Source organism: Mytilus galloprovincialis, chromosome 2 (genome assembly GCF_965363235.1).
Source record: "Mytilus galloprovincialis chromosome 2, xbMytGall1.hap1.1, whole genome shotgun sequence".
Lineage (NCBI taxonomy): Eukaryota > Metazoa > Mollusca > Bivalvia > Mytilida > Mytilidae > Mytilus > Mytilus galloprovincialis.
The window spans coordinates 8,572,676-8,644,764 of NC_134839.1; the positions used below are offsets into that span (position 1 = coordinate 8,572,676).

At 31.0% G+C, this 72,089-nt stretch overlaps 3 protein-coding genes across 6 annotated transcripts in view; 2 read left to right on the top strand and 1 right to left on the bottom strand.

The window, feature by feature from the left end:
• Positions 1–1,024: 1,024 nt before the first annotated feature.
• On the bottom strand, positions 1,025–24,742 carry LOC143062813 (uncharacterized). 2 transcript variants are annotated; one of them, XM_076234613.1, is made up of 12 exons: positions 24,617–24,739; positions 15,257–15,361; positions 13,857–13,928; positions 12,357–12,558; positions 10,771–10,878; positions 7,699–8,005; positions 6,935–7,056; positions 5,469–5,598; positions 4,578–4,733; positions 3,500–3,622; positions 2,356–2,792; positions 1,025–1,694 (listed from the first exon to the last, which is right to left on the bottom strand). In XM_076234613.1, coding segments are annotated over exons 4-12 (1,605 nt in total). In that variant the 5' UTR covers positions 12,359–12,558; positions 13,857–13,928; positions 15,257–15,361; positions 24,617–24,739; the 3' UTR covers positions 1,025–1,474. The 2 variants fall into 2 exon arrangements, with proteins under 2 accessions (XP_076090728.1, XP_076090729.1); XM_076234614.1 differs by lacking the exons at positions 10,771–10,878; positions 12,357–12,558; positions 13,857–13,928; positions 15,257–15,361 and having other exon boundaries at positions 24,617–24,742.
• A 3,767-nt stretch (positions 24,743–28,509) lies between these two features.
• On the top strand, positions 28,510–41,684 carry LOC143062814 (uncharacterized). 3 transcript variants are annotated; one of them, XM_076234615.1, is made up of 13 exons: positions 28,510–28,688; positions 32,984–33,125; positions 33,798–33,865; positions 34,700–34,816; positions 35,425–35,685; positions 36,511–36,540; positions 37,282–37,362; positions 38,157–38,221; positions 38,767–38,845; positions 39,371–39,403; positions 40,062–40,145; positions 40,627–40,723; positions 41,227–41,684. In XM_076234615.1, the coding sequence occupies exons 1-13, from the start codon at positions 28,536–28,538 to the stop codon at positions 41,298–41,300; spliced, it is 1,284 nt and encodes a 427-aa protein (XP_076090730.1). In that variant the 5' UTR covers positions 28,510–28,535; the 3' UTR covers positions 41,301–41,684. The 3 variants fall into 3 exon arrangements, with proteins under 3 accessions (XP_076090730.1, XP_076090731.1, XP_076090732.1); XM_076234617.1 differs by lacking the exon at positions 28,510–28,688 and adding an exon at positions 30,577–30,621; XM_076234616.1 differs by lacking the exon at positions 35,425–35,685.
• Positions 41,685–66,813: 25,129 nt separating this feature from the next.
• The window catches only part of LOC143062816 (phytanoyl-CoA dioxygenase domain-containing protein 1-like), a 14,058-nt gene continuing 8,782 nt past the window's right edge, over positions 66,814–72,089 (top strand). The window contains exons 1-2 of the mRNA XM_076234626.1: positions 66,814–66,912; positions 71,682–71,825. Of these exons, the coding sequence (XP_076090741.1) occupies positions 66,883–66,912; positions 71,682–71,825 (174 nt within the window). The 5' untranslated portion in view covers positions 66,814–66,882. The remainder of the gene's footprint in view (positions 66,913–71,681; positions 71,826–72,089) is intronic.

Below are 72,089 nucleotides of genomic sequence, written 5' to 3' on the forward strand. Positions count from 1 at the left end.
AAAAAACAATAATAATAATACAGTTTTATGGAGACATATTCTAATCAATTTAGAAAGGACTTATATTTACAATAAACAATCAATATGTACACACATTACAAATTTCAATACTGCAATTGTGAATAATTTTTCAAGCAAAGGCCCATTTGTGAATTTTATAAAATCGTATATTTTTAAGACAGTCGGTTTGCTTGTAACTGCATCTTACTGGAAAAAACAAGTTTTAACCTTTAATAATAAATTTGAATTAATAATAACTTTGAATGAACTATCTATAGAGACACAAATATCCATTGATATATATTCAGTTGGTTGTAATACAAAAACAAGTGTTAAATTTCAATCTTGGCAATTACACTTTTATTTTATTTTCATAATTAAAAATATATCATACAAATAGCTTGCATTTAATCATTTATTATTGTTATTCATATGTTTTTTTCTTTTTTCTTCACTGATCATGCTGATTGTATGATATATAAATTTGTTATATATACAAAAACACATACGATAATGAAAAGGTAATTATATGAATAAAACAATATGACAAGAACAGACCTGAAAGTTTAATGAAACACATGAAATGGTTGGAGTATCAATATATACTGTAACCCTTATCCATATACTTATAGAATACATGATTAAATTAATGCCCCATAACACCAACTTTCTTTTCATATAATACTTTAACAGCTCATAAAAGTTCATGTATACAATTTTAGAAAATTGTATATTTTTTTTCAATTTGAGACCTCAATAGCATATGTATTAAAGCATTTTTCCTCCATTTCTTAAAAATGAGATATCTCAAAAAGGATCTCTATAAGTTACAAGAGCTCAATTCTTCGTAATACATTTTCCATAGGGTATCACTGGTGTTCAGTATTTTTTTTTTCTCGAAGACTGCACAAACTAGGGAAAAACAGGTTCCTTATACTAGAAATGCCAGTCATTGCAACCAAAAAAATATATAGGATAATGCGGCTCAAATTGCAGTTGAAAAAGATTGTCTATTTTTTTGGAATTTCAATCTTGTATAATCCAACCCCAAGTCGTATAGGATTCTATTCTGAGTACCATCTTGGGGTAAAAAACTTGCTGGTAAAATGTAAACAAATTATTGCGCTCTTGAAACCGATAACAATGATAACCTTTCAATATTTTAAGCTTATCTAAGGCCAAATAAAAAAGTATGTGTGGTTCCAGTTACATTTAAAAAAAAATAGGGTAGGTAGGTAGGGATTTTTTTTTATTTTATGTTTTATATTTACATTGAGTCTATGGGAGCAACAATCTGACTTTAACAGTGCGTAATGAAAAATGGCAAAAAATCTTTACGGTAGGCTTATATGGAAACTAAAAAGTAGGGTAGGTAGGGTTACTGGAACCACAAATATATTTTTATTTGGCCTAAGAAACATAGAATATGTTAGTTATAACAATATACATTATATTTAGCCAGTGGCGACATTACTTAACGTCTTTTCTTAACAAGGCGAATCACAGATTTCTTCTGGCATTTTTTAAAATGTTTGTCAATGACATCTGTGACATTTGATTCCAAAGTTGGTGTCTGCTTCTTTGGAATTTTGAACTTCGGAAAATTGGTTGGAAGAGGCACATTAGGTCTTTCTTTTCTTCGGCTGAATGTTTCCAGATAGTCTTTCCACCAATCGAGATGTTCCTGCATAAACCTTAAATGAGAAATATGAAATTAAGAACTGGGGCTTGGCAAATAAGTATTTTCAAGTAAGTTTATCATCGAAAACATAAACAATTTCTGAAATATTGAATGATTTTGTCATTGAAAGTTCACACACAATTAATAAGACCTAAGTAAAGATTTTAATTTCACTGGCGATATATGACATAATTACAGCTTTTCTTAAATTAGATAAATATTCAACAAGTGATACGTATACTTCTTTGGCAAAGCACAGGAATAAAACTGATAATAAATGATTTAGTTTGCCTAAAGTAGACAATAAAAGTAGACTGTGCATATAAACATTGATATAAATCTTAATTCTCATATGGTTTGCCTGAGGAAGCATTTGAAGAGGTATTTATTTCTCATATCTCACTTCACTCAGAATGTGTTAACCTCAAATTACATATAATTCCTCAAACAGATGGGTCAAATACTGTATACCCCCATTATTTAGTAGTGTCGAAAATTGGATGGTATATCAACACTTCTTATTTAATTAAAACGATAATCATACTTTTCAAAGGCTGGTTTCTTATTCCATTGAAATTTAACCAGTTGCTGATATCAAGTTATATTCAATATTCCCTTAATTTATAAAATATCAACAAAATAAAGAACTGTACTGAAAATTTAATGTTACATACCTTCCAGTTGACATCCATTTCTGAAGATCTCCACTCATATTTGTCACAATGGATGTAAACTTTGGTTGTATGCCTTCCACTATTGATGGGACATCAAGGTCAGGTATGGCATTTGTAACATCTAGCTCTCTGTATGGCTCACTGTGCAGTGGCCAGTTTTTAAATTTTAAAGTTACTTTGTCATCTGCCTTACGAAACACAAAATGGTGTATGTCTTTGAAGTCACAAAGTGAATAGTCGGATGTTGCTAATTTTCTGAAGTCCCAAAGGCTGTTGATATGTTGAATGGACGGCATAGGCTTTACTGATGTTGATATTAGCTGGTGTAGGTCAGGAAGTGTGACAGCTGCTTGCTGGTGGCATTTAACAGAAATCCTTGAGAAAAACTGGTCGACATCCTCATGGGTGTGACCTACCATCAGGAAACTGAGTTTGATCTAAACAAATAAACAAAATAATTAGATCAAGAAAGCTGGCTTTTTATAGTGATTGAATTAAAATAAACATTTGCACAATATTTAAAACTGGAAAACATATCTTTTTTATGAGTAAAATCCTATAACTTTAGGTGTAAATACTACAATTTATAAAAATTGAAAGGGAACTTACACCAATAGATATAAAAAATTCTACAAAGTTTCATGAGAACTGCTGAAAGTATTTTTTGAGTAACAGTTGGTAAACTAGTTAATCTATCTATAATAATATTCAAGATAATAACCAAAAACGGCAAAATTTCCTTAAAATTACCAATTCAGGGGCAGCAACCTAACAACCGGTTGTCCGATTCATCTGAAAATTTCAGGGCAGATAGATCTTGACCTGATTTACAATTTTACCTCCTGTCTGATTTGCTATAAATGATTTTGTTTCAGGGTTATATGCCAAGATCAACATTTTACCCCTATGTTCTATTTTTAGCCATGGCGGCCATCTTGGTTGGTTGGCCGTGTCACCGGACACATTTTTTAAACAAGATACCCAATGATGATTGTGGCCAAGTTTGGTTTAATTTGACCCAGTTGTTTCAGAGGAGACGATTTTTGTAAAAGTAAACAGACAACGACGGACGCAAAGTGATGAGAAAAGCTCACTTGGCCCTTTGAGTCAGGTGAGCTAAAAATATGAAAACATTGTCCAATACCTTTTTAACTATTTCAGCTTTCACTAGCATGGCTAAGAACATCAACACATAGTTATTTTTGTTGTCTTTTGCAGCATTGTCAGCTTGAAGATATAGGGTTGGTGGCAAGCTACCCCCATTGTTCTACAAGATAAGAAAATAGTTATCATACTCTCAAATTTCAAAAATAAACCAGATAAAGTCAGCAACACAAAGATAAATATATAACACATATATATATATATGCAAACAGTTTTTCTTTTCTATCAGAAAGAAGGGAACAATAATAATGCAATAATTTTAATTTTTCACAAATTGAATTCTGTGTTTAGCTAGTAGTTTCTAATAAAAGATTGGATATTCATTTTAGCATTTCGTTTTGCAAATTTGTAGAATTTAATATAAAAATACTTGACAAAAAGTTCAATTGCTGAAACATAAATTCAAAATGTCGGTTTGTCTATTGTAATTGTTATATAAGCAGATATATATAACCAACATTGTATATAAGAATCAGCATTTATTGTCAATAACTTGTATTCAAAGACAAAGTTGAGTTATAACTTTTATCCTTTCCTTAATTTTGTCATTTGACAAGAGGTTCTCAGTCTTATCATTGTAGCATTTCATATGCCAGATTACTCATCATCAGTCACTTTAACAAAATAGTCTTCAAAAGAAAGCTTCAAATAATAATCCTGATATGATTATTTGTTCAATTTTGTACATTATTTGAAGGAAGGTAACTTAAAACAGGGCAAAACAGGGGAAGTAACCCAAAATTTATATTAAAAGTTTTTAAATACACAAAGTGTTTATGACACAGCAGCATGCATTCAGTCTGAGGTAAAAATTGTTGATAACCAGTATGTTTGACACTTTTGACCAGATTTGAATGTTTGAAGGGAAGGAAAAAAGAGGGCTTCAAAAATTGAAGTATCACATGAATGGACTATTGAAATATCATATCACACCAGGTTTTGTTTAAAACAGTTAACTTTTCTTTGAAAAAAGTAAAGATAGATATTCAAGCAGTCCTATTAACTCTTAGTTTTTGGCTGATAAACAAAACAGAAAATCTAAAAAATGTGAATATTACCTTTGCCACATCATCAAGAACAGTCATCAAACAATTCAGAGTAACATTGCAATTGGAAGCAAACTGGTCTGTCCATGTGAATGCATAAGCCTTCTGTAGACTGTGACATAAAACACCAGTTACATGATGGTGCAACTTAGTCAGACTGTTGTCTGCCTGCAAAAAGAAAAAATTAGATTATTTTCACACTTGGTTTTTCTAAATGGCACATTCGTTACAATCTAATCGATAACAATTTGCTCATAAGTATCAGTGTTATACTTCTTTATGCTTCTGTGCGGTTTTAATATATTGCCAAACTTGGCCTCTGTTTTGTCACAGTAACAACATTATAAATTGGAAAAGCTATTAAGTAAGTAAGTAAGTAAGTAAATTATTTATTATAGTGACATGTGTTTTTCACAAAATATTATATAATACAGTGAGATATTAATCTTAATGTTTCATTTGCAGGTAATTGACTGGAGCCACCTATATTATTATTAATATTTCAAAGACATCAACTCATGAAATGTAATATAAAAAATCTCCCAATATCAAAATTTTTCTTTAAATTTTAACATCAGGAACTACAAATTAAAATTTCAAAAGCTTATGTTTGAAAGGTTTAAAATTAAGTTATTTTTCAGACACTTCATAAGATGCCAGCCTATACGTCACTTAAGACAACCCCAAACCTTACCTGGAATTTTATGTTGGAAATTATGTTTCAAATCTTTTCATTCATTGGCCAATGAAGGGGAGGTCCTATGAGTGCTCCTCTAATAACATGGTTGCAAATGATAATTCCATTCACAAACATTTTAACCAAGAAATGTAAAAAAGTAATACCTTTCAACAACTGACAACACTATTGGTAAAACATCAATAATTTCAAACAAAATAACTAACCTTTGAAACAAACGGAAATCTAGGCAAATTGGTCTTAGACTGGTCCATGTTGTCTATAATGAGTGAGAGATATTGCTGAGGATTTTCTTGCGACTTTGTTCTGTGCTTATAATACTTCTCTCTAGCAATTCTGAAAATTTATAAATATGTTTTATTTTCTAGGGATTATATCATCCTTTCTTAAAAAGTTCAGAAGATACTTAAGAACTTGTTTATAAATATTCTGTATCATATTCAAGAAAAAATACAAGACATTGGAGTAAAGATTATTTACTATTGTTTATCATCTTAACGTGTTATGGGGTTCTTTTATTTGTCTTGGTAAATTGTCAAATTTACTGTTTAGTCAATTTTTAGTAATACTGATATAGGAGGATGTGGTGTGAGTGCCACTCTCAATCCAAATAACAATTTATAAAAGTAAACCATTATAGGTCAAGGTAAGGCCTTCAACACAGAGCCTTGGCTCACACTGAACAACAAGCTTTAAAGGGCCCAAAATTACTAGTGTAAAACCATTCAAACAGGAAAATCCATTTTATCTGGCCTCAATTCCTTTACATCCCAGCATTGTTTAAATAAATTTTAATATTCATGTCTTTTGTTTTTGCTAATGTGCTTTGTCTTTATGCCTTTTTGTTTTTCTTTGTTGGTGTATTTGTTTGATTATAAAGTGAATACAAATTTAGCAAAATGTTCGCTGTACCACTAATTTTGTTATTTTTCCTATTGTGTTTCTCTGCACAAATAATTGTCAATATAATGCAATTTTAGTGTGAATGATGCACAAGTGAGAGGTATAGGAAGCTATAAAACCCAAAATGTCTGTACCAAGTTGTGAATGCGACAGTTATTATCCATTTGTTTGATGTGTTTGAGCTTTTGATTTGCCATTTGATAATAGACTTTCTGTTTTGAATTTTTTCTCCAGAGTTCTGGGTTTTTTTTTGGATTTTTTTCTACAGTGGAAATCAAATTCTGATCCAAGCCAAAGAGAATATTTTCTAATTCATTATTTCACTATATCACTTATGACAGCTACTTTAAAGATATTTTCAGTTGTAACTATAAAAGGAGTCAATTAAATTAGATATCCCTTTTTTCAGTCTTTTAAATATAGGTCTATCCAGAAATATTTCTTCAGATCCAAAAAATTATAATAAATATTTCTTCATATTAAAAAAAGTCTTAATAAATATTAATTCTGTTTCCAAAAAATAATAATAAATATGTTTTCATCCATAAAATGATTTATTGTTGGTTGCTTAAAGCCAACTCATCTATTAAAAAAGGACTCTAAACAGTAGGGGCAAGTATGGACACAATATTCAAGCTTTGAATTTGGAAAGTGATTAATATTTCACACATCATAGATTTCTGACAAAGAACAAATGTAAACAGAGTTTTACTTTAATTTATGATCCTTTGGGATAATTGTAAGTATTGTTTCTTTTAAATAAAATTACCTCTGTAATGTCAAGTGCGCTTTTCTCCTGACCTCCAGCTTCTTGAACTCATCTTGACTAAGCTTCTTTAGAAAGGCCTCTTTGAAAACAGCACATTCTGTGCACTGTGTCATCTTCTGATGCTAAATAATAAAAAAATAGTTATTAATCAGAACCAATTTAGAATGTATTTGATTTCAGAGTATAAGATTCCTTATTTAATATGAGGCAGGAATCCTGACATCTGATTGGTTGATTGTGAGGAAGTATATATAACACTATGTCATAGTTGAGACAGGGATAAATATTATAATAAATAACTAATTGTGTGCAGACATTGGATAAATAATAAGATAAGTGAACTGATTTCAATTTTAAGGTTGTCTGTCATGCAACCCAGTTATAATTACAATTTTGTATGTCAATCAATAGAAAAGTCATAATGGTTCAAGTTGTTCTTAAGTCATTATTGTTTCTTTGATCCTTAATTGGTTTCAACTAGTCACTGGTTGATATTGATCTACTTTGTTTATCTATTGGATTAACAGTGTTGTAAACATGTCATGTCATTAATGTAAGGTCAAGATTACATGCATTGGCACTCATATCACATCTTCTTGTATTTCTATAGATAAACACTAAGTTTTCAGTAACAATGGATTTAAATTCTGGTGTATTTATCGATCGCAATTAAAAACCAATTTTTCATGAAATTCATGAAAATAAATACACAGCGAAAAAAAAGTACTATTACAGTATCTAATAATATCAAAACTGATATATACCTTCCTAACTTTGACGTTTGGGAACTCCATTCTCCATATCTGTAGGAACCTTGTCCTCTTGATTGCTTTATGATGATTTGTTATACAGTGCAGGCTGTAGTCTTTAAACACTAATTTCTTGGTTAAACATGAAGGCAGATGAATCTCTGGGACATCTGGCTGATCGTCACCAAAATGCTTAGCATACTGTTCTAAGTACTGTTTTGCGATGATGTGGGCTTCAGTGGTATACCTCATTCCACTTCTTCCATCAGGCAATGATACTTTTGATACACCAGTATTAAGCTTCTTGCGGATGTACTGATACCTACAAAAGAGATAATTTTGTCAAAATCTTCTCAAAAGGTTGAGTTGTCATCATACTCTTATTCTCACACTTGATCATTATGTTGAACAGTTAATTCTTTTAATATGTCTTTACATTCCAAATCTAATTTTCTTCGTTAAAAATTCAAAACTAAAGGCTCTGTGTTGCTCACCTTGGTTTATGTGCATATTAAACAAAGGACACAGATGGATTCATGACAAAATTGTGTCTTAGTGATGGTGATGTGTTTGAAGTTCTTACTTTACTGAACGTTCTTGCTACTTACATTTATATTTATAATGAACTTTGCCCATTAGTAACAGAACAAATTATTTGGTAACAATTTACAAAAATTTACCAAATTAATGAAAATTGTTAAAAATTGACTACAAAGGGCAATAACTCCGAAAGAGGTCAACTGACCATTTTGGTCATGTTGACATATTTGTAGATCTTACTTTGCTGAACATTATTGCTGTATCTATAAAAGTATTCAAGATAATAACCAAAAATGGCAAAATTTCTTTAAAAATTGCCAATTGGGGGCAGCAACCCAACAACCGTCTGTCCTGATTCATCTGAAAATTTCAGGGCAGATAGATCTTGACCTAACAAACAATTTAACCCCTTGTCAGATTTGCTCTCAATGCTTTGGTTTCAGAGTAATAAGCCAAAAAAAAAAGCCAAAAAGGCTGGGTCACTGCACACATTTCTTAAACTAGATACCCCAATGATGATTGTGGTCAAGTTTGGATAAATTTGGCCCTGTAGTTTCAGAGGAGAAGATTTTTGTAAAACATTACAAGAATTTATGAAAAATTGGTAAAAAATGACAATAAAGGGCAATAACTCCTTAAGAGGTCAACTGACCATTTTGGTCATGTTGACTTATATGTAGATCTTACTTTGCCGAACATTTTTGCTGTTTATAGTTTATCTCTATCTATAAAAGCATTCAAGATAATAACCAAAAAAACAAAATTTCTTTAAAATTAACAATTCAGGGGCAGCAACTCAACAACCAGTTGTTCGATTCATCTGAAAATTTCAGGGCAGATGGATATTGACCTGAAAAATAATTTTACTGTCAGATTTGCTCTAAATGCTTTGATTTCTGAGTTATAAGCCAAAATCTACATTTTACCCCTATGTTCTATTTTAAACCATGGAGGCCATCTTAGTTGATTGGCTAGGTCACCAGACACATTTTTTAAACATGACACCCTTGTGATTGACAGACAAGGGAGTACAGACGCCAAGTGATGGGAAAAGCTCACTTGGCCCTTTGGGCCAGATGAGCTAAAGAGTGTGGAAAACTGATTAATGAAGTGATTTTTTTCTGTACATGAACCATAACTCTGCATAAAATAATCAGACTGGAAAATTCTAATTTGATTCAGTACTTATCCAGATAAAACAATATATGAAATATGATCAAATCAATATCTTTAAGCAAGAAGAAAACTAAAGGCTCTGAAAGCCCTGTGTCAATTACCTGTAATTATTATTGTTTTTAAAATCATAATATTAAATAAGGGTAATATCATAATTAATCTTAAATGACTTATAAGGTACTATGATCAAATTCAAGAAAAGGCCCAAATATATATGTCTGTTTACAGTTACCTGACCTGAACGCTATTTTTGGGCAAATCAAGTCATCATACTTCCGTCATAAAGCGACAAATAAAATGGACTTGTGTCAAAAGTTAAGATAGTGTTGCCAATGATGTAAATCAATTGCCTGATCATTCAGATACATCCCAATGTTCACAATTGTGAATATTATAGCAGATTAAAGGAGATTCGCGCCTTGTGTAATGAAATGAACATTAGACGCATTTTTTTTCTGACAAATATCAAAGGGAAATAATCCAATCATTAAAAATTTTGGTCAACTTGGCCTATGATCAACTCAAACCACAACAAGACAAAACCGCAAAATTATGTCACAAAAAATAAAATGTAACAAGAATGTGTCCCAAATATCCAGATGCCCCATCCACACTATCTTTTTCTATGTTCAGTGAACTGTGAAAATGGGGTAAAATCTCTAATTTGACATTAAAATAGGAAAGATCATATCATAGGGAACATGTTTACTACGTTTCAAGTTGATTGGACTTCAACTTCATCAAAAACTACCTCGACCAAAAACTTCAACCTGAACTGGGACAGACGGAAAAACAGAATGCCCATAAATGGGGCATCAAAACAATACCCACCTACCTACTACCTTTTTTTTTCAAAGTATGTAACCTTAAACAGACATATATTATGTTTTGCCTAACAACCAAAAACAAGCAGTACCAAGAACAGGTTGTCTGAAAACTTCAGGGCAGGGAATTGAAAACCTATGTTTGTTTGTTATAACCTGAACTTAGGGAGGCTTGAGGGTATAAAAATTTAAAAAAAAAAAATAATGAAGATTTTTATTGCAAATAGGTTTTTCTGTGATTAAATTCTTTTTTTTTTATTTAGATATTACCTTTATTTCTCCTAGTTCAACAGAAAAAAGGCACCTTTACAAAAATGTATGCTTCTTTCGAAGACAGATTGTGATCGTTAAATAAACAACGACCCCATTTTTTAATTTTATTTTTCTATTAAGTATAAGATAAAGTTCATTTATAGAAAATTATAGTGAAATCCTATATAAAAGAAAAAAAATGATTTATACCCATGAGCTGAGCCCCCTTAAGAAGTTTTCAGTATTTTTTTTACATACAATTACTAATTGACCTGTCTAATTGATTAACATGTACCTTCTATATTTGACTCCATGTATAAGCCTCCAAGCTGAATCACAGATTGTACTGCCATGTAAGATAAATGTTGGTCTCTGAATTGTCTCTTTATGTGCATCTCTATGCCTAAAAATAAGAAAGGGTCTTGGTATAAATTTATATATCAACTTATAAAAGAAGAAACTATTGTTTAATGTTAACCCTTTTAGTCGAGCTTTCGACTTTAGTCGAAAAAGCGAGACTAAGCGATCCTACATTTGGTCGGCAGCGTCCACAAATATTCACTCTGTGTTTAAAGTTTTCAAAATTTTAATAACTTTCTTAAATTATACTGGATACTAACAAACTTGGACAGAAGCTTGTTTATGATCACAAGATAGTATCCAGAAGTAAATTTTGTAAAAATAAAATTCCATTTTTTCCGTATTTTACTTTAATGGACTTAGTTTTTCTGCGGGGAAACATTACATTCACTCTGTGGTTAAAGTTTTCAAAATTTTAATAATTTTCTTAAACTATCCTGGGTTTGTACCAAACTTGGACAGAAGCTTATTTATGTTCATAAGATAATATCCAGAAGTAAATTTTGTAAAAAGATAACTCCACTTTTTCTGTATTTTACTTTTAAATGGGCTTAGATTTTCTTCCAGTTAACATTACATACAGTCTGCAGTTAAAGTTTTCAAAACATTTATTAGATTCATTAACTATCCTAGATATTTACCAAACTTGGACAGAAGCTTCTTACAATCATAAGGTAGTATCAAGAGGAATATTTTTATTTATTTTTTTCCTCATTGTTGTTGAGCCTGCGATTTACAGCAAAAGTAGGCTAAAACACTGGGTTCCGCGGAACCCTTACAAATTTTTTATGTTAAGTAAGAAAAACTTCAAAAATTCAGATATCATTGAAATCAAAATCAACATTAAAATAAAACACTATATGCTATGTATGATTAATTCCAAGTATCAAACAATGATAAGGTGTTGCAGACAGACCCAAAAATCCTCACATGTAACAAGCTGCTGACCAAATTATTATGTGGCCCTAGCTGTCAATTTATTGTTTATTGATTCAAATCAGATTCACACGTTTTTTTTCTTACATTCCAAAATGTCTATATATAGATCTAAATTACGAAAAGTCCTCTGAAATGCACAATTGCATGTTTTTTTTACTGTAGACGCCATCTAATTAAATATTAAGGTTAACACAGACATGATTTTTATTGCTTTTGCTGTTTCAATTATCATCTGTTTAATGATTTGTCGTTTTTTGAAGTGCAACGTAATTTTTTTTTGTTCATTTTTTTGTTTATATCTTTTTAAAATTGTTTCATCAGTCTTTTTGGGCCTTTTAAAGCTGACTATTGGATATGGGCTTTGCTCATTGTTAAAGCTATACTGTGACATATAGTTGTTAATTTCTTTTTCATATGGTCTCATGTGATGAGTTGTCTCATTCATATCACATCTTCTTTTTTTATATACAGTACACTGATGCCTCTGACTAGCACTCTTATTTTCCATGTTTAACCCAGGAAATTGTGGTGAAACCCTAATTTGAAATACAACGGGTAACATAAGTGTATCTGATTACTTACATTAAACTTGCAGCTATAAAAGAAGTTTGCTCTGTTTGTGTCTTTGAATAAAAGTCTATTCTGCATTTCTGTATATCTTTTACATTTGTTTCTTCAAGGCATTCTGATGAACAGCATAATTTGGGAAGGTTAATAATATTTTGCAGATTTGTCTCACTTTCTTTTAAAATACTTGTTCTGCGCTTTGGCTTTTCTACTCTATCTAAAATAAAAATAAAAAGTTACAACCAAAATATAACCAAATTTATTAATTTTTAAAATAAAAAAACGATGAAAATGTATTGTTTATGTGATCATGCTTCAAAATAAGTCATATCTATACTATTCAACAAGAAGACCTACTACTACTATAACATACAGACTCTCTATATAATATAGCAGTGAGTTTCCCTCATCAAACCGACTTTTAAGTCAGACATGACTACCTGTTTTAACATTAAGAACCAATTTTATAATAGATAACAAAAATGATAGATAAATAAGCCAATCAGACCGTTGTCCACATTATGGTTTTTAGATGTAAGAACCACTTCTATCAAGACAGTTGTACCTCAGTTTTAACTGACACATACAATATTATTAAGTACTCAGACAGGGACAGGACAATTATTTTTGTGTTTATCAGCATGTATACTGTGATAAATATACTGCTATCGTGACTTTAACATATAGACTCTCTGTATAATTAACCGTGCTGGCAATGGAGAAGAAGCTTTGAATTGATATTTAATAGAAATAATATAGATTCATATGTTCAAAGTATACAAACACACGAAAATAATGGAATATAGCAGGAAACTAAATAATAACGAAGTTTGAAAAAAAAGGGGGTTTAAAAATATTGTCCTGTCTTCCTATATGACTTTAGATATCATTTCTTTAATTCTCAAGACATCAAATCTTTTACAAAAATTCATCCTAAAATAGTTAACAAACTTTCAACCAAGCTTAAAATGCCGGCAATTTCGTTTATAAGTCAAACAGGACTTCCAGGTTTAAACATGCACATAAATTTCATAAGAGGACATTAAGAAAAAAATGATAGTTATTAGCAAATAAACTTTACTTAATTATAGTATACAGAAACGCAAAAAATAATGGTATTTAACAGAACATGTACAGAAACGCTATATATATATGTTATATGTTGTACAATGCAACAAATAAGTTATAACATGTACAAACTTGTATCAATAGGACATATATATGTATGATGTGATTTTTGTGATTTCTTATTTAATATCTCATTTTGGATAAATGTTATAATACTGTAAATTCAGAAATTATTGTGATGTTTTTATAATGGTGAAAAATGTGTCAGGGTTATATCAATATTTAAAACTCTCAAATTGAAAACAAATTTTCAATATGAATCAAACAGGATTTTTCTGAATATCACAAAAATAAAAATTGCATTTCAGTCTAAAATGATAAAATCGCAATACTAAATGCACACAATAATATCTGAATTTACAGTTACCAATTATTTAAAATGTTTACCTGCACGATGTTCTATTCTTAATCTTTTCTTTGGGATTTCTCCATCTGAACCACTTTTATGACAATATGCATCTAAAAAAGCAACAGTAAATCATTGAACAGATGAAAATTATCACTCTGATTGAATTTGAGTACTTTTAAACATTAATTGAATATAAGTAACTCGCATATAAGACGAGCAAACTATTATTACATATTAGATATGGTTTGTATGTTAACTCTGAACTAGCCTGTGGCCATTTATCATTGAAAATTAGCCTCAATTGGTCTCCTTTAAGGCCTCATAAAGACCTGCTAAGAAAAAAAAACCACTGAAACATTATTACCACATTGATATGAAAATTTCAACATATTGTCGACACCTTCCATCACTCAGCTTTAGCAATAGATAATAAATGGAGAATGTTTCCATGTAGCACTTATGCCACAGCTTGTTTATAACATTATAAAGGGGCATAACTCATGAAAGGTAAAACTGACACCCTGTTTAAATTAGAGTTTGTCCTGTCTGGTTATAAGCATTGAATGCAAGTTTCATCATATTTTGTTGAGGCAAACTAAAGTTAGAAAATGAAAATCAATTAAAGGGGGCTTGTGGGTATAAAAATCATCATAAATTTTTTTTAAACATAGGATATCTCTATATTTTTCTTTAAATGAACTTTATCATAAAATTAATAGAAAAATAGCATTAAAAAATAGGGCCACTGTTCATTTAAGCTCACAATCTACCTTTGAAAGAAGCATACATTTTGGTAATGGTACTTTTTTCTGTTGAACTAATAGGAGAAATAATGGTAATAATGAAATAAAATAGAGCTAAATTACAGAAATCACTCAAATTTTACAATAGTTTAGTTTAAGTACAACTAATTTGAAAAAAATAATAAAAAAATAGGTCACCAATGAGTTAAAAAAGATATTTAAATTTTAATGCCAAAAATGGCATTTTTTTCAGCAAAGGGAGATAATTTGGAGCTTTTTCAATGATACATACATTTTAAAAGTCATCTAGGGTCAAAACAAATTGATATTTTTTGGATGATTTTTGTACCATATGATAAAGTAACAACTAATAAGTTAATAAATTAAAACTTGTAATGAAAAACCAAAATGTTTAAATTTTCTTAAATTTTTGTACCCTTGAGCCTCCTTATGGATATTTAGACAGACAGATTTACAACAGTAACTGTAAAATGTAATGCCCCTTGGTCTAAGAGCAGTGGTGCAATACAATATAATATTTTCCATAGGGTTTTAAAGAATACAAGCTTCTACAAAATTCAATTGGGTTTTTAAAAATTACAATTAGTTTTGCTAAATTAATTAACCCTTAATCTTTTATGTTTTGTTCTAGAAAGTAGAATATCCTAGGTTTATAAAAACTTTTAAATGTTTACCATCTGAACTATAAATTGGTTCCTCAGAGCTGTAAGTTTCTTCTTCTGAACTGTATACATTTTCATCTGAGCTGTATAGTTCTTTATTCAATTTCACAGTAGATTCTGAAACAAAGAAAATTGAAAAAGAATGAAACAAAATGTATTAACCTATTAATATATATAATATATATAGAAGTCTATAAAAGGACAAACCAGCAAATTTACTATGTACCAAATCGTCTAGAATAGGCGATACTATGCAGATAAGGAAAAAATTGTATAAGTAAGAATTTACATAAAGCAGTAAAGGCAACAACACCCATCAATTACCTCCCTTGTCAACCAGAATAAGCTCTTACCATGCTGTAATTGATATGGGTGTTGTTGTCTTTTTTGTTTTATTTTACTTGTATAGTGAAAGACAACTGTGAATACCTTTCCGTATCTACCCACTATTACCCAACCACACGATAACCACTTCAGGTGGCCCGAGAACCCAGTTATTTCGTAGTGCATTTCTTTTAGACAATAAATTCAAATTAAAAAAATCGCACCTGCTCTTTCTTAAAAAGTTTTTAATAGTGTAGTGTACTACCAGTGAGACAAATAATATCAAAGTTATGGCCATATGACATATATTAGAGAAACTAAGGTCATTTTAGTATTGACATTTTGATGTTTATTTTTGACATATAAAATAAATATCTTCAACTGTCAAGATTCTGGCCTAAAAATTTGCTTTTTAAATGCTCTGGAATATTATATATTAAGTATTAAAAGCATCTGAACACTCATTTTATTTATCAGATGTATTGTAATTATTCCAAAGTCAAATTTATATGAGCATGATGAGCCTACATGTATGCCTGAAAATACAGATTTTCCAATTCAGGGAAGGCTTATATAAATATGTATTTTTCTCAGCCAATTTGAAGTTTAAAAAAAATTTTAAGCCTAAATTATTCTTTTATATATATTAAATGTACTTTAAATGTATAGGAAAGATACAAAAAGCATACCACACGAGTATAAAATGGTCTTGGACCATGTAGTACTGAGAATTATTTAGAGTCGATTTAGGCAGTAGCCCATATTTACACAAAAAATGCACACAGAAGCTATCAGAAATGAAATAGTGTTACTTTTTGTTCATTTCTATGCTAAGGTGTTATGATACAAGAAGTCTAATTGCAAAAAGAAGCTTGCATTTAAATGTTTTGAAAGAAAATATGGTCTGATAGCCTTTTTTTCACTTTTCAATGGAAAACTCACATTTAGTTTTAGTCTCAATAGGCATAAATTTGGACCACTTACTATCATACAGAGACAAAAAATGGTTGCCTATGAAAGGAGTAAGGTGTACTGAATATAGTAAAGTGCTTTTATTACAGATTTAGTGAAATATTTACATATTTACACAAAAAATGCACACAGAAGCTATCAGAAATGAAATAGTGTTACTTTTTGTTCATTTCTATGCTAAGGTGTTATGATACAAGAAGTCTAATTGCAAAAAGAAGCTTGCATTTAAATGTTTTGAAAGAAAATATGGTCTGATAGCCTTTTTTTCACTTTTCAATGGAAAACTCACATTTAGTTTTAGTCTCAATAGGCATAAATTTGGACCACTTACTATCATACAGAGACAAAAAATGGTTGCCTATGAAAGGAGTAAGGTGTACTGAATATAGTAAAGTGCTTTTATTACAGATTTAGTGAAATATTTGTGATGGACTACAGATTTGATGTCCTAAGCTCTTCACATTTTACATACATCAATTAGGCCGTTTAACCAGGGCCATGCATACAAGATATGCTGTACTTTTTTTCTGTGATAATCTACTTTTCTTTTTATTCAGAGTTCACAAATGGTTAATTAAATTTGATTTAGGCATAGACACACAAATATCAGGAACAAAAAAGCTGTCAGATAGAAAGTCAGCATGCCTCTTAGGCATAAAATGTAAACTGCTTTAAAATGCTTATTATAGCCGTAGAATGCCAAAATGGCACATTTTAACAGAACTTCTGTAAACCAAAGATGTAAATCCTTTACTTTGATTGAGTTTGACAAATTGAAACCAGCAAAGCATTCAGGAAAGTTGCAAAAGTACAGAATCTAGATTTCAGGAATCCATCTCTTAGGCCCGAGAACACAGTTATTTCATGGTGCATTTCTTCATGTTCTTTTAGACAATAAATTCAAATTAAAAAAAATGCACCTGCTCTTTCTTAAAAAGATTTAAATAGCTAAGTGTACTACCAGTGAGAAAAATAATATCAAAATTATAGAAACTTCTACCAGCTCGAACTCAAAATATTGACAATTCTGTGTTAAGGGGGTGTAAAATTTAGTTATACAGCTTCAGACGTGATAAAATTTGACCTTTTTACACTGGACCAAATCACTACTTAACATAAAGATTCAGCACCCAAATTTTTTTAACATGTAATAACATCCCCCTACTTGATATTACATGTATTACATGCATAATATTTCATGCATGTAATACATATAACATCAAGAAATAAATTGGGAAAGTGTATCAAATAAAACATGCAAGATATACACTGTTTACACTAGGGAGTAGGGACTATATTCGTAGACAACAAAAACCAAAGGAAGATAACTGTGTCCTTGGACCAGGTGTTGGTTCACCTTGTTCAAATTCAAATTTACATAAAGGCAAGGATTTGTAAAGAAATGTATCTTACTTTACAAATCCTTGATAAAGGTAATAACAAATTTCTAGACTGATATAAATATATCAATATAGTGCAAGCATCTTACCAGACTTTTGACTTTTTTTATTTGTATAAATTTCAAGATTCTTATAGTTTAACATATATGATTCATTTAACATCATAATTATATATACTGATGAAGGATATCTGTTATCCAAAATATTCATGTAGATTCCTTCAGAAAATATGTATACTGTTTCAGAGTTACCTCCCCTCAAAATGCCAATTTCTATTTCTTTTTTAAAAACAACCAAAAATGATTTACACTTAAAAATCTTCTGTTTATTACTTCAAGGTTAGGGTCAAATTTATGAAAGATTGACTGAATTAGTTGTCAGAACATGTGAAATGAAAAAAAATAATTGTCTTTGTCATTTTTGTTTATGTGTTACTAAGCACAATTTATTATTTAAAAGCACAATTTTGGGATTTTAAGGTAATGAATAACTGAAAATGCTGAAAGCTACAGAACAAAAAGTCCCACTTAATATTTTTTTTATAAATTGAAAGTGGTGCAGTCCTTCATATCAAATATATATCATTTGCAATAGGAAATAAATTAAGGAAATAAAAGCCTTTTCTGTTATCTACATTTTTTCTCCCAGTTAAACAAGAAAAATATAAATATGAAACATTGTATTATTTGAATATGATATCTCATTAAATGTTAAAAAATGTATAAGGATATAGAAGAAAATATTAAAACTCTTAACTTTTTCAAAGTTTAAGAGAAGCTGATATCAGAGATTTATAACAAATGTTGTGGTTATCAAGAAAGTCATGGTGCCAGGTAACTTGTAATCAAATAACAATTATAATGGGAAATTAATATTATAATATCAATCATAACTATGGTCTTATCAAATAAATATTGAATTTACATTATAATAAAAAAAAATATCTATAATAAAATAAAGTACCAAAAATGTCTGAGGTTATACCATGTTTTAATTAAATGCATAAAGGACGGCACAAAAATAAATGAACTTTTCTTATTTCGAAATTTCTTGAAGTTGTTAAAAAAGAAAGAAAAAAAGTATGTGTTTACTCTGTATCATTTAAGTGTTTAGCATCTATAGGTATAATCTAAGTAACAGCAATTACAATAAATAAAAGTAGGGAAAATTCTTACCTCTCATCTTACTGAACATTTTGGAAACAATAAAATGAGTGCATCAATCTGCATTTATTTTTTCAACTGATGTAACAGTAAAAGTTTCTTTTTGCTCATTGGTCAATAATGTTATTTCTACCTTCATTACACTAAGACTTATTTTTCTTTGATGCTGATCTTTTTAATTGGGAGGGGGTTGACAGGGTCATAAAATGCTCATTGATGTTTCATTAATTAGTGGACCAGGTAAATCAGGTCATAAAAAATAAGAAAGAGACAGCTTCCTAAATTTTTTCCCACACTTCTAAATGCCATGATTGACCTGTGTATTATCTAAAGGAAATACCTTCAGACATTTTTTCATTAATTTTACCTGTAATAAAGCTTTTGAAATTCTGTTTGATATTTTTTTAATTCCTCAGCACAATTATGAATTTAAGGTGGTACCCAACACTTTCACCAAATTTAATTTGGCTTGTTTATTTTTCATAAAATTTTGACAAAGTATTTACTTTGACCCTTTGACAAAAATATAAAAATTTCAAAAAATTTGAACCAAGCATTTTAATAAAAAAAATTATACTGGTTATATAGCAGTTTAACAAACACCAATTTTGATAATTGAGAAGCTTAATATTCCCTTAACAACACAACATCATTAAAACGTATAGGTGATTTTACAAAGTTATCTCCCTGTAGTGTTAGGTACCACCTAAAAAGACTATTGTTATATCTTTTATTTTTTTGAAAAAACCAATTGCATCAGTAAAAATTCCAAAAAAATAATGTTGTGAACATCCTTTTTTCAATCTATTCAGTCTGATGGGAAAGATTAACTTTGATTGTATATTTAAAAAAAGTCATATATGATATATTAATAGAGTTATGATGAATTTGGGTTTAAAAGGTGTAACTTTTCTTTACTTCAGTAAAAATGGTAAAAAATATTATAAAAAGTAATTATCATTATCCAAATATTTAAAAATATTCAATTGCAAGTATTTAAAAAAAATATTCATGGCAAGAAGTAAAAAAATTATATTAAATTACAAGTACACATGTACAAGAATGTAGGACAGAAAGTCACAGGACAAAAAGTCACAGACAAAAAGTCACGGACAAAAAGTCACAGGACAAAAAGTCACAATTCATTTTTTCTAATTATTTTCTTTGAATAAAAAATGCTTATTTCCACAAAAATATTTTTGTATTTTTCTTGAACTTTTGTATATATAAACCAACTTTGTAAACAAAATTTATCAAAAAATAACAAAGTTAATCAAATAATCGTTAAGAAAACAAAAGGTCAAAGTGGCTTGGCACTTAAATGGCTTCATGGTGCCAAGAAATATATCTTTTGCATGATTAAAATTAAATAAATCTTCATTTTTCAAGTAAAATGACACATTTACTAAACTTTAGTATGAATATATGTATTAAAAAGTAAATATTTTAAGATATCTCTCTTATATATTCAAATAATTGTCAACAAATTATTTGTGACTGTTTGTCCTACCAAATTTGTGACTTAATGTCCTGTGACTTTTTGTCCTGTGACTTTCTGTCCGTTTACCGTACTTAAAGTATCATGATTTATAAATATACATAACTATACAAGAATGTATACAATCTTTTTTATTTGTAAATCTTCATTGATTAGAAATTATATCTTTAAATCTGTTGACCTATAGGTGTCACACCACCAATTACTCCCTCTTATTTAGAATGTATGTGAAAGTAGGCCTACTCGGACAAAAAAAGTGCATTTATTAACATTATTTACTTAAACTTGCCAACAATTTGGCAGAAATGAAAATTCTGGTGAAAGAGAAATTTTTATAAATTAAGACCATTTTGAGCTTAAGTTTACTTGTTTATGAGTTTGCATTCAAAATTGAGGATTAATGCACTCCATAGTACATGTATACTAAATTAAGATTTCCAGAAAACAGGTTTTTTTTTAGTGATACCTCTTATTCAGAAGACCTGTTCAGACCATTTTGAGCTTAAGTTTACTTGTTTATGAGTTTGCATTCAAAATTGACGATTAATGCACTCCATAGTACATGTATACTAAATTAAGATTTCCAGAAAACAGTTTTTTTTTTTAGTGATACCTGTATTCGGAAGACCTATTCTTTCTTATATGATTTTAAACATCTGTCGAAAATTGGCATGTAGAAAGCTGATACATGTATGATTCAGGATATACCTGGTTTCTATGAAGTTTAACTTAGGGTAAAATATTTAGACAGCTGTGAAAATTGCAAAATTTGTTGAAATGCTAGGGACTTAAACTTTTAATTGGTGGTATAAAATGCTGTGAAACATCATAATCAGAAAACAATTAATTTTATTTGCTTAATTGATGAATTGAAATAAAAGTAGCCACATTTCAATTTTTGGGGGCAAATGTCACATATTGCAAATTTAGAGCCTATAACACTTGAGTTTGTACAATTCAAGCTTTTTTAACCCTGACAATATGCTTTCCATTCAATTTCCATTCTCAATTTTATTTAATATAAAAAAAATGTCCTAAATTGTTATAAATGCTCAGAAAGTTGTTTCTGTGGTGTTAAGGAGGCTCGTGGGTACAAACATTTCAGCAAAAAATTAAACCTTTATTTTTTCATTACAAATTTAATGTATTACACTATTAGTTATTACTTTAAGAGATGGTACAAAATCAATGAAAAAAATAGATTCAGTTTGGCCCCATCACTTTTAAAATGTTTATATCATTGAAAAAGCTCCAAATTATCTCCCTTTGGTGCCAAAAAAAGCAATTTGTTAGCATTAAAATTTAAATATCTTATTTAACTCATCTGTGACCTATATATTAAGACCATTTTGAGCTTAAATTTACTTGTTTATGAGTTTGCATTCAAAATTGAAGATTAATGAATTCCATAGTATACTAAATCAAGATTTCCAGAAAACCAGGGGTTATTTTTAGGAAAAGATAAATTAAGGAAATAAAAAAATTATCTTTTATCTACATTTTTTCCTCCCAGTTAAACAAGAAAAAAATAGAAATAAGAAACATTTCATTGTTTGAATATATTTTATTGTTCGAATATATCATCCAGGCCATTCATTAAGAGGCGGTACCCGGTACTTTTACCCTCCTATGCTACTGATAAGTACCGCCTGAATTCAGGAATTTTTATATAAGATGTTCATTGAATACATTGTAAAGTACCACCTACAAATAGGAATGTACCGGTCAACACGAAAGATAATGAAACCCCTGATCATTAAATGTTAAAAAAATGTATAAGGATATACATGATATAGAAGAAAATATTAAAATTCTTAATTTTTTCAAAGTTTAAGAGAAGCTGATATCAGAGACTTATAACAAATATTGCGGTTATCAAGAAAGTCATGGTGCCAGGTAACTTGTAATCAAATAACAATTATAATGGGAAATTAATATTATGATATCAATCATAACTATGGTCTTATCAAATAAATATTGAATTTACATTATAATAAAAAAAAATATCTATAATAAAATAAAGTACCAAAAATGTCTGAGGTTATACCATGTTTTAATTAAATGCAAAAAGGACGGCACAAAAATAAATGAACTTTTCTTATTTCGAAATTTCTTGAAGTTGTTAAAAAAGAAAGAAAAAAAGTATGTGTTTACTCTGTATCATTTAAGTGTTTAGCATCTATAGGTATAATCTAAGTAACAGCAATTACAATAAATAAAAGTAGGGAAAATTCTTACCTCTCATCTTACTGAACATTTTGGAAACAATAAAATGAGTGCATCAATCTGCATTTATTTTTTCAACTGATGTAACAGTAAAAGTTTCTTTTTGCTCATTGGTCAATAATGTTATTTCTACCTTCATTACACTAAGACATATTTTTCTTTGATGCTGATCTTTTTAATTGGGAGGGGGTTGACAGGGTCATAAAATGCTCATTGATGTTTCATTAATTAGTGGACCAGGTAAATCAGGTCATAAAAAATAAGAAAGAGACAGCTTCCTAAATTTTTTCCCACACTTCTAAATGCCATGATTGACCTGTGTATTATCTAAAAGAAATACCTTCAGACATTTTTTCATAAATCTTACCTGTAATAAAACATATTATTAGCTGTAGAAATTCTGTGTGATATTTTTTAAATTCCTAAATATAATTATGAAATTAATATCTTATATATTTTTACATTATTTTGTTAAAAAATTGAAACATTACATATCCTCATAAGTGATGTAGCAATTCTATTTGCTTTTTTATTAAAAATGATATTTCACTTATCATATAAGAAGAAAAACAATGTACCCCTTTCTGGGATGTCATTTCCTGATTTTATAAAACCAGGAGATTTATACCTATTTTACTGAATAAATTAACCGATATAAGCTCAATATGTAAATATAAAAGAAAGGTTGTAAATGGCTTAAACTATATTATCAAACTATTAAAAAGATACAACAGTTCTTGATTTGCCGTCATAATTGATTGATTGATTGTTGGCTGCCTAACTTCCAGTGGCAAATATTTCATTCATGTTCAGGATGAGAACTAGTAGTTAACAATAAATACAATAGGTAGGACTGTCTTGTAATAATAGAGGCCATCATTAGAAATAAGGAATATATATGGCTTGACAACATGTTATAATTTACATTTAGGAAGATAAGAATCCTTAAATAAACACTCATATTTGACATTAATAATAGTTTATCCTCAATCTTATTGATAAGGACTGGTGATTTTGATTAATGGCTTCTTGTGGCACATTTCCCTTTTGTAGACCTTTCATTTGCTGTATACTGTATTAGTAGAAAGCCATTCCAATGATACAATAAAAGGAAACAATTTTAAGCTTAACCTCTTTGTTTAAATTCAGTTTTGAGAATAAAAAGATATAGTTTAAGTATTTCTTTGTCACATGTAATAAGTTAAATTTTGACTTCTATGCATTAAAAAAACTCCAGTTAAGATTTACTAAATTATTGCATACATGTACATAGTGACTTTTTTCAAATTCATGCGCATTCAAACAAACTTCTAATAAATAATTTTACTCAAACAGAAACCGCCCATATTATAAGACAGTTTTTCTACAGTAATTTCACAACTTACCTAGGCTATCAGTATAGATTATCACAGTCGCCTAAAGATTTCATACTGATATTTCATAATTATATGGAAAAAATGGGGGAAATAAAATATTTTTAGTAGTATTATATAGAATAATTATTCTATATAAGTTTATAGAATAATTATTCTATATAAGTTTACAAATTAAAGGTTACATTATTTGACAGCAAAGTCTTCTAAGCGAAAAAAAAATATAGCCTAGGAACATACATAATTATTCCCCAAGTTCACTTACAAAAAAGGGAGATAATTGAGAATTTACCTTTCTGTTTCAAGGTCGACTCCTTTTGACTATTTTTTAAAATGCACCATAATGCATGAAATTAAGAACCTATTTATAGTAATACTGCCGTTAATATTGTGGAGATTTTGATATCTTTACTTACAATGTGACATGATTTTTCAACATGTCCATCAAGTTTTCTAAAAAAAACTTTCCCTTCGCAGGATTTTATCACTTCAGCAAATTCCGTTACCCGCCCGATGAGCACTATGACAGGGGTCTGCCTAAGCCTAGTACCAGTCTTCACATACACTATAATAACAAATTCAATGCGGAATAGGCGCATTCCGTAAATTGATTATATCTGAAATAGGCCTTTAATCGTTCTTAAAATCGACAAATTTCATGAAAATGAAGAACCAGTCTCTCGACTAGTGACCACCTCCCCCCACTAATCTACAGTATTTTAAAATTCAATGAACGGTTTTAGAAATCAATTGGCATGTTTTAATTTCTTCAGAATTTTCCTGAAAACTTGCAAGCGTTTTTTCACAGTTTCTTTGAGTTAATCTTAATTCTTTGTGCCTTTCGGGGGAGGAGGAGGTCTATACTCGTTGTTTCGAGCTATATATTTATATAGGCAAGGACGTATGGGTGCGTCTAAACACTGCTAAGGACTCCTTAGTGCACTAAGGACTTATAACATGCCACTAAGGACTAGATGGGGTGCTGTTACATGTAATTTCTTTTCATATTATGGTAGAGATTGATATTTAATGCATAAATTTCAAATTTTATAGAAAAATAATCATAGATAAATAAGATATTCAACATTATTTAGGCACGTGCCTGTTTTTCTTTGATATGCCGAAAATCAATGAACCGTTTGACACGTGTCAAATTACATATCTGATTACACGGGAATCCTGCTATCTGCTGTGTTGAATCGACAAGATTGGTAAAGTTGGATACTAATAAATGAATTGTTTCTGAAATTTTATTAATGTTTATTTTTTCAGAATGACGAAGTATTTTCTCAGGTGTATTTTGTATTTCTTGAAAATAATAATTTTTTCCACCAGAGCAATATATCTAATGTCGGGTTTTTTATTTGATGTTTATATTAATAAATGACTGAAATATATATATTTTTTAAATATTTTAATTCATATAAAATATATTATACAGTTATTTAAATTACATTTCATAGATCAGACATACAAATGTTCAAAATCGTTATGTTATGTTTCAGGACACTAACCTTCCAATATGTATGGCCCTCTTTGGCTCGTTTCAGTGTGCAATATGTCCATCGTGTTACAACGAAGTTCCAGAACAATATGAATCAAAATCAACATATATAAATGAACAACATTTATAACCAGATTTTACCAATGGTATTATATAGTATAGTACATGTACAAATATTAACGTACCTGTAAATCTAATTAGAGCAAATGTAAAATCGGCGCAAATGAAAGAATGAATATTTTCAAAATCGGCGCAAATGTCATACGCCCAACCAAACTTATTTACTGCAGCATGTAAACAGACGTATTTGGACAGAGTTTATATCTTTTGCGTTTGCTATGGTTCATTTTCTAAATTTATTATCACATGAAGAACACGTTTGAGCAATATATTTATTGACAAAAACGAGTTCAATATGATAATAAATTTTTACTACATGCAACCAATATAAATAAGAAGATGTGGTATGATTGGCGATATGAGACAACTCTTCACAAGAGAAAAAATGACACAGAAATAAATAACCATAAGTCACCCTACGGCCTTCAACAGTGAGTAAAGCACATTCCACATAGTTATTATTTTATAAATTATTTCATGCAATAAACAAAAATATGTTAAACAGACAATTCGGTAAAAAAAAACATTTGACTCTTTTACTTTTTTGAAAATGAAACTTAATTTGACTTAAGTTCGTTAAATAATTTTTAACCTTCTTTTTCTTTTAGAAAAAAAAACAGTGTCGAACAATAACAAACAAATTAGTACCATATGAGGCCGTTGTAAACAGATATCAAACTGGTTGAAAACTAGTGGTTTTGATAAATCCCAAGGATGCCACATGATCTTTTTTCAATTCAATCGTAATTCGTACTATGTTTATTTTATTTATTTATTATATAAAGCATTAATTAAAAAGTGGAAAAGCAATCATCATGATTTATATTTTTTTACTCATATTTTTAGTGAAACCATTTGTATAAAATAATAAATATTTTTTTTTTTTATTGTGTCACAAACTTGCATCTTAGTCTGAATTAAAATAAAAACAAAACACTGATAAATAAATGTATTCCTTTTTTTGTCTTCGTGTCTCTTACATAAACATTTTAACAAACTGACCACACTCTAACTTATTAGTCATTTAGTTGGCGCACATCAAAGTCGTGCACCTATGCGGCAAATAGCTTTATCGGGAAATAAATAAAGCAAACTTATTTGGCCTTTAAATCATTTTAAATAAGAACAAGACGTTTAATTATAAATATTAAGCATAGATCTTTTCGATACAATTGTTAATTACTTAAAATAAAAAGATCATGATTGTTTAATCAGTAACTGTTGTTATGTTATTTGGCACGTGTCAATCGGTTCATTGATTTTCGGCATATCAAAGAAAAACAGGCACGTGTCTAAATAATGTTGAATATCTTATTTATTTATGATTATTTTTCTATAAAATTTGAAATTTATGCATGAAATATCTATCTCTACCATAATATGTAAAAATAATACATATAACAGCTCTCCTTCTAGTCCTTAGTGGCACTGTATAGTCCTTAGTGCACTAAGGAGTCCTTAGCAGTGTTTAGACGTACCGAGGACGTATAACTAACATAATATACGTCCTTGATATAGGCCTGTATGTTCCTGTACAATCTAATTAAAATTAAATCTCTCACTCGCTCATTTTTTAAGGTAGGATGATGTTATGGGAATTTATTTTGTGTATAGTATAGTTTAATGCAATTAAAGATTAGAACTGAAATATTTCTTTTGCAATTTGTTTAAGCTTAAAACTTTTTTTTTGTAGGGACTATTACATAGTGATTTATAAATTAGTGACAGATTTCGGTTTATATAGCTCATATTGAAATACACGATTTATATGAGAATAATAAAACAGAATGATTATTAATATTATTTAATTAAGAGACGAATTGAGAATTTTTAATAGGGGTCTACATTTTTTTTGAAATAATGATTTTTTGATTGGCACAAATGCGATCCAATAGTTTAATTTGATAAGGGGACAAATTGACTGAGCCAATGAGAATAAAGAAATAATCAAATCAGAACCAATCAAATCGTTGATGGGAGGGGCCTATTTTAAAAAAAAATAACCTATATTAATTAACGTCTCTAATGAGTTAATCATTAACAATCCAATCTCAGTCACGTCTCAGTCATTACAGCTGAACGGACGTGCTGGGCCAGCTCTCCTTTACCCGCTATCTTCGATGAGGGTTTACAGTTAGATATCAACGACTTACTACTTAAGATGACAGAAACCGATCCATGCCGTACAGATAGACGTAGCGGTTGGCGTACCCGCGTTAACATGCACTCCAAAACCATTGTATTATGGGGAGTGTTATGCCGATTAACGTCCGAGGGCTGTATCCTAGGCTGTTGGGTGATACGACCTTCATTTCACTGCCTCACGGCTTTGGTCCTGATAATGCTTCCTGTCATCTTTCGAACTACGTCCGAGATCATCTACCAGTACTCCATCATCGAGGCTAGCGGGCTGCCAAGCTGACCAAACTGGCCCTGAAAGCAGCCGTTAGTGAAGAATAAACAACAAAATAGTCAAAAACCAAAAACAACTCACCTAAACCAAGATGGCGGCCTCCATATTGCGACCTCCACTACTTGTTCCTGACCCATGGCTCCAGAATATTTAAAGCTCACCAAACGCCTTCGGGCACGAGCCGACCGTGCGAGGGCTGAAAGGCCAGTCAAGGTCGTTAAACACCACCACATATATATTAATCATTAAATTTTTAAAAGCTTCCTAAAGGTACAATTAATATTTCTATAAATTCAAAATGGATAATCCTTCGTCAGCTTGGTGGTTATCAGTTGTAGATGGTGTTCTGCATTTCAGTGGTGCCGATTTACCGGGCGTGTACATTCCAGTGCAATCCGTTGAGAAGAGCCAAGATGACAACCATGTAAACATCATTACTGAAGACGAAACAGTGAGTACTTTTTTTATATATAATAATTTAATGAAAAATGTAGAAAGACAGAAAGTCACGAAGTCACATTTCCAATAATTTGATCTATAATAACGGACTTCTGATATTACATTATAACATTAATAAAGGAAAAGAGTAGCCTAATAACCTACATTCTAATAACACTTTGCATAATCTAAAAAATTACGTTCTATTGAACAAGACAATAAATTACTTTTCTATGCCAATATTTAGAAGAATTTAAATTGCAAAAATTATCTATTGTATAAATGTTCTCTGAAAATATCAAGAAATCTTACAAAATTAAGAATTATAGTTCCCAACCTCTTTTGATTGAAAAGAGTACATATTTCATACCAAAAATTAAGAGAGAAAACAGAATATGCTTGAATCAAATAGAGGATGAAAAACATTTCTTTTTTTATTGCAAAAAAATTGAAAATTATAGAAAACAACTATTTAATAAACTAAATATTAATTCACAAGATCTGTGCCCTGAAAAAGTTATGAAAACCATTATTGGTTCACAAAATATTGATGATATAAAAAAATATATGCCATTACATACAATTATGCTTTGAATCTTTGTAATTTTATTCATTTGACCTTGATTTGATATTTTGTCATACATAATATATGTTTATTTAGGTGATGTATATTATCATGTTAATGCGGGGGAAGACATCATTACTTGTATTGATTTTGCTAATTTAATGAAAACTTAGAAAAAAACCTTGTATATACAGAGTTTTCTGTGTCACAAAAGAAGGGTTTATAAAGTTAGTTTATATACTATAGTTCAACAAATAAACAAAAGCATTTTTGTAGAAACAAACCGTTTTTATTCAAAGAAAATAATCAGAAAAAATAATTGTAACTTTTTGTCCTGTGACTCTCTGTCCTACATTCGCGGAGTGCATGTGAATTTCTTTTATGAGGATGGTAAACTGGTAAAGGGTTATTTTTGTGCAACATGTTGTGCCATTTTTATTTCCCCTAGCCGTGAAAAAGGTTCGTTATTCCAAGTGTTTCGTGAAATCGGCAAAAAGATCAACGCGCAGTTTTAATATCGGTATCCTAAACGTTATTATAACATACGGTTTATAACATAAGATATAAAGATTTTGCTAAAAAGGGTTGTATACATGTACATTCATGTGACATTAAAACAAATAAATTCTATGGCAGTCTAGGAAAGCTTTGTTGTGCCGTTAGAATGATATAAATGGCTTCACAGGAAGTCTTGATGGCCATTGCTCATTAAACATCAATAGGAAACTAATTAGATAAACGTAAAGCTTTATTCTTAAATAAACAAAGCCGGATTTAGAACTATTCCTTAATGAAACTTCAATTAAAAAAAATGGCTTCAAATGAATTTGCATGAAAAAACGACGTCTTCGAATCCCCCCCCCCCCCTCCCCCAAATACTGTAAATAAATGTCAATTAATTATAAGATACCACATGATGGGCAGGTCTCTGTACGGATATTTTACAATGAGTAAAACCAACATCGTAAGATACATGTACTCTATATATAAACGCAAAACTGCCGGATAGAAAATGCGCCAATTTTATGCCAGCAAAAGAGCAACTTGTCGATTATAGGGACACATGTGATATGATTATCGAGTTCGACATAAAAATATGGAAAAAAACTATTTTCGGCAATGTAAAATATTGTTACAGTACACAATAAAAGTTTTATTTTTGTACACATGTCTGTGATTTTAATTTATAGTTCAATCGATTCGATTTGTTCATACACTATTTCTAGCTAGTGTAAATCAGAGTTACACCCAGAACATACGAAATACATTTTTGTGTCGTCTTTTAAAAATAAACCGGATTTTCTATGTTAACCGTCAAAGCTTTTATTTTCGTTGGATTTTACCATTTCCGTAAAGTTGTCGGAGCAAACTTTAAAATTGGGTAAATACGCAATACTATCATACTGACATTAAAAAGGGCCGAAAGATACAAAAGGACATTTAGACTCATGTATCGAAAATCAACGCCATGGCTAAAAAATAAACAGACAAACAATACTCAAACTGGTCAGTGTGTCACATGTTTCAAGTTCAACCAAGGAGTTACCAACCCCGTATCATCATATAATTTAAAGTTAATGAATTCTCTGCACAGTTTCAAAAATAAATAGCCTTCCATAACACTAGTATATATTGATAGGAAATTTTTTAAAAAGACTTTTACAAATAGCTTATGATTATTATACATGTAAAAAATTTAGAAGTAGAAAAGGGGGGGGGGACTGGGGTCCATGGGTATTTTTTTTAAGAGATTCAAATGGATCAAACCAGAGGATTCCAAAATTTTTCCAAATATGACAAGCAAATATTCCTAAATCAGTTAAATTACACTAAACATGCTAAAGAAAATGAAAGATTTAAGCAAAAGGAACATTACCCCAAGTTATTTCTATGATTGATACACAAGGGGTGATGCACTTTACATGTGGCAATGATGGCTAAAACATTCATTTGCTAAAAACTAGTCCAAATAATTATGATGTGGGCGTCCCAGAAAATAATATAATAGCCTTGCTGGACCTCATAATTAATGTAATTATTTGGACTTGCTATAAACATGAAAGTTATGTAGAGTAGAAAAGTCAATGTAGGTATTCACTATTAGGTATGTTTGCGTCCAATGCACTTTCCAAATAGGGTGCCTAGTACCTGTTCACCCTGATACATGTTCCCCCAGGGTCGATTCATACTGATTTTTTTTTAATCTTCTTGTTGTCTAGTTTTATGGAACCAGTCTACAATTGACAAGTGAAGTAATTTGTTTAAAAAGCATGCAATAACAGAATGAAATAGGTAATTTGCAAACAGAATATTCCATAAAGGGGGGGGGGGGGGGCAGGGTAATATATAAAACTACAATTAAAAATACAACAAAGAGAAAAACAGTGCTTAAGTTAAACATTGTGTATTGCTACAGTGCCTTAGTTTTTATAATAAACAGTTCAGAGAAAACAATTTATTTTGTAATAGTATAAGACTCCAGTTTAGTAACTGTGATTTTATTAACCATGTCTTTGTACTATGTTGAAGCGAAAAATTTATAAAATCTTTAGATAAAAAAATATTGTCCTATGAAAAATTCTGTGTCAATGTGTGTAAAAAGTATTAATAGGAAGTATTGTCTTTTATCTAAAAGCCTTGTCTGGTGATGAAAACAATATCAGGATGCCCTTATTTTTGTTAATAATAACTCAAGGAGAATATTGGTATAAAAATTGATTTTGTTATCAGTAAATTAAAAGCTAACTAAATATTACCAGTATGTTATATACATATACATATCCATGAATCTACAATCTGTCGATACCTGTAACTTGGCATTGCACAAGGTCATTTTTTTGTCTGGCTGTTTATGACGTCTTTACACTAAATCCATTGGATGTTGGATGTGTACGGATTGATTGTTTAGTCTTAGATGCATGAATTTTTTATTAGTTAGTGGCTTTGAACTAGTTGTCAGATAACTGCCAGTTCTCTCAGATCTATTCATTGTGTCTTTTTGTGTTGGGATGTATAAGTACCCAGCCACGTCCACTTGTATATTTGTCCATCTGATGAGTAAAGCCTTTTTCATGTGATTTTTAAAGTTCTTTCTTATGTTGTACGGTTATACCACTGTTCCAGGTTAGGGGAGGGTTGGGATCCCGCTGACATAATTAACCCTGCCACATTATTTATGTATGTGTCTATCCTAAGTCAGGAGCCTGTAATTCAGTGGTTGTCGTTTGTTTATGTGTTACATATTTGCTTTTTGTTGATTTTTTTACCTAAATAAGGCCGTTAGTTTTCTCGTTTGAATTGTTTTACATTGTCATATCAGGGCCTTTTATAGCTGGCTATGCGGTATGGGCTTTGCTCATTGTTGAAGGCCGTACAGTGACCTATAGTTGTTAATGTCTGTGTCATTTTGGTCTTTTGTGGATAATTGTCTCATAGGCAATCATACCATATCTTCTTTTTTATATAATCATATGCGAGTTTGACAAAGTCATTAAAGATGGTACCTGTAAGACTAAAAGGTACAAAGGCATGATGGTTAACTTATTATGAAAGAAAGAGAAGCAACACAAAAAATAGGTCTTTTATTTAACATGTTTAATAGTATATATATAAAAAAAAAACATCAGTGTTAACATGGTGTAATAATATGCTGTTGTTTTTTTTTCAATCAAATTTTGTATTATGGAAAATTATACTTTAACTTTTTAGAGGAGGATTTTATTCTAATTCTGACAATATTTTAGTTTAAGGTTCACATATCCAAGTTCCAAGTCAAAGACATAAGATTCAACTATCTGCAAGATGTCTCATCAAGACGGAAATTTTGTGACAGATTGGAAAAACTACTTCCCCAGCTGTGTTCCTTGAGTGAAAGTTTAAATTCAGGTACTGCTCATTATGTTTAGCTGGTAAATTATTGAACCAATTATTTATGTTTTAAATATAGAGATCACAGATAGATCCAATAACTGCCTCAGATAAGAAGGGGGGCTACACCCACTTCTGACATTAATTTTCAAGAAAAATTCATGAAAACTCGGTAAATCAAAGCGAAAGGGAATACTCACTGTCTTATCATAAGTCATACGTCAAAATTTTATTAAGTTGAATACATTCAATTTGATGATACAAGAAAAATGTATGTATTGGTCTGGGTCAGCATTTTATCTCTGATATTACATGTATTAATGGGCTGGGGTGTGTAGGGTTTAACATGTCTTTGTAGATAAATATTATAGCTGTCATCATTAGCCTCAGCAATGTAGTTACTGTAATTTGAATTTTAAAATGACTTAGAGACATGTTCTGACTTTCTGGTTAACTTCAAGGTAGCGAATAACATTGACTTTGACATAATCAATATCATTTAAACACATATACAAATAAGTTGATGAATTGTCTATACAGCGAATGGCAAAGTCAACTAAATATGGTTTGATTAATCATTTTACAATCTTTGCCCTATTTGTATTTGCCAGGGGTAGAACAGTTGAAATTTTTCAAAGTTATGTTAATATATAAGTAGTCTTGACAAATTTCTGTAACATTTTCTTTCAGAAGCTACAGCTGACCAATTATCTTCGAGTGGTGCATCAAAGAAGAGAAGTTTTAGAGAAGAAGTGCAGGTATTTACTATTTGTGTTTTCAAATGACAACCACTGAACAACAGACTCGTGACTTAAGATTGATGCATCCAAATGCAGTATGTCTAAACATATTAACGGGTGCCAATTTTTACCCTAACCAGAGGAAATAGTGTAGCATTGCACTATACAAAGCAAACCTTACGCTTCTGAGTGCGGGAATTTCCCTCTGAATTAAAGACCTTTTGGTGACCTTCTGCTGAAAAGTTGTCTGTTCTATGGTTGGGTTGTCATGGTTGTTGTCTCTTTGACTCATTCCCATTTTCATTCTGAATTTTATTTAAAATGTCAGTTGAAATGCCTTGATACAACATTGTACAATACAAAAAACATTAAAATATATGTAAGCCTGAAAGGTTCAAGATCACCCAATTAATGGATACTAGACAATCTTTGTATTTATGATGTCATATGATTGGTGTCTTAATATATGTGATAAGCATAATACTTATCTTAAAGAAAACGATATACAAATACTTTTCTGAAGAAGTTGTTTTTTATACTGTTGACTTAATGAAGCTTTTCATTACAAATCTATTGTTCAGATTCAAATGTTTATTAAAAGAAACTGATTATAATTTTAGTTCAAGTACATTATTTAAATAAGCTGTTAGTTATGTGATTAATAACAACCAATAACCATTTATCTTACCAGAAGAACAAAGAAATAAAACAGCAATTTGATAAATACAAAGACAAAGTGAAATAGCTCAGTCACATCAATTGTAATGTAAGAAGCCTAATAATCATTGAATTAAAATTTCTTTATTCTTATTACTGAAAGACAGGATAAATGTAATTTAAATTTTTTTGTAGATGATGCGTAACCTCCATCCTGAGAACAATGACCCTGACAAGCTAGGAGAATTCTTGGATTCCTCGAACAGAGCATGGCGCCAAGCATGTGTTACCTTTTTTGGATGTATTGACAGGGTGAGTATAAATTTAAATGAGTTTATGATTGATCATTTCATACATGTACGGAAAGCTTTTAAAAAAGTATGATTGAAATAGAAAATATAGAAGTAATTGTAAATATGAAAAAAGATGATGTGGTGTGATTGCCAATAAGACTATGCCATACAAACCAAATGTATTTTAAAAAAAAAGATGTGGTATGATTGCCAATTAGACAACTATCAACAAGAGACCAAAATGACTCAGACGTTAACAACTATAGGTCACCGTACAGCCTTTAACAAAGGGCAAAGCCCATACCACATAGTCAGCTATAAAATGCCCTGATATTACAATGTAAAACAATTCAAACAAGAAAACTAACAGCCTTAGTGTACAAAAAAATGAACAAAAAACAAATATGTACTTTAGATTATTGCAATACTTTTATTGATGCAGAAGAGGTCCACAATGACCAGTGACCATTTAATTCATAGATTTTTTCTCTGTTGTCTATTTATGTTTTTTATTTCGTAATATATGTTGTTAATTATGCCATTGCACGTCTATAAAAATTCATTCAAATGAGAGAGGTTGTGAGGTTTTACAACAGTGGCTTATAGTCATCTTTTATTTCTTTATAGGCAACATTTGGTGGAAAATACAGAGAACAGATATACTGTTCATGTTTACCAGGTTGTTGTTATGAAGAGCTCCTCAACATCTTCCAGCATTTCAGAGACGGCTTGATACTTTCCACCAAACAGTATAAAGAGATACCAGCTGGTCTCTTCAGGTTCTTTGTCGGTTGCAGAGATGAACCAAGAGTCCATCGTCTCCTTGGAAGATTTTCAACAGGTGTTATTACTATGGAGCAATTTAGATCAGCTTCAAAGGAATTAAAGGTAATTAGTTTTCTTACTTTTGTCCCCTTACTTGTTAAGGTGGTACCTAACACTACAGGGAGATAACTCTGTAAAATCAGCAGAACGTTTTAATGACATTGTGTTCATAAGGGAATATTAAGCTTCTCAATGATAAAAAAATTTGTTTGTCAAACTGCAATATAACCAGTGTAATTTTTCTGATTAAACGGTTGGTTCAAATTTCTTTAAATTCTTATATTTTTGTCAAAGGGTCAAAGTAAATACTTTGTCAAAATTTTTGGAAAATTAAACGAGCCAAATTAATTTTAGTTAAAGTGTTAGGTACCACCTTGAAAGACTCATATAGGAATAACAGCTTTCAAATAGATCCTCAATAATATAGCCCTTTTATTCTTTTCCATTAATTTCAGGGTTAAAGCTTAAAAACTTTTTTTTCAAATTAAAAGAAATCAGATATTGTAGAACTACTTTATATATTGAAAGAAGGGGTATGTCATGTATGTTATTTGTTTTATAAGCATTCCAGTTTTAGAATTAGGTGGATTCAACAAACATCAGACTACAGGAATATTTTTTATGTTCCATTTATAAAGTATTGTCTGTCGTCAACATGTCCGACATAAACTCAAAAAAGGTTTATCCAATTTAAATATAACTTTAGTAATTTATTTATATCTATTGATGTAAGCTACCTTTCAATTTTCACGAATTTCTGATTTGACATCGAGAGGTGATTGAACTTTATTCAAAAACTTCTTATCATGTACTCATGGTGCAGCTGTTTATATTAACACAGCATAATTTGAAATTAATACATAGCTATAATATATCTTTCTGTTTTAGGAAAATCAACAGAAGGATGAAGATTTAAAGGTAAGACTCCATTTGAAATAAGCTGTCTTAAAGTAATATGTAACCTCAAATTTAAGAAAAAATATGCATATGTTTTTTATAACAAAATGGAAAGTTTTCATTATTTAATTTGTCCACATTTAGAAGAAGTTTACTTTTTTTAAAATGCTTCCTTTTAAGAAGAAATTTGCTTGCTGACAATATGTTCCATTTGCATAGTGACCTTAGCATAAACCTTCTCAAAATCTGGTGGTTGCAATCCACATGGATCTATCACTGAAATAAACTATTTTCTGATTGTACACGTGAAACATGTGCTCAATATCCATTCTTTTTGTTGATTTTTTAACTATAAGGTGACAATCGGTAAACTTTGGAGTCAAAACACAGCATTTAATGAGCTGCCATATTTGTCAAATTATAACAGAAGACCAAGTTATGACCTATACATGCATTGGTTTAAGGATTGGATAAAAAAAATTATTAAAAGGCACTTGTTTCATATGACTTAGATAAGTAAAAAATATTGTCATTAATCCCAAATCCAAAATGTATGGTTAAACACTTAAGAAATATGGCTTAGTTGTTATGTATAATAATCTAAGAGTATATATTCATCGGTTTCTTGAGGTTTATTTTTTTTTGTAAAAATTGGCTAATTGATTCTGTTAGATAGAAAATTTCAAAATTTAACTGTAAACTAAAACACTCAAAAAGATACTAGCATTAACAAACACTTAACTTGCAAAAACTTTTTTACAGGCCGAAAACAAAAGACTGAGAGACGAAAATGAACAACTAAAGAAAGAAAATGAAAGACTTAAAAGGCAGAAAAGACATCAGGTACTTTAACATAATACAGATCAATAGATATAGGAAGATGTGGTATGAGTGCCAATGAGACAATTCTCCATCTAAATAACAATTTATGAAAGTAAACCATTATAGGTCAATGCATGGCCTTCAACACAGAGCCTTGGCTCACACAAAACAGCAAGCTTTATAGTGCCCCAAAATAACTAGTGTAGAACCATTCAAATTGGAAAACCAATGGTCTAATCTATTTAAAAAAACAAGAAACAAGAAACACATATATATTACATAAAAAAACGAAAACTACTGTTAATCAGATTTGAATTTTGGTGGTGTCACTTTTACTGTTATGAAACTTTTACACAATATTTCTAACCACAAACTCCGAACAAATTTGGGTAGCGTCACATTTACTGTTCTTCAGTTATGTCCTTTTATAACATTATATGATATGCAAGCAGGGAATCATCTGAATCTCATGTACACATTCCCAAATAATTTTATTTTAAGATATCTAAGGTACACAGTAAGAAGAGAAATACTAATCCACATCACATATGGGATTGCTGGTTGTTGGAAATAATTTAGCCTACTTGATTGGCCTTATCTCTTTGTGAATCCATACTTTTTAAAACTGTTACGGTTACCTCTTCTATATGGCTTTGTATTGATACCTTTATTTTAACTTCTTTGATCTTTTTAAAAGAAAAAAACAGGTTAGATTACCTCTTCAATAAAACTTGCTTTAAAAAATGCTGCTTCCTCAAAAAGCATATTTTTTACGTTTTTATTTTTTCTTTAAACTTTTTCATTTACTTTTGCAGGATGTATTTGAATATGCAGAAGATCTTGAACAAACTGAACCAACAGTCAGAAAGACCTATCAAAGGTATGTTTAAAGTTGATTGAGAGTCCATATAATTTTATTGATTATTTGTCAAAAGGCTTTTTACCAATATATAATATAAAAGTGTGGGTCACCAGATTTTTTTCACACCCCAAGTTGTGCAAAAATTAGTTTTTGTCCAAATTTGGCATGGAAAATCAAATTTTGTGTGATAAAAAGAAAACTTCACCAAAGAATTTAAAAATAAAACATGAGAAGATAGCTGTCAGAACAGACTTTTATTTTAGAAAATGAAAACTTGTTTTCTTGCTACATAATACATTGTAATACAAAAGGTAAATTCATAACACTTTCTATTATGAAAATTCCTTTATCCTGTCTTTGCATCTTTCTACAGGATAAATATGATATATCCTCCCACTTTTTTAATAGGAGGTACATAATGATTTGTAAGCTTGTGTTAATTTTCTTCAGTCATTTTGTCTGATCCTATGTTTCAGAAAAAAACATCATGAGAAATGATAACTGATCTTAATGTAAAGGAACATTTTCAGAAAATTAATCATATAATGTTATTTATTTAATAGGAAAGTTACTGCTGAAGTTGAAGTCCATTTGGAGGAAGCTCATAAGAAAAGAAGAATTCAAAAAGAGAAAGAAGAAAGGGTAAGATTAGATTATGTTAAAATTGGAAAGGATTAGTAAAAATGAGATTATTGGGTATACTTTTACAAGAAAGGGCTTATTTCACCTTATAAATAATTGTTAACATTGGAAAAATAAATGTGAGTTTCAGAGTCCGTTAATCACTAATGCAGATTGCTTTTGATAATTTTTTCAACAAAATGTCATGCTCAGTACTTATCATCTTATCCTTAGAAATTTGTAATACCTTGCAAGTAAAGTTTCAATATGAAAAAAATCAACTTTTAGCAAAGGACTGTTTTAATAAAGGACTAAGTTGTGATGGCCTAGTTTAGTGTCATCTCTCTATTAACTTGCTCTAGTTTTTTTTATAGTTCATGCTATCTGATTTTGGAAATAAAAGTTAAATCCTACTTGAGGTTCAGATACAGATTGGTATATTTAACTAACATAGTTGAGTCATACATAATGATTGATGAATATGAATGATATTGTTGTGTTTGAGTCATGATGAAATATCAATAATTTTTTTTTTTTTATTTGCAGTATATAGAACTGATTGATGAAATCATCAGAGAGGTTAGTAGTCATACAATGACCCTTATAGATAAACTAGAAATGCATGTATATTCTTTGGCATATTGCTTTTATACATAAATGTATACTGGTGTATATTGTAAAAAAAAAAACCTATTAACTTACAAGAAATAAACATTTATATAAGTCTGTCCATCTGTCTGTCACTCCATCTTGATCTGCCTATCTGTTATCAACATGCTAGATAAATATTCTTAGACCAATTAACACAAAACATTTGTGAAGTGTTAATATTTAATTACATGAAAGCTCATTTGATTTTGATACAGTTTGCAACTATTTAAATAACCTCCCTTAATTTTTTGGGGTATAAAATTCTGATTTGACATTGAGGAGTTATGGAACTTTAATCTTTGAAAAGATTGCAGGCATAGCATATCCCCATGTAGCAGCTCTTTAGTATTATAAGGAATCAGGATTAAATGTTAGTTGCCTAAATAGAAGGATTCCATTTAAAAGCTGAAATAATTTTGCTCTGCTCAGAGTTCTAACCTTTTGTTTAATGGAGTTGCCTCTTTGTTTTTATAGTCAAAACTAATATCAAGAAACGGAGGCTGAGTGTTTAATTGCTAGTCCCTCTGTGTATATAAACATGTAGCCATAAAGAATCATAAAGTTATAAAAGATGCTTATATTTTAGGATGAAGCTGAAACAACAGAAGTAACAGAAGCAATTGAGGAAGATAATGAAGTTGTGGAAAATATTCAGGAAGTTACAAATGAGGTAGGGATGAATTATTTAACCACGTTTATTTTACATGCAAAATTATTGGTATTTATTTCAATTTAATTCATTGCAACCAATGTAATAATACTTAATACTAAGTCGGGCTAAGTTCAGAGATAGTGCATTTTAAATGTGTAAAAGCGAAACTATTTCTTTTCTTCATGAACAAATACATGCAATTAATTATAAAAAAGATTGCCAATGAGACAACTATCCACAATAGACCAAAATGACACAAACATTAACAACTATAGGTCAACGCATTGTCTATTATTGTCTATTTCCTTTGCACCATGTTACATGTTTGAAAGCTGTTGTTTCTGGTCAATTAATTACTGGTTCACGTTTTTAAGTCACATAATCATTTTCTTTCTTAAAAAGTATTAGTAATGTATCTAGAATAAAAAAAAACTCATTTGATGATTTAATTGTTGTATTTTTTTTTATAAATTACTTACATTGCTTCTTTCTGTTGCAGGTTACATTCAGCAAAGGGGAAAAGATAACAGCATTCTGGGAAGACAAAAACATTTCAGGATGGTACCCTGCAGTAGTATTAAGGGTGAACAAAAACAGTAAGTACACTGAATAGATGTAATATGATGGTCTTGTTGTGGTATTGTCATAATAGAGTCCAGATGCATTTTGAAACTCATGCAATAAATATGAATTGTTTGGTATATTCTATACATGCTATAAGCTGTGTTGCTTTTGAATAAACTTCTTCAACAATTATCAATTAATTAAAAGGTATTCTTAACTTGTCAGACTAGATACTTTAGAGATACATGATGTCAAAATTCTTTTCATCTGATGTTTAACTGTCTATTTACATATAAATACTTTAGTATTGCTGAACTATATATGTCCAAACCATTATTTTTTTTTTCGTTATATAATAAAATAAAAAAAAATTTTCATAACGCTAATGACTTTATTCAAGAAATATTTTAAAGAAAAAAATATTGACTAGATTTACTATAATACTTGCAGAAAAAATATATATATACTGTATCTTTTGTCTTTAGAGTGTAAAAATATTAGTCACAATAATTCTTCATTACTATTCTTATTTCAGGTTATTATGTCAGATACTTTGACGGTGTAAAGAGTAGTCTGAAGCCAAAGGATATTAAAAAGACAGCCAACTAGAAGATGTAATTGTGACAAAGACTATGATATAGTGATGCATTAACATTTGTTTTGTTTTGTACATATTGATTATTTATTGTTAATATAAGTTCTTTATTAATTTAAAGTATATGTCTACACAAAACTATATTTTGTTTTATTATATATATTTTTTTTGGGGGGAGGGGGGTTTTTTCCAGAAAAAATAGTTAGGTGGGGTATATTTCTTAAACAAAATAGTTTGAGGGGGTTAAAAAATAATTTATGAAAAGTTAAGTTGAGACTTTATGCTAGAGTTTAAGACTGTTGATCATCTTTATAGATATTTTCATTGCTTTTAAATGTTGTAAAGAATTGTGTTTAAAAAAGTATTAATAATTCCAGAATAAACATATTAATACATAATATTTTCTGCTTTGTTATTTAAATGTTTAGTTTATACAAGTAGTAGAACATCATATTGCATTAAAATATCCAAAGAGAAAATTATATTCAGCTATGAAGAATCATCAACCATAGAATCATTACTAAGAGATCGATCACTAAAACACAAAAAAAATTCTAAGAGACACAAAAAAAATACTAAATTTCATTGTTTACATGAAATCAATCTTTCCATGGGTTTCTATACATTAAATAATGAACCACTATAATCCCATGGGATAAATATGGTCCCATGGGATTTTTTTTGTCCCATGGGACAACAAAAATCCCATGGGACCAAAAAAATCCCATGGGACCAAAAAAAATCCCATAGGATTTTACCAAAATCCCATGGGATAATGGTATATCCCATGGGATTTTGACCTGTCCCATGGGATATTGAAAATCCCATGTTTTTCTAAATCAAATTACAAAATATATATAACAATAACAGCAGAAAACCAATGAAATTATTGAATCCCATGTAATTACGCACATTTTGGTTATATACACGACTTTGTAGCACTTATTTGAGGCGGCGGCGGATTTGCAAATGAGTGTTTTGCAAATTAAAAGTGTCCTGTGTTTAAAGATTAGATTATTTACGCACACACAAAAATAGGACGAACTGTTGATTTTGAAACCCTATGAATTCACATTTATATTCAAGCAAACAGATAGGCCGATATTTATACCTTTATAAGTTTCAAAACAGAGAGGGCGTGTTTGAAAACAAATAATCACGTGCTGCTATTTCTTTTAAAGAACTTATATCACATTTAAACTACATAAATTTACTGAGAAATATTATACATAAAGTAACCATGAAAATGTACTTCAATGAAAATTCGGACGAATACACTCGTTTTCACTACCTCTCCGTCCACTCCTTTAGGTTTAGGCAAAACAGCCTTAGCAACAGTCTTTAATCATTTTTCACTGTAAATAAAAAGATTGAGTTTAATTACACTAAAAAAAAAATACGAAACATAATTCATGAATTATTTCTCCTAATTTTCAAAGAAAAAAAATCTTCACTTTTCTTTTAACAAATTATTCATTTCAGAAATTAAAAAAAATAAACAATGTATTTAACTCAGCACATTCTTTATGTGTCGGTTTGAGGTCACGAGGCTGTAGTTCGGTGATTGTTGTTGGTTCATTTCTATTTGTTGTTTTTCGTAAATTGTTTGTTATGAGTTAGACCGTTAGTTTTCTTGTTGAACCCTTCCACATTGTTCATGTCGGTGCTTTTTATTGCTGACTAAAAAATACGAGTTTTCGTTGTTGCTTACATGTATATACACTTTATTTGACAAGCATACATGTAGCACAGCTCCTCTGTTTATATATTAAAAAAAAACCAGCACCAACAAGAGATGAATGGTCGTTTTTTTTTTTTATTGAACTAACGAAATTTCACCCTGACAACAAATAAGACAACAGTCGTTAGTATTTTAACGATATATGAATGTATTTCGGATAATATGGTTGAAAAAAAAGATTTATCTTTAAAAATACAAAGTCGATGTTAGAGGTACGCAACGACGACTTCTGAACGAAATTAACGGCATATATTTTGTAATATTTGATATGTAGTTTACATTGTATATTTGTAAGCCGGTAAAGCTTTGATTTGGACAAAAAAATCGTCACTTTATATTATTAAACAGTGATTAATTGCATCTTTAAATTACAATATATTGCAAGACGCCATACAGACAAAAGTTGTTATTTTACAATTCGCCGTACAACGTATTGCAATTCGCCGTACACTAAACAAACAGTGTTTTGGTCCATATTCTTTAAAAAACATCTTTTTGACAACAAATTTCAGTAAATTTGATGCCACACTATAATAATCTAAAAACGTATCTGGAAAAATAATGAAAAACAGTTGAATATCGTTCCAATGAGGTGACAGAAGATGTTCGACCTCGAAATTTTACGGTACTAAGTAGCAAGTTTTGTATTATAACACAAAATCTTGTAATACTTATCGGCCTTATAATTTAAAGAATTATATATCATAAAATCATTTCTTAAGCGATTCCCTCGTCAAATCAGTAGAAATGCTTTAAATTGAATGAATTCTTACCTTGTTTATTTTTTTTTTCCATTTCTCTCCGCTTCGTTAAGTACCCAATTTCCGGTGGCGATGATACACAGTGAAGATATCACTCGATACACGGTGGCTTTACCATTTGGTGCACTGCAGACTGAATCTCGATTCAGTGGTCATTCATTTCGGTGAACGGCAGCAATTCTCTTAATTCCAAGAAAATCATTGTCAGAAAAAAGCAAGCCGTTTGAAATATAGTATTAACTTGAAGATAAATTATAGATATGGTCCATGATATTCAGATGCTTATAAAAAAAAATATTTCATTGAAAATTCCGGGAAGATAACAGTGTGGGAATGGCCAGGGGAGCTAGGGTTGAATCATCTTATATCACTACGTTTGATGTGTCGAACATGTCGGTTTCCAAACTTAAGTTATACATAAAGCCGGAAAACCGCATCAAATACATGATCACAGGGGCGGATCCAGCCATTTAAAAAAAAGGGGGGGTCCAACTATATGTTCCCATTCAAATGCATTGATCGTCAAGAAAAAAGGGGGTTCCAACCCCCAGAACCCTCCCCCTGGATCCGCCACTGGATCAGTACAATAATAAGTCCATAATACTAGTCTAGTAAGGCAGCAACCATTTGATTTTCTGGGGGGGGGGGGGGCTATGGTTTTTTTTTCTGTACAAACTTTTTTTTCCGCCTGTGGCGAAAAACAATCTATTTTTTTCGCGACAAGTCGAAAACAATTTTTTTCTTTTAATTTTAGCATTACATATAGTGGCAGCTGGGGGTGAAACAAACAATTTTTTTTTTCTCAGAATCAAAAACAAATTATTTTTTTCTCCAAAAACTGGAAACAAACTTTTTTTTCCAAAAAAAACCATAGACCCCCCCCCCCCCTCCCCCAGAAAATCAAATGGTTGCTGCCTAATGGAATTCTGGTATAATATAATGTATATGTTCCGGACCGTATGATTAATATCATTAAGAAGTTGCTTAAGTTTATAAGTTACAAATGCATGTAAAGTTCATGTACAGATCAACATAACTTAACTCTCAAATTAATATGGAAAAGTTCAATTTTAATTGGAATAAAAGCTTTATTTGTTAACTAATAAAAAAATTCACGCTTATTAAATCTATTAATATCTTGTATTTAGTATGTCGATCAGTAATACATTAATTGAATTATGATCATAGAAATTTACGATATCGGAAGTTAACATGATTTGGGACAACAATTTTAGAATATTAGAAACTTTACAAAAAAAAATGCAAATGCAAAGGAACATGAATGAACTGCAAACATGTAAATGTAAAAAATATATCATTAATTGTGGTAGTAAGTGTCACCTTGGGCGAGAGTACCAAAATAGTATTAAGATAATGTATACAATTAAACAAATATTTAATGTCAATTGTTCAATTGTTCATTTTATCTATCTAAAAGTAATTGTAATGATAACATTTTATAAAACTAAAAATAAAGATTGTGATAAATTGTTATCTCGTATTATTATACTTCACGTTAAAATGCCATATTTTGATTGGCTAATACGAGGGTGTCATTTTACTCTATCACATAGCTGAGAGGGTGACAATTTTTTTGAATGTTACCCTCTCGTCTAAACCAATCAAAAATCGACAATTTAAAGGACAATGGATTGAATTTACATCAAGTAGATGAATACAATGCTTAAGTTTTACGTTCTGGATCAAATTTTATTATGTCAAAATAAAAAATAAAAAACATCTTGTTGTTTATTTTTAATACTCGTAACGTTGTTATGTACGTGACGTCATAGAAAATCCTTTTGAAATAAAATTAATTTGTAAAAGACAAAAATGGTAGGACGTTCAGTATAATAAATTAAATAACACATAGCTGAGAGGGTGATAGAGCAGATTGGTACCCCTTGAAAAAGCATTGTCAACCTTGGCTTCGCCGCGGTTGACAATGTTTTCTCGGGGTACCAATCTGCTCTATCACCCTCTCAGCTATGTGTTATTTATATACTGGACCATACGCGTATACTCATACGGTCCGACCGTACGCGTATGTTTGGACCGTACGCGTACGGTCCAAAATACCCATATGGTCTGGAACATATACACACAGTCGCTTGAATTTTAGTGATATATGTATGAAAAAAAATTTAAAAAATACCTTATTATACATATAACAGTATTTTTTTTAATTTTTTTTCATACATATATCACTAAAATTCAAGCGACCCCTATATTATGCATATAACAGTATTTTTTTAATTTTTTTTTTCATACATATATCACTAAAATTCAAGCGACTGTGGTATACTTAACTGACTGTTACGTGTCTCTTATAGTAGTATATATATATATGAGTCTGAAAGATTGTGTAACAATACCGATAAATAGATGGAAAACAAAACACTGAAAAGTGTTGAATATCATTGCACAAAGATGGAATACTGAACAGATGATATAAATTATACAATAATTGCAAATATTTCGGCTCAACAAATGGCCTTCTTCGGTGACAAAAGTTTTAACAATAATGAGATATAATGTATATATATATATATATATATATATATATATATATATATAGCGAAATATTGCGTTTATTTTCATCATTTTGTAAATATCTTAAACATTCTTATATTTACATACTAAATAGTGTGTTAAAATTACATTGTTAGGCAATCTATAATTTTATTTGTGTAATTGAATTAATCTCTGTACTGATTAATCCACACTCCCATAGATTTGCAGTGGCGGATCCAGAAATTTTCATAAGTGGAGGCCCACTGACTGACCTAAGAGGGGGCCCGCTTCAGTCACGCTTCAGTGATTCCCTATATAAGCAACCAAATTTTTTCCCAAAAAGGGGGGGCCCGGGCCCCCTGGGCCCCCCCTCTAAATCCGCCTCTGATTTGTATGTCATGTACTGCTATATACTATATAGGTGTTATAACTATTATAGGGGAACGTGAATGTTACATGCATGCATTCTTGATGAAAGGACTGCGTAAATTGTGAAGTTATCAGTCGCACTGTGATCAGTCAGTGGCGGATCCAGAACTTTTCCTAAGGGGGGGGGGGGGGGGGGGGTCGGGGCGCTGACTGGCCCGCTAAGGGGGGGCTTCAGTCATGCTTCAATGATTCCCTATATAATCAACCAAATTTTCCCCACGAAAGGGGGGCCGGGCCCCACAGTCCCCCCTGGATCCGCCAATGTCAGTCGACTATTTAAAAATAATTGTGATGGTACGATTGCCAGTGTTAAATTATTGCAAAAAAAATGGTATAATTATCTCCCTTAGATTTAACTGTTAGAGTAATTCAAACTTTGTTAGTACAATGCTAAATAATTAAACTTAATGTCATTATCTAACTTAGAAATTGAAGTTATAAAGTGGTTAGTTAAATATTTTTTTTATTGCATATTGTAAAAATTTAGCAACGTTACCTTTTTTATTATACCAGTTTAAGAAAAAGAAAAAGTAAGAGCCTGTCGAAAATGTCCTCCCTTATTCAACTGAAACTTCGTAACATAAGGACTTTATGGAAACCAGCTATATGACTTGTCAGACTGCTGGTATTTAAAATAAGTATATAATGCAGTGGAGAATAAGTTTAACAGAATGGATGTGATGCTGCTTCTGGTATATGGTCAATAAACACTGTACATACTGGCTTATGTGACTACATGTAATATTAACTCAATCTTTATTTCATGTTTTTTGTCATTCAAATGTATTTCTATTTTTATTTTCTTGTGTATTGTCTATTACAATTGTGTGATAACAAATCAATGTACTGATTATGCCTATAATGGGTCCAATATTGGAAATAAAATTTATCCTATTGGCTATCTAAAGAATGAAGTGTAATCTTGAAAAGACTTTCAGTCTTAAATCGCTTTCAAATCAAAGCCGTGTACTTTGAAGCATAAAATATGTTTGTTTAATAGATCCGCGCAAATCTACTGTTCAACCAGCAGAAACTGAGGGAATCGCCTGTACTCTTATAAAGAAGAGACCGGGCACCATCGCCATGCATACTAGTATTCGAACATTCTCAGTTAAAATGTTACAATCGGGAATAGAACACACTCAATAACTGAACTACAGATTAAACGGCTATCAGTGGCGCACATTCTCGTTATTTTCAATTTTATCAAAATAAAACAAATATTTTAGCCTCTAAAATTTTATTTATATATTGTTTTAAAACACCATTTGTCAGTTTACCCTGCTATTAGTTATAAACTTATCTAAATTAATTTCAAATATGAAAATCTAATGTAGATGATTTACGAGGAGGAACCGGGAACAGCCAAATATCCCTCAGGAATTTTCGTACGCTTCGACCGATAAAATAACTGCTATTTGTACGACTGTCGTTGGAACTACGTTTAAACCTTTTTTTTCGAAAACAAAATATCATACACTGAGAGTTACCGTTAACCATCGGGTGACCGATACAATGTGTTGGTGTCTCATCTCACCATGCTCACTAGCGGCTTAATAGATGTTGAGATCCCAATATAGCCATAGGCGGATCCGGGGGGGGGGGGGGGGGGGGCTCCTCCCTTTAGGTCAGTCAGAGGGTCCCCTTATCACATGTTCTGGATCCGCCACTGATAGCCGTTTAATCTGTAGTTCAGTTATTGAGTGTGTTCTATTCCCGATTGTGACATTTTAACTGAGAATGTTCGAATACTAGTATGCATGGCGATGGTGCCTTCATAGCATGAGATACTTGCCTTGTCGACATCTACATCTACATCTACATGGGTAATCCGTAAAGAGTCGGTTGACTCATCACACGAATGTATTAAAATTAAAGTTGTGTCATCCAAAATGTGCTCTTTTAAAATCATATGTACAGGTGCCAGTGCAGATAAAAACATGTGTGTGCTGATTTACGGATATCTGTGTGCTATGAGGTTGGTTTTGAATGCCTCATAGTCATCAATGTCCAATAAGCTAGGCGGTAGTTCATTCCAGTTTGTGATGGTTCTTACGAAGAAGCTATGTTTTCTTTGTTCAGAACTTGATCCTAATCTGACAAATCGTCGTTGATGGAACTGACGTGTTATTCTTGCTGGTGTCATCAAGTATTCTGGAATTGGAATAGCAATAAGTTGGTGGATTACTTTGTGAAACAGGAGTAAACGTGATGTTTTTCGTCTCTCCTGTAATTGTGGCAGTTTAAGGTCCTCTAATAAAGATGTTACTATGCCCGGGTCTCGAGAATACTCATGCCTGATGAATCTGGCTGCTCTCCTTTGGACCATTTCTAGCTGTTGTATGTGTTTTTGGAGATGCGGGTCCCAGACACTGCTAGCATATTCTAGTGTTGGTCGTACAAGTGTTATGTATGCCTGACGCTTTATATTCATTGGGCATTTACTAAGATTCCGCCGTATAAAGCCTAAAGATTTATTTGCCTTTGTAGTGATATTTCCGATGTGGTCATTCCATGATAAAGTGCTAGATAGCTCCACTCCTAGGTACGGATTGTGGTTGACTGTTCCAAGGATGTGTCCCTCCATATCATATGGGTAGATTATTGGTTGTCGTCCTGTTGTTATACGTAATACAAAACATTTCGTTGGGTTAAAAATCATTTGCCATTTTTTAGTCCAGTTAACCACAGTGGTCAGGTCCTGCTGGAGTTGAAGACAATGGCTCATTGATTGAACAGCTACGTAGATTAGGCTATCATCTGCAAATAATCTAATTGATGATTTAATGTCAATACCTATGTCGTTGATATACAAGAGGAACATTAACGGCCCAAGCACTGTGCCCTGTGGTACACCAGATTTTACATTTACAGATGATGATTCATCGCCGTCTACTAGTACTTTCTGCTGTCTAGTTGTTAACCAAGACTTCAGCCACCCGTGGATGTCTCCTCTGACTCCATAGTGGTCTAGTTTATGGAGGAGTCTGATGTGGGGTACGGTGTCAAAAGCTTTACTGAAGTCGAGTATCAATAAGTCAGTTTGTTGTTTGGAATCTAAATACCTGCTTATTTCTTCAACTGTAATAATAAGCTGTGTTTCACATGATCTCTTTTGCCGAAATCCATGTTGGAAGTCTGCAAGGATCTTATAACATTCTAAGTGTTCCATGATGTGTTTAAAGATTATGTGCTCCATTACTTTACACGGTACTGATGTAAGCGATACCGGTCTATAATTTACTGGTTTTGATCTATCTCCTTTCTTGAAAAGTGCTGTTATGTTTGCAGTAGTCCAATCGTGAGGGACTTGTTTTAGACATAATGATCTTTCAAATATATGTTTCAGATAAGGTGATATTTCATCAGCTGTTTCCTTTAATATTCTGCAAGATATTTTATCTGGACCACTAGCTTTATTGATATTTAGTTGTTTTAGTAGTTTTGCTATTCCCTTTTCTTCAATTTTGATGTCGTTAATCTTATTGATGGTACTAGGTCCCATGTTTGGAAAAGAAGCCATGTCTTCCTCTGTAAAAACAGACTGGAATTGGTTGTTAAGTGCTTCTGCTTTGGATGTATTGTCTTCCTTAATTTGTCCATCTACATTGAGTGTTGATACACCACTACTCTCCTGTTTTCTTGACTTTACATATCTCCAAAACTGCTTGGTGATTCCCTGCTTAGGCGACTCAGTATTGGTTTCATCCTTAATTTCTAATAAATTGGACAAGTAATTTTTGTGTTCAACTTCTAGTAGGTTTTTTATGTTTCTTCTAATATTTTTGAATTTTACCCAGTCTTTATCTTTTTTGGTCTTTTTAGCTCTGTTATATAGTCGTTGTTTCTTACGTATTGCTCTTTTAATATCTCTCGTGAGCCAGGGGATGTTCCATCTACTGGTGCATGTTTTCTGTGGTATATGCTCGTCCATGAGTGATGTAAGTAGGGTCTTAAATGTTTCCCAACAAATTTCTATAGATTGATCATTTGTCTTCTTGATGTATTCAGGAAATTCATCCTTCAGTCTGGTCTTTATAGCTGGTATATTCCCTTTGGAGTATAGGAATGTTTTGCGTGGTTTCTTTTTCGTTAGTTTAACTTTAGTTTTGATGTCCACAATTACTGCCTCATGGTCGCTTATTCCGCTCTCGACAGATATGCTCTCTATGAGATTTTTGTTGGTGGTGAAAACCAAGTCAAGTATGTTGTTCCCTCGGGTTGGTGTAATATTTTGTTGTTCAAGGTTATGTTCATTTGTGATATTTAAAATGGTCTCATTTACCTCTAGGTTGTACTGTTGTGGCCGGTACCCGGTCTCTTCTTTATAAGAGTACAAGCGATTCCCTCAGTTTCTGCTGGTTACCTTGATTTGTGTCTTTCTATACGATTTATAGATATCACCATTCAATAACCTCATCAAAATAGGTATGAAGCACCAACTATGAGAAAGGCTTGCAGTGAAGATTCAACCACGTGAAAATACGAAATGACTAGCCATATAATAATACTGTCAAGACCACCATATATTTGAAAAGAACAACAAGTTTGGTACAGTATAGCAGCATCTCTGGAAACAAACACTTGCAAGAATCTTATTCAAATCAGTATTGTTTTGAAAGAAACGGACTATCAACCAAATCATTAGCCTGCCGGTATCTTATTGAGTTTTTTTTAGCCACTGGGTCCATGACACTGCTGGTGGAGTTTCGTCCCTGATTGTACTTATCAGCCTTTTGGTAGTGATATTGTGTTAACTTGAAATTGTATTGACCTGTTCATTTTCTGTTTTTTACTGTTTATAAAAAGTTAAATTTTTCACGGCAAAGCACTTTTGTTTTTCTACCCCATAGTCTTAGTCGTATATTGCACAATTTTCCTGAATTTTCTTTTTCCAATGTTCTTCTATCTACTGCAGATTAGATTTGGCCTTCTAATTGTGTTTTAAAATTAGTCGTGATCATCTTCAAGAAGTCTTTTTTTTTTTTTAACAAAACATGCGAGTCATACCAATTTACAAGTCTTATATCTAAAGATATTTGATATTAAGAGTGCATCTTTAATTTTTGGATTGACCTGCTTCTAATGTAACCTCTCCATTTCACAGATGGTAACTGAGCAGATATTTGTTCCTTATGTCGTTGATACAATCTCGTTGCCATTTAACGAATGTAACCGTGATGTAACCTACCAAATTAGACTTATTATCGGGTTTGTACTAACATACGCAACACAACGGGCGCCACAGTGTACTCAGTATTGTTTGTCTACTTGTCTTATTCTTTATTCTTTTTTTAGTTCTAACCAGTTGGAAAGCAAGCTCTTGGAAACGTCCGTTGTCGTCAAGCTCTATCAGTAACAATAGCAAGGGGAATTAATTAGGTGGCGCTACAGTCGTCCGTAACGTCAAAAAGTCCGCCAAACCAATCGGCTAAAAGATTGACGTTTAAAGTATTTTCTTCAACTTGTCATGATTTTATAAATTTTGAAATTTGTAGGTTTTTTTACCAATATAATTTCTTTACGACATACATACATTATAAAAAAATAGCTTGTTATTGCTATTCCTTTATCCTGTCCGTTCTAAAAAAAAATAGCCATCTTTTTTGTTCGCCAAAAAAATCGATTTTTCCTAATTTGACGTTTGCGTATCCAAATACAGAAAAGAACGGTTATAATTTTAAATGAAACCGGGAAACCTATTTCAAATTTCTACACAATTTTGAAGCCATTATTTTTTACTATTATACATCAATTTTAGTGACCACCAGCCATGTCAATTTGTATCTGGTTTTAGCTGCGTTTCTACTTCAAAACAGTGAAGTTTAGCTTCTTTTCATTGTACCTATTTCAAAAATACTCTAAAATACTGATTTTATTAAAGATATGAATGAAATTTTGATTAAAAGTTGTGGTTTTTCACAATTCCATACGACACCTGTATTTTAAATTAACTAAAACCCCTTTTGATCCCCTACACAAATTGACGGTGACATTGTTTTCTTCTTTCAACATACGCCATGTAACGTTAAAAACAAAATATCAACTTCCGAAGCAAGGTTGTCGGCTCTCCGAACTTTCCCGAAGTCCTGCGTTTAACACAATATTTTTGATAAAACTTATCCCTTTTCTGTAGGATATTTTCTAGGCAGTATTTTACTGTTCAACTAAGAAACAGTTACATAGGCTTCAGTTTAAAGGCTCTCTTACTTTGAAGAAAGTTATGGTGACTCTTGGTCCCACTTTATAGAATATAAAATATAAATGATCAGTACTATTATTCTATCAATTTTCAGAAAGACTAAGTTATTCAAATTGTATAAAATATGTTTTATTGCATTAAATAATATCAGAAGTGTTTAAAAAAAAGCTACTAGGTGTGATCCCATATACAATTATAAATATTACAAAGTATATTCCATCAGCCAGATCTAATTTATAGCAATATAACTAAGTTTTTAGTTTTATGTGTAGGTGCCTGATTATCCACATTTCTGAATTGTTTTTTTACTTATATTTTGTCTTTTAATTATTACATTTAGTCCTTCTCTGAAAAATAGGGAAGTATATCTTCTTTATATTATTATAACATAGTTGTAAATCGAGTTTCGTTTATTTTCTTTCTAAATTTGGTAAAGTAAACTCCTTTTTATGCATTTTGCTGGGTTTTTATATTTGACTGGTGATATTAAGGGGAGACAACCACTTGCACAAATCGGCATAAAAACCACCGCTTCGTATCGAAAATAACTTGACGTTTGCGTATCCAACATTCTATAATAATAATAATAATAATAATAATAATAAATTATAGCAAACAAACAAAATACATGCATACAGTTAACATTCATACATTCATACATTAATTTACAATATATATTACTAGTATATACACAATTCAATCATTGAAATATACAAAGGGTAATAAATAGACAATAATAGTGCATTGACTTGACATATCAACGATATAAGGATGAGGCTTAGAAACGGGGCAATGCGAGGCTGTGCCGAGCATTTTCCCCGTTTCGGGCCGAATCCTTATATCGTTGATATGTCAAGTCAATGCACTATTATTGTCTTTATACTGCAATCTAAAAAAAAACATTTTCAATTGTTGTTTATTGTGTAAATGTTATTTTTTTTTATTTAAATATTGGGAAAAATCCCCCTTTAAAAAGGCCTCATATCACACAGTCGGAGAAATAAAAACACGATGAAATGTACATCATTACCGCAATCAATGGTGAACGAATTCGTTGCAGACTAAAATATCAGCAATAAACATAAAACATAATGATTTATAAGTTGCAAACAAAAAAATATTAAAAAGTGAATTATGTTTTCCAGAAAATTACAAAAGAAACAAGTTTGAGTCGTTAAACGCATCGTTGTTTACATTGAAAACAAGAACAGGTTGAAGAGGTCGTATGAATAATTAAACATAATTTCGACAATTTCTATTTAAATATTCATGAGGAAAAGTGATATCAGGTCAGTGACTGTATATGACATAGAAATATACGGTCAACGCATTTTGACTGCTCAAATAGAACGAGTGCAGTATAAATGACAATATTTGATATAGTTTTGTTAGAGGAAAACAAATTAGTTGACTTGCATATAATTTTCAAGAAAATGATTATAACTATGTTTCTTGAATAATTCCACATTAGGACATTTCTTTATTTCGAGTGGTAAATTATTCCATACTTTGGTTGCAGAAAAATGAAAAGATTTTTTATAAAAATGTGTATTTGGTCTTGGAACAAAAAGATCATTATTAGAGACAGATCGTAAGTTGTGGCGTTGCACATCATCAATATTTAGTATTGCTAAGTAATCAGGTGTTAGCCCATTTACAATTTTATACATTAGAATTGATTGTTGGTATTTTATTCTTTTGGTAAAAGATAGCCATTTTAAAGAAGAAAACATGAAATTAGATGGAATAGAAATATCGCATTCCAGTATAATTCTTGCTACTCTTTTTTGAAGTTTTATGATTCTATCTGAATCTTTTTGTAATAAATTTCCCCAAACTGAACTACAATAGTCTATATATGGTAGAATATATGCATTATAAAATAGTTGCCTTGTGTGTATTGGCAAATATACTTTAATTTTATATAAAAGTGATACTTTAGATGAGATAATTTTACATATACGGTCAACATGATCTTCCCAGCTTAAATTTTCATCAATGTCTATTCCAAGTAATTTGAAAGAATGGACATTCTCAATACATGTTTCGTTGACGGTAATACATAATTCTGATAGTTGTTTAAGTTTTTGTTTTGAACCCAATTTCATACACTTAGTTTTTTGTGCATTGATTTTCATACTGTTATTGTTACACCAAGATTGTATAGCATTTAAATCATTTTGCAATATGCTGTTTATTTTTTCAATGTTTTTATCATGAAAATGCAATGTTGAATCATCAGCATATAAATCCATATTGGATTGTTTAACATGAAGTGGTAAATCATTTATATATATTAAAAATAACAGCGGACCTAAAATAGAACCTTGAGGCACTCCATACTTTACAAACGATTTATCAGATTTAATGTTAGCGTATTGGACTTCTTGTTGTCTGTCAGACAAATATGATTTTATCCAATCTATTATATGTTTTCCGATATGATAAAATTTTAACTTTTCTAGAAGTATGGCATTGTTAATAAGGTCAAAAGCCTTACTGAAATCTAAAAACACTGTACCAACTATTTCTCCATTATCTAAATATTTTAACCATTCGTCAATTAGTTTAGTTAGCGCTGTTTGGCAGGAATGACCTTGTCTGAAACCTGACTGGGCGATATGTAACAATTTTTTATTGTTAAGGAACTCATATAACTGTGTACATACATGTCTTTCGAAAATTTTAGATATGGTATTCAAAATAGAAATTGGACGATAATTTGAGGGAATATCTCTTGGTCCTCCTTTATGTATAGCAGTTACTCTTGCAAGTTTTAATTTTTGCGGAAAACGATTTGAAGTTATACTTTTGTTTATTAATAAAGTTAATGATGGGGATATTATTTCTGCACTTAACTTTAAAAATTTGGGACCTATTCCATCTAAACCTGCGGATTTATTAATATTAAAATGTTTTAGTTGAGAACACACCTCTCCAATGGAAATGAGTTTTAAATGAAAATTTTCAGTTTTCTTTAATTTTTCACTAGTAAAATTTTGTAGCATAGAAAAATCCATATCTGAAGTATTATTTCCAATAAGTTTTTCAGCTACGGATGAAAAATGAACATTAAGAGTATTTACAATATCTTGGTTGTTATAAACCGTTTGATTTTCATACTGCATTTTAGGTGGAAAAATATTATCCTCTTTTGGATTTAACTCTTTAATATGATTCCAAAGTTCTTTACTATTTTTGGAACTAGTTATGGCGTTTTGGTAATATTCCTTTTTTGCATTAAATATTAACTACGTTGTTTTATTACGCCACTTTTTAAAGTTTATCCAATCTTTTTTTGAATGATACATATTCCTATATTGAATGGAGTTTTTAATTTCTTCATTAAACCATTCGGCTTGTTTAAATGTTTTTACTCTTTTAGTTTTCATTGGTGCATGCTTGTTTATAACTTGATTAAAAAGTTCATACCATTTGTCGACAGCAATATCAATATCATCTTCCATTTCAACAATATGAAAAGGGGTTTGATGTAAGTCTGTACAAAAGGCATCTTCATTAAATTTTTTGAAACACCTATACTTTATTTCGATATGATTTTCTTTTTTTATCTTTATATTGATTTTTCTATTTAAGCATACAGGATAGTGGTCACTTAAAGCATATGAAGGTACATGACAATGGACAATATTTTCAGGATTAGTAGTGTAAATATGATCAATTAGAGTTTCAGATTTGTCACAAATACGTGTTGCAGTGGAAATTTGTTGTTGAAGATTAAAATTGTTTATGAAATTGATCCATTTTTTATTCTCAATTTTAATCAAGTCAATATTAAAGTCCCCCATTAAAATTATCTCTTTGTTTTCTGAAAGAGCTGCATTAAATTCTTCCTCAAAAAGATCTATCCAGGACTGAGGGGAATTTGGTGGTCTATAAATAGTACAAATGAAGAAAGGTTTAGATTTTGGAAATTCTACCTCTAACCATAAAGTTTCCAATGTATTAATGGATAAATCAGATCGATTTTTAACTGCAATAGAATCTTTGACATAAACCAATAGGCCACCACCATCCTTACACTGGCGATCTTTTCTGAAAATTTTGTATCCCGGCACTTTACATTGTTCATTGTTAATGTCAGGTTTTAAGAATGTTTCAACTAATCCAAATAAATCTAAATATTTGTTGTTTATAGTAATTATATTTTTTAACTCGTCAAATTTAGATAAAACATTAAGGCATACAGCATTGAAACCTTTACATTTTAGATTAAGACAGTTTTTTTTGATAATGTTTGTTTCTATTACAATTAGGTTTTGAGCTGAGGCTATTAGCATATTTACCATTTTCTGATTTTTGACAATTTTCTGTAGAACTTTGGTTTTTAAAATTCTCAGCTACAGACATACATTTTTGAGTACATATACATTTTGATGTATTACAATTTGGACATAAATTAAGAAGTATATCGAAATTGTTATGAAGTAGTAATGATTTACTATGATTTGATACTTTGTCTACAAATTGAAATACATCAGATTTATCCTAAAGTGTGTGACAGTCTTTACAATGATGACCATAAAAGCCACAATTAAAGCAGATACCATTGAATGTCTTTGCAATGGTTTGTCTTTTACCATGCTGTTCATTACTTTCATTATTGGACTGAGAAATAGTCGTTTGGTTGAAAATGTTTACAACTTTGTTTATGTTTCTAAGTAAAAGAATTGTACCCTGATTAGTGAGGTGTATTCCATCACGGTGGTAGTAAGTTTCGGTTCCGGTTCCTGTGTCAGCTTTTGCTCTATAGTTATATTTCATTTCACTATTTGTCCAATATTTATCTAGGCGGCTTTCTATTGCAGAGATATTTATATATCGAGTGTTTGTCTTAATGAGATGCTTTATTAAATTTAAATTCAGCCCATCATTTTCAGTTACCTCGTAAATATTTAGATTTTTCGATCTGGAGACTTGACAATGTTCACCCAAACTCCAAGTTTGAAGATAAAATAAAGAATAAAGGTCTTTGATTTGATGTGTAAGTTTTGACGAGTGAAAACTATGTAATATATTCAAGATTAGTTGGGTCAATATTTTTTTATTACGACAATAGTATGTAATGAGTAAAAATGAGGTTTGTCTCGTCCGTTTTTTTACTGAATTTTCACGGTCACGTGACTCTATTGTTGCTGATAAACTTGGGGTCAAACCGTGACCTGCTTTCCAACTGTAACGTTGTTAGTTTTATGACGGTTTGGATATCTCTCTGGTTTATTTTGTCCCTCTTTTACTACTGCTAAAACTTTAATTTGAATACTAAATATATAGATATACATGTACATCATTTTTACTGAAATCTGATGGTAACTCGCAGTTTGCACCACTGTGTGAGCAGGTTTAGTTTTGAGGGACATGTTTCATCTCAGTAAACACACCGAGGCGATATATTCATGTGGCAATAGTCAGCGAATAACGTGAGACATTTTAGGACATACGTTACTGTGTTAAAAGGTGATACTCCTCTGTATATTGTTCTGAAATTTTAAGCCTGAAAACCTTGCGGCCTACGCATACGTACTAAAACCGTATTGGTTCTTAAAAAAAGGTAAGAAATCAGTTTAAATTCATAGAAAATGAAAAAAAATATCCGAAACCCAATCTTCCTGCCAGAGATATTTATTTTATTATGATATCAAACATAAACCAACAGTTATCACTAAAACTCTGTGACATAAACTTTCTAAATTCAAAATTTGTTATAGGCAGCCAGGCTCATTAAGTTAAGGGCATATCCAACAGTTTATTTCTGACGGTGAGAATTTTTTCCCTTTAAGATATTTCATTCTTCAGTTGACAGAGAATCAAATTTTGCCCAAAAAAATATATGTTGTCGATTTCGTTTTTGCAAAAATTACTGCTGAAAATTGAACATTTTTGCAATTTTGGAGTAAAAAACGTTTTTTATTGAAAAAAAATAAACATGATTTTTTAATCAACATATACTTATATAATTGGGCTCAAATTGAAGCAAAATAATGCAAGATGGTAAGAAAAATCTAACTTTACCATTTAAAGCATTAATTCTTACACAAATAAAGCCAAAGACGTTATGGTGGACCCAAACTACGGCAAGAAATGAACATTTGAATTGCATATTTTTGATTTTTTGAAATATTTCTAACGGTGTCGATTTGCCCAAGGTAAGATATGTTATTCTTTTTAAAAAATGGAACGTCATAACGTTTTGAAAAATATTTGTCACCATTCTCGTTTTTGAGAAAAATTGAGTAATATAATACTGTTTACTCAATCCCTCCCGTAAGCCTCACAAATTGCGCCAAAAATTAAGACGTTTCGGAAAATAACGGTACATTTCCCCGCTCATTTTTCAAAGGCAGTGCAACGGTTTGGCAGACAAATGTATTTATAAAATTTGACTTTGTTGGGTAGTTGTCTCGATAGAACTCATATCGCATCTTCTTATTTATAATGAACCAGTATCTGGACGAGATAACAATTCAGATAGTTTTACTATTGTGTTCGTCAAAATTGTAAAACCCGATAGTGAAAAACTCACTGACTCCGTATTAATTCATTTTGCAGTTTCGGGCTTTTTATTCTTTATAGGCTTCTAGCTATAACAAAAATCTGTATGTTGACTGTTAGTGTTTTGAATTATAAGGGTCGTTGGGTTGCTGTCGTATTAATGTATACCTTTAAAATCTTTTTCAAACCAAAAGGATTGATTGGGTATAGAAATATTCACATCTCTGGACTTCTCCCATCCGTTAGTATATCTTTGCTAAAATTTGGTGCGGCTGTTTAGCTGCTCGGATGTATAAATTTGCAGCCTCGTTTAGTCGAAATAAAAATGTATATATCCGATGCATAGTGAGTTTTGCGATATCTATACGTTAAAAAACCATCTAAATAAATGGTGGAAGGGATATACGAACTTTTGAATAAAATCTCTAAACAACAACAAAGGTCACATGAATCTTCAAATAAGTCACATGGCTGATTTCAACACATATGTTGCGCCTTTTGCAGTTGAAGGTAAAACAACAGCTTTATTTAAAAAAAAAAAACAGATCAGTAAGACAAAAGCTTGAGAATAAACGAAAGGGCCGAAAAACGAGCCTGACTGTCATTGTTTTACGCTTCAATATATGAGTTACTGCATATACACAATGGAGATTGATTTTTGTTCTACTGCTTCCACCTAGTTTGACTGCATACAATGTAACCACTGATGTAGACTACTATATTATTTTTGATTATTCAAACAAATGAATTCAAAGAGAAAGGTGTGGAAAGAAATTCTAAAATTATCGTTAAAAAAACAAAATAAAAATAAAAATAAAATACCAAAACTGGAAAACTGTTTGAGACAAATTATCCGTTGAAAACTGTTTATGAAACTGATAAATCCGGTGCTCCAGTGGCAAATATATCACGCATATTTAGGACAAGGCCAAAGTGGATCTGAAGTAAATCATTGATACATTATTAAGATAAAGTTATGGACCCGCCGATTTTTTGAGAGCGTGTCTAATTAGTCAAGACCTACATCAAGACCTATACCTTTTTTTTGTTGCTAATTATATTTGTTTCCTCATACATAAGTAAACAAAAAAAAATCGTCAGATATTTTCTACATGTATGTCAGTGTATATAGAATGAAATTCAAAATAGTGTGGCTGTGGCCATTTATTGACACATTAAATTCATCCATTGACTGGGACAATTTACGTGAACGTTTGTCTGTAACGACCACTGTTCACGACGTACCTACGATATACATTTAAACTGTGGGGTCACCAAAGGTTTCTTAACGCCTTTAATTATAAAATAATTCGAAAAATTAATCAGGAATAACCTTTATGTTCAAGGCCGTAGCTACCATTGAGGCAAGTGAGGCAATTGCCTCACTAAAATTTCGACACTGATTAATTTTTTTTATACATAAATATAAATATAATAGTCATCTGTTGTTCTGTCTCAACCTTGATTTCTATAACTTGTCATCATTCCTTTTAAACTACTCTTCCTGGATATAACTCAGCATCTCAACGGGTGATGTTTCTCAATTACATTAACCTAGTAACGATAATCATCATGGATCTCTAATTAAAATCAGGCCCTTGCAGAAAAAGGAAAAGCGACACTGAAGGTAAAGAAGGAATAATTCTAGTAAACTATTTTTGTGAACAGAGTATGAGTATTGCATATAACTTCATTAGTACGATCCAAAAACGATAAGTAGACTGACAAATCAAGTACTGGTCTTCGGAAGAGGGCAGTCTTGTCTGCGTATTCATTTCTCCGTTTCACCAACTTTTGACAAATCAAGTACTGGGCATCGCAAAGGGGCAGTCCTGTCTGCGTATTCATTTCACGAACTTTAATCTTTCTCTTTACAGATAAATAAAATATAAATAATATGAAACATGCATGGATTAGTTTTTTTTCCATGTTTCTTTAACCTTAAAAATTGAAAGAATATCCCATATTCCAATTTGATATTATTGAGGAATGGTAGAACCTTTAACACAGGATTTTGTCTTTACTTATTTGGGACTACGGAATTTCGTTTCTTTATATTCAGGGTTTTGGAATCGGACACCCCCAACCCCTAACCCCTAAATTTATAGATTCTGGAACTAAAATACCACCAAGCTATTTCCAGGAATAATTGGAAATTACGGACCTACATGTAAACGTCAAAAAACTCAATTCCAATTTCCCCTGTACCAATATCAGATATACTTACTCTATAGATAGAATCATATACCTGTATCTTATCTCATTCTATCCCTAGTTTGTCTACTCTTTGTCAGCATAAAAGCGAGTTTAATATTTTGTAACTGCGACTGTATGGTGGTGCTTACAGGAAAGCTTAATTCTTTTTTGCAAACAAAACTGTGACTACCGATGCTGCTAACGAATTGTTGATGGAGAAGGAATTGGAAGAAGACATTGATCATTGTGTTGATGATAATGTGCTACCTTTAGAAACACAGACTGCCCTGAAACGACTGAAAACTTAGAAGAGAGCATGCATGAGTGGCGAGAGATTGTGCGGTCTTGCCATGCTCCATGTTCATCGCGATAAGGATATCAGCAGACCAAATTATGATTCTGAAACGATTTGACTGAACCGGCAATAGAAAAACTTGGCAAACTCTACTGAATCGATGTTTGTTCTATGTTCTGGCAGCAGACTCAAATCAGTGATATTTAGATGATTATCTTACATATAAATTGAAATAAAGTTGTTAAAAATTTGGTGTTAGTAAAAGTCTGAAAATATGAAAAATTTATATAAAAAGTGTCCAAATTCAAAACATTATCAAACTCTCTAAAAATGCCTAGAATGCAGGATTTTGCACCATTCATTTCATACCCTCCAAAAAAAATTTTAGATTTAAAAAGTTTGAAGAAGAAATCTTTAATTGATTTGTAAAATCTTGTTTTACATGCATAGACCACATTCATTCGGTTTTGGAAACCTTTACTGTGTCAAATTTTAATCAAAATCGAAATACAAAGCTGTATCAAGCTTGAACGTTTTATCAAATATTGTTCAGCCTTCAGGGTTCAACATCTGCACTCGTATCAAGATGTGACGTCTGGCTCATTTCAATTTTTGTTGTGTGAATTTCCATGATTATGAGTAATATGTTAACTATTTGGTATATTGGTTCCTTGCAATTTCTTCATGCCTATCAACCTCTGCGGTCGTATAAAGCTGCGCCCTGCGGAGCATCTGGTTGTAGTTTCCAGACATTTACTTGTGTTTAAGAATATCTATCTAAACTTGTACTACATGTACAAAGAGAAGGCTGGGATTGAGTTTGAGGGTAATTGTTCTAGGCCGGGTACTATATATAGTATTTTATTTCCTGTATTAAGATATAGCGTCAACAGAAAAGACATTAAGAATCAAGATAATTTATATATGCCCGTTTACGGAACATCTTGTGGTATACAGTTGTCTGTCTGTCCGTCCGTCAACATGTTGGACATTAACTTTAAAACCCATTTACCAATTTGCATAAAACTTTGTTTATTTCTATTGACGTGAGCTCCATTTTGTTTTATTTGATAAAGATTTTACGTTTCCGAGTTGAGTTTTTTTTCATTAAAAAGAATGCTTTCACCAACATGCGAAATTTTGGTGAATTGTTTATATCTATTGACAAGAGCTCCCTTTTGATTTTTATAAATTTTAGATTTCACGTTTCTGAGTTACAGAGTCATATATTTGTCAGAAAAAGGAATTTCTCTAGAATTTGAGAAAAACTAAAAAATGCTTTCAGCCGTTCTCGTGAATCTTTGTAGTCCGAGATTACTCTGCAAGACGTGATCCCACAACCCAAGCTTGTCTGGCAAAACAGCTGTTGGATGTCAGAGTAATCTCGGACTAGAAACTTTAGTGAAACGTTTATATGGGCGTATGACATTTGCACCGATTTTGAAAATTTTCATTCTTTCATTTGCGCCGATTTTATTATTTCTCAAAATTGGATTTAAAGGTAAAAAAATAAGTTTATACTTTTACATGTAGTATTACTTGAAGAAATATTGATAAATCTGGTTATAAACGTTGTTCACTTATGTTTTGTTAATAGATATAGGAAGATGTGGTATGAGTGCCAATTCTCCATCCAAGTACTTATTTATAAAAGTAAACCATTTTGAAGTTTTTTTATTCATATTGTTCTGGAATATCGTTGTAAGACAATGGGCATATTGTACACTTAAACGAGCCGAGGAGTCAATTCTTTAATCATCGACAGCCATACATACCGGAAGGTCAGTGTCTTGAAAAATAACATATCTTAACGATGTACCAATAGATTGTGTAAAGCCAGAGACACAACGGATTCTGATGGGAAAACTATTGTCAAAACACAGAAAGAACATAACCATGCGGCAGATGACCGAAAGACCGAGGCTGAAGAACTACGGGTTCGGCCAAAAAAAAAAGTCTGGAGATGTATCTAGTAGGCCTTCAAAGACTGGGATGAAGAGTTATCTCATTGGCACTCATACCACATCCTCTTATAACTATTCACCTATATTTACCTGTAAAAAAAAAATCGGCGCAAATGAAGAAAAAATTGGGCGCAAATAAAAGAAAAAATCGGCGCAATTGAAATGCAGATTGGCGCAAATACAAAACGCCGGTTTATATCTGTTGATGTTTATAATTTCATAAATTTTAGATTTTACATTTCTGAGTTATGGGGTTTTATTAAATTAAAAAAAGGTGGGATTTTCCAGTTTTCGGACAATAACTGAACAATGCGTCAGCAAATATTATGAAATTTTGGTGAATTGTTTATATCTATTAATGTAATCTCCTGTTTGATTTTCATAAATTTCAAATATGACATTGAGAAGTAATTTATTCTGTAAAAATGTGACGGGCGTATCATGCGCTCGTGTCATTACTGTAAGTGTTTGTTGATTTATATTTATAGCATACAAAAAAAATAAAGCACTTTAAAAAAAGTTCGGAAGTTGAAAGAATTGCATGTACTTTATAATTGTCCAGGTGGGATTCTTCAAAACAAGAATAAGCTTCATAATTAAAAAAATTTTGGAAAAAAAACCTTCAATACACCAGAAGGAGGACATAGATTTTTTACTTATCTTATTACTAGGAACAGACATGGATCTATTTTGACATTTCACTTCTGTAAAAATATGAATAAAAAAAATAATCCCTAAAAGACCATGGTCAGGGCATAATTATAACAATAAAATTGAGAATGGAAATGGGGAATGTGCCAAAGAGACAACAACCCGACCATAGAAAAAAACAACAGCAGAAGGTCACCAACAGGTAAGCTGTTTTTATGTTTACCGGACAGGGATAGATAAAAGTGGGGATGTGGGATTAAAAAAAATGGAAATGGAAAGGGGGGCTTGGAATGTGTCGTTGCTTAAAGGGAGAGAGTTTTAAAATAACAGCGATTTAGCCCCCCACTCGTGTATACATATCAAACAACAGCCTGATGGTGTACCACCAATAAAGTTTTTATTCATCATTTATGAGATTTATGAGGAAGGGATAGGAGGCCTTATCGATCGTATTTTTTAAGCTCAGGATTTCGGGATCCCCGGGGATTTCTTTCTCCGAATTTCGTGATGTCGGGATTTTAATTTATTTAAATTCGGGACCTCCGGATTTCGTGTTTTTAAGCCCGGGTTTCGGGATCAGGACCCTTCTAAGTTAACACCCCTCATTTGTTGACCTATAAATTATATCGTCGCTCTATCGGCTATCTATGACAAGCTCGTACATTTCACGAGAATTATTGAATGAGGAAAGCAGTCGACATGCAATCTATATTTCTTTGTTGTAAAATAAAAGGCAGTTACTATATATATATTGCCGGCACTGTGTGAAATATCTTAATTCAAACTGGCAAAATAGCCTATTTCTATAGAAATGGATATTTTACCGGCGTTGGAAAAATAGAATATAAGTTAGCAGATGAACATTTTATGTATACATGATAATAATAAAATTAATTAAAAATAATAGAGACAAGTCCCGTTAGAATAGCAAGTCCCTGGTAAGCGGAAGCCAAGTTGAAACCTATTTTATTTAAAGATATGGTATGCAATTCAAATAACTAGCTATTATTTCAAAAGCAATCAAGTTTTTTTTAGCTATGCGATCGTCTATGTCATATTGTGTATATATCTATTTTTATCAAATTTATGATGATGCAATTTAGATTTCTACTGTATAGAAATAGCTGAATTATATTAATCAGAGCTGATCAAATATCATATTTGCTATTTTGCCGATGCCCGATTAAAAGCCTTTGCTTTAATGATCTTTAATATAATTATGTTTCCCCCTATTATAAAATCAAGAATTAATGAGTTTGGGATGTTTCCACGAAATGATCAAGAAATTACTTCAGTCTGACGTTTAACGCCATTTCAACTGGTACCGTATGTGGACGTCGTCAAACCGGGAACCGAAACGTTCAAGTTCAAGGCCATCATTAGCTCATACCGACCGTTAATATTTGTATATTCCGAAGGCATACTGAATGTTTTACGGAGGGGACCAACCTACTTTAAAAAGTACATAGTGAGAAGTGGTCGTTACATACAAACGTTCACCTAAATTGTCCCAGTCAATGGATGAATTTAATGTGTCAATCAATGGCCACAGCCACACTGTTTTGAATTTCATTCTATAATAATGTTTTCCTATTTCAATATTTTTTTTTATTACAGTGTCATTTTTTGTTTTACATTGTTTACCAGTTAAAGGTCGTATTCATTTAAAGATCTACTATATGTATATTGTACATTAGGACTTCAACGCAAAGGCATGATAAATGTTAGTTTACGCCGTATCTTATTTTTCTCAAGAAATCAGTTTTTTTTCCATCTTTCTTAAGTAAAACCAATTTTAGAGAAACTATCCTGAATGACAAAATCTCGGAAAAGTTTGGTAAAGAATTAATTACAATTTGCATTCTAATGCAATAATAAATCATTACGCATTTGTTCTCGTTGTTTTCTACTGTATTGAAGATAATTTCAATAAAACGGAAACTTAAGTGAGTATGGTCTAGAATGATCAAGATAATGGCTGGCGTTTCTTTTATAATAGATCAAGACGACAAAGATATCTTTAAAGATGAGTTCTATTTCTGTTAATATTCTGTATGAGTTTTTTGCCGATTCCTGCCGTGCCCTTTCCTTTGATGAAAGAACCCGCCCTTTCCAGACGGCCATAGCAATTCCAATGGTGATTCCGTTATGACGTCGTTGAAACAACGTTAAATTACGGGAAACAATAGACGACGTTTACTTTTGTTATTACCTCCCCTGAAACTGTTGGATATGCCCTTAAAGTGCTCCAAACAAGGAGGGTTAAACACAAGTACAATAACATTTTACCTCGTTAACAATGTTTCTTTCCCCTAGTCACATAAAGTACCATGGCACTTACAGAAAAACAAGTTCAAAAGGTGAATTGAAAAACGTTTAATATATCTTACATAGTCTTAGTCTTACATAGTCTGTAACTGAGCGCTGGATCACTCCACTATGCTCAGATCTTCAGTTATTTGCTGACTTGTTTCGGTTCCGGTTCCTGTGTCAGCTTTTGCTCTATAGTTATATTTATTACTAGTACATTAGGGGGCGGGTCCTGAAATATTTCGCCTTTGAATAAAATCTTTGCTCCTTCATAATCATACATCCCATTTGTTATCCAGTTGCTGTCAAAATTTCCAAGAGGGTGGTAAAGGGTTATTTTCCTGCAACGTTTTCAGCCTTTTTATTTCACGTGTTTTTGTGCTCTTACATGTATGTATTATTTCTTGTTATCTTGTTTTTGGTTCGTTTGGTTGTGCGTGTTTCATGTTTCCCCTCATTTATTTTCTGTGTTTTATGTTGGTACTCCTAATTTCTCATGCTTGTCCCGCATTTTAATAAAAAGTAAACCGTAACTATATTCGAAGTCAGTCCGGACATGAATTTACACATTGTAAAATATGTGTTCCTAGGATATTTATTTCTATAAAATTATGAATAATATTCTTTTTCAAATCAGTTGCAACTTGCGGACGCTAGACAGGTGACTGCAGGGTCTTCATGTCTATTAATAATGACTGCATAATCTCCTAGAACGGCTGAGTAATAACTTCTTGTACTTTTTCCTCTATATTTACGATTTTATTTTTCATGCTTCGTGTTATTCTGATTTCTATTTTCCTTGTATAGTTTTTGGTGGAAGAAAACTTCAAGTCTTCTGAAGACCTGTGGTGCCGACTTTCAAATCACTGAACCTCTGTATGCCGCATCCGTTTCTGTGCATTACAATTTCATAACAACTTCAAATTCTTGACACCAATTGTTACACATTATTAAGCATCTGAATCATTTAATTTGTAATTAGGATTGATAAGATAAGATAAGATAAGATATTTTTATTTCCAATTATGGGCCCCAAAGGGCATAAACATTACAACATCAATAATTTTTTCATAATACAATACAAACAATGAGATAAAAAAAAAAAAAAAAGTTAAACGAGAACTAATTAAGTTCTTAAAGAATACGTAGATAAAGAATCTATAGTATGTTGGGTTTTTTTTAATACTAATGCATTTTATTACAAGTGTGGTTGATATAGATAACAAACAAGCAGCCCAAAAAGAAAAAAAAAAAAAAAAAATAGATATCCACATATGTATAGTACACAAAAAGTTGGATCAATTAAATATATAATAATTAGCCAAAAAGAAAGTAGAAATTAAACATGTCCATGACTCATCCTGTGTCAGCAGCAAATAGGAAAGCATTATGGTTTCCTAAAGGCAGCTGACACCAGGGGACGATACCTTATGGGCCATAGGCATGTAAAATGTGTGTAAATGTCTCTTTCCTACCTGTATCAAAAGCAAACAAGGAAGCATCATAGGTAACTTGAATGCAGTTGATACCAGGGGACGATGCCTCAAGGATATAAGAGAACATTTGAATAAATAATATATCTTAACAATTATTTTTTTTTTTTTTTTTTTAATCGGCTAGTATGCTTGTGATATTCAGATGAATATAATTTTCTATGTCCAATCAAATGTATATACACACATAGATTTCCTTTAACTAATCTTCACTAAGGAAGATGTTTGTATATAAAATTACATATTATTTTAAGTAACTCAACATTTTCTACACTAAATAACCAGATAATTTTGCTTTGACTGTTTATATGATTAAAATAAGAATTATATTGTGCAATACTAGCTAACATACAATTTCTATCATCCTCAAATTTGTTACAATCAAATAGAAAATGAGCCTCATCTTCGACAGTATTGGAAGAACATTTATTACATATTCTGTTAATTCGGGGAATACCCTGATATCTACCTAATTCTATTTGTAATCTATGAGAAGATACACGTAATTTAGTAAAACTTCTTCTAAGTTCAAAATTCTTGATCAATGTTAGATATTTTTCAAAACCAAAATTTGTTTTATATAAAAGGTAGGTTTTCAGTTTACTGTCTGAAAATTTATCTATTTGTTTTTTCCAACAGCTAATAAACAATGTTGATAGCTTGGTTTGTATATATTTCTTAAATTTGTATAAGGATTCACAAAATGGAGCATTTATGGCATTTGTATAGTCAATACCAAGTATTTTAAAAACAACATTTATTGAACCATACCATGATGTTATATTCATGTGATGTAGTGTCTTTGATTGTGTATATGCCTCTTTTAATAGAGGAAAATTATTACCTAAATTCTCTAATCTATACCAGTACAATAACATTCCTTTTATAATATTAAAATATATTGGAAATCTTCCAAGTTCAGATAACACTGCAGCATTTGTTGTTTTCTTGTGTACCCCAAGTATAAATTTACAAAATTTTATATGAAGTTTCTCACAGGGTAAACCTGAATATAATTTTTCAAAAGATATATCTTCCTTCTTACATTTAGAGGAAAGAGAATTAAACATCCCCCATATTTCGCTACCATATAATAAAATAGGTTTTACAGTGTGGTCAAAAACATGAATACTTGTTTTTACATCAGGATTAAGTGATAAAAGATCTTTCCTTAATTTGAAATGAGCTTTCAGGGATTTTTTTGTATAGTTCATTTTGAGCATAACTGAATGAACCAGATGAGCTTAAATATAAACCTAGGTATTTGTATTTTGAAACACATTCCAGATTTATATTCTGAAATGTGAATATCTGTTTTACATGTCTGCCTGCCTTGTTTGAAAAACAATCACTATCGCAAATATGTAACCTTTTATTTATGTAAATTATTAGATTTCATCTCATCTACTTGAACGTTGTTTGTCTACTTGTAACCGGATGTTTTTAATGTAGATATTTGTAGTACGCATGCATGAATTTGGTATCCAGTCGACTCAGCCTGTTTACATGTTCGCCCTTGTTCTGTTCGTCCTGAGTTCTTTCGACCATATAGTACGTTCGCGCTGTGTTAATTCTCTTCACTCTTATCAAGAACGTTTTATAATACGTCCTTGCATTTATTAAAAAATATTAATATTAAGGGTATCGTTAAAAAACCCTCTAAAACATGATTTAGTGAAAATCATCTGTTCCTTATTTTGTTCCCAAGGTAAAACAATCGTATTCAGCCATTCAAATTGTGTGTTTCTCATGATCAAATTAATAAGCCAATCAAAAACGTTTTCTCTGAAGATTATTCTAACATGTCTAACATGCTTGATTTTGAACTTTGTTGTTTTCATCTAGTTATAAAATTGTGAACATTGCACTGTCACAGGTGAATTTTCATCTGCATAGAGGGTTCTTACACAGCTTAAGGATAGAAGCATGGCTGATTGACAAAATTCAGTGATGCAGTACTACCATAAAGATAATACTGAATAGTAGTTTTTTCACTAATTTATGGACATAATACGTTATTTTTGTATTCAATTAAAGCACAATGTACTATTCTTTTTTTCACGAAGACCAACAAACAGACAATTTTCTACCGATTTAATAACTAGAATCATGCAAACAAACAGACTTAAGAAAAAGCCATGTAAGCTCATCATACAAATATGACACTTTTTCTAGACAGTCCAGATCGTGCAAAATACTTTGCTAAAAATTGTAACCTTTAAAATTGTTGTTGTGCACTAAAAACCCCCATGGGAACTTTCAAAAGTTGGCAGGTATGTAACAAGTCTTACTATTTTTATGCCCAATTTATGGGCATTATATTTTGTGGTCTGTCAGTCCGTCCTGCTTCAGGTTAAAGTTAATGGTCGAGGTAGTTATTGATGAAGTTGAAATCCAATCAACTTGAAATTTAGTACACATGTGTTCCTTATGATATATATGATCTTTCTAATTTTACTGCAAAATTAAAGATTTTACCTAATTTTTTAGGTCCATTGAACATAGAAAATGCTTGTACGGATGGGAAATCCATGTACTTATGACACATTCTTGTTTGAAGAAATATGTCATAACGATAATGGAACAATGCAGGCTGGGTTATTGGGCCTGCTTTTATGGTAATTCAAGTAACCTTTTATTCACCTTCTTCCACCTCAGAGCTATCAGCTCTTTGATTGCGATTTTAGTTTCAGGTATTTCCTTGTTCAGAGCCCCCTTTACCACCCTCTTCTAATCTGAGTATGTGTCTGTCACAGGGTGACTTTATTTACTCATATATTTATAGTTATATTGGTTGGTTAATTCTATTTCAATTTGCAAACAGCCAGTATCTTATAAAGTGTATATTCTGCAAACTTCAGTGTATAATACATGTCCACTATCTTTTCCACCTACCACTACATGTGAGTCCCTGGTTTGTTAGCTGCATTTCTAGTATTTTCCATTTAATATTGGCATGATGTTTACCTAGGTTGGAGACTTTTTGTTTTAATTTGTCATGGGGATTTATATAAACTTATTAATTTTTTTTTTTGAATTAGCACTTTACTATATGTACATGTAGCTGTATTTCATCTTGGTCAGCAAGTCTCTGGTTATCATGGTTACATGTATGTTAAAGCTGGAATAAAATTATTAAATCAAAAATAAATAATGCTTCATGTAGTATTCTCCTTTAAACTTTTCTCATTATAATAGTTGCTTTAGATAAACAAAAATTCTAATTGGCTTGTGAACATTTTATGACCATTTAAGTAATAAGTATTCTTTTCCAATAACTTCACAGAAGTCTGGTTTAGTATTTGCTATTTTTTTTATCATTTCAGTTTATGGAAGATGGATATCTCCTTATTGAGAATTTCATGACAGATGCAGAGTCAGACATTATACGGGAGGAATGTGGTAAAATTGTAGATGAAATGAATCCAGATGAACATAACACAGTATTTACAACACTTGAAATGAAAAGGGTTAGAATTTAATTTAGTCTACAAATTTCACAGGCCAATTTAAATGCTACTAAATCCATCCTTGTAAGAGGTTAACAGATACACTTGATATGAAAATATTATTTGTTATACACTGATATGAAGTTTGGTACATATCACTTTCTGAAATTAAGATGGCTTCTAAGTTCTTGATGGCACTGACATAGAGTAAGCAGTAATGCTAATGCATAATCAGTCAGTTGAATGATATCAGTGATGTTTATATAGCATGATATAGTTTTAGAG

Excerpts from the sequence above, each read along its gene's own strand:
- LOC143062813 (XM_076234613.1), bottom strand. Across the intron at positions 4,734-5,468 it reads GATTTCCGTTTGTTTCAAAG|GCAGACAACAGTCTGACTAA; the intron begins GTTAGTTATTTT and ends TTCTTTTTGCAG. Across the intron at positions 2,793-3,499 it reads AAGCTGAAATAGTTAAAAAG|ATCAAACTCAGTTTCCTGAT; the intron begins GTATTGGACAAT and ends TTATTTGTTTAG.
- LOC143062814 (XM_076234615.1), top strand. The coding sequence starts at position 28,536 with ATGGATAATCCTTCGTCAGCTTGGTGGTTATCAGTTGTAGATGGTGTT. Across the intron at positions 34,817-35,424 it reads TTTTTGGATGTATTGACAGG|GCAACATTTGGTGGAAAATA; the intron begins GTGAGTATAAAT and ends ATTTCTTTATAG. Across the intron at positions 40,724-41,226 it reads ATTAAGGGTGAACAAAAACA|GTTATTATGTCAGATACTTT; the intron begins GTAAGTACACTG and ends TTCTTATTTCAG.